Below are 72,089 nucleotides of genomic sequence, written 5' to 3' on the forward strand. Positions count from 1 at the left end.
AAGTTGAAGTACCCGTTTATTGTAGGGAAGAAAAGGTTTAATAAATATAAAACCGGATATTTAATATTAAAAGAATTGTCCCTCTTTTCTGCTTTAAAAAATCAATTTTCGAATATGCTGCAACATACAACGTATGTCCATCTATTTTTGATTATGAGTTGATATATTGAATTTTAAATCTCCAGCTCAAGCAAATCCTCATAGTAAGCATTTCTGAATAAAGAGTCGAAATTTTAATATTAGAAATTGCCCCTTTTAAAAGCCGATTTTTTGAAAAGGCTAAAACACATGTTCGTTGTCGTATATAGACGTTGACTGAAACAGTTCTTTGGCACCTAGTGAAGATATATGTATTTGGATACATTATCAGATATTTTATTTTGAACTTTGGGACATTTCATTTTAAATTCAACTCAATGAAAAGCATCATCGTCTGTTTAATGTTGAATCACTTTTCGATTTTTTCTAAGTTCATTTGCTTTTCCTACAAGAAAGTTTTCTTTCTGTCTGTCATTTCTTTCTTACACATGTAATTTCTTAATTAATAAAAACAACAGTTTGTTTCACCGTCCGCATTCCTATCATCGCCTCACCTATGTAGTATGCACTTTTCAACGAGACAGAAGAAACAGTCAATGATCTAGGATATTAACCCGGAAGGGACGTTAAACAAAACCGTTGAGAGAGTTTTGGAAGAGGTAGTTGGTATTGGATTTCAGATGCGGCAAAATGCAAGAGCGCGAACTATAACTTCGAACTTACCAAAAGTCATACCTTTCTCTAGCTTAGAGAGCATTTCTCTCAGTTAATGTTGCATAGCTCTTGTCTACAATGGGTTGCTCACTACGAAACAACTTCGGTTTTAAATGGATTAATCGTCGTCGTAATGTTGGTTTTCCTGTTTCGACTTCGCTGCTCCTTAACTCCCGGCTGCTTGGACGCTCAGCAGACCAAAGAGATTAATGGACGAACATCGACCCATTGAAGGATTCATCGAGGAAGAAACACCGAGGTCTACAAGTAAGTACTAGTAGATTAACCGAACCCAATCGCTATTCCCTTCTCACCCACTTCAACCCCTTTTGACATCACAATCTGTTTCTTTTGTATATGCTCGATTTTATTTATATGTAACCGAGGTCAGATCCCGTATTTTATACTCTACCGAATTCAGTATTTACAAAATCCTGGGCGCAACTTGTCAGTTTTGACATCCCCAAATGCACAGATTGTAAACACGTTATCTGAGCCTATTGAACTGACAAAGGGCGACTGCACATGGTGGAAATGCTATGAGGCTTACGCCTTATTTATAACTAGATCAACCCACATTATGCTTTATTTTTTGTTTAATTATGCTTTATTTTTTACAAATTATGTTTTATTGTTAATTTCAATCATTGTTTTACATTAATCGTGTATAATGTACAATATTTACTATATATTAAATATTCTAAATATCTTGATCTATTTATTAATATTTTAAGCAACCAATTTCTTTCATATTTAATGAACTTTCTACTTAATGCAGTGTAAAGAGATATCTTCTCGAGTCAGTTTTTCTTATCACTTGTGTTTACCTTAGAGGTGCGTAGTATATACAGAAAGAGAAAGTAAAAGATGCTACCAAAAAGTACAGAAAGTGCTCGAGTTCAAGAGGTAGGGCCTACACATAATATTACAGTGTGGAGTTCTTGTATACTATTCATCGTTGGCGGAAAGTTTTCTTCTTTCACTTTTTTCTCCACATCAAAGGATTACACCGAAAAAAAGTTTACGGAAATAAAAATAAGCTTTTCATTGTTGCATTGTTATGTTTTCAATGGTTTTGCGTTGTAAATATTCGTTTTTAAAAATATTAATACAGTATGTTAAATTTGCAGTTAAACAGAATTTTTCAAGAATTGTGCTATATATTTTAAATTATGCTTTATGCTTTATTTTCTAAAATTATGCTTTATTATGCTTTTAAAATTAGTTTCTTCTGAACCCTTAGACAACCACAACCATGTTTAAGATACCAACCATATGTGTAAAATCGCTATTATGTTTTTGGGTTGCTCTATTTATAACCCTTAATTTTATGTGGCTGCACATGGTAGAAATGTGATTTTCATCCCCTTATCGCGACCCTTATGGAGATGAGCATAATTAGGATTTATTTTGTATTAATTTGTTCTTCGCCCACTGTTAGAATTTGTTGAAATTCTGTTTGTTTTACCACCCTTCCTCCACCCTCTCGATTTGCAGTGTAATTCTGTTTTTTATGTGTATTTTTCGACGCATTATTTTTAGAGATATTTTGAGAATATGGTGCATTTAGGTTTATGTCACAAGCTCGACTCACGTCTTTAGATTCGATTGTGCGCCCCACATTTTTTCATGGCAAGTATGGGGAAGATATCATTCGGTTATTTGAATATTTTGAGTTTACTGCGTCATTTACGAGTTTAACGCAGTTAAGAAACACGTAAAGACGAATTTGTGAACTTATCGTATATAGATATAAAGAGACGTATGATTACAAAATGAAATGAAAATTTTGAGTTTTATGTCCCACGGTTATGCCGTTAGGCTAAAGGAGACAGTGATGATTAGAGATGAATAGGATGAAGAAACTGGGAGGAAATGGAAGAACCCCGAGAAGACCCACGCACACAGTGTTTGTCCACCCCAAAGTTCACTTGACGGGAGCCGTATGATTGCATTATTTGGAAGCTTTGTAGTTAAGAAAGTGACGGAACATACGATTAGATCAAGAGACCAGAAAGAAGGGGAATCCATCAAGAAATACATTTACGACAAGCTAGATCTTATATTTAGTTTCGATAAAGTCATGCCTTTACAGCAACAGATCAATTTTTTTAATCGAAGGGTTGTTGCCACAGCACTTTAAATTGACATGTAATAAATCGTTTAAGTCGGTGGATGGGTTGTGTGAATTTTTATTACAAGAACAGTCAACTGAGTTAATTGTGAATTATAAGACGCTTGTTAAAGGAAAATCTAAAGAATAAGTCTTGCAATATAGCACACCGGAATTTATCGCAAAGATAGCTGATGTTTCACTGCGCGATAATTCTCATGTTTCATTTCCTCTCGATGAACAACAGCAAAGAAAAGAAAAGCTTACACTTTTACAAGTTCACTAGCTGAACCTGCGCTCTCTACACAGCGCATCATTCGCATGTGAACATAAATCTCCTCACAACATATGTACATGTCCCTTTACAGACACAAGTGAAAGACGTATTGATTAAAAAAAATCAACAAGGGGTATCATAAAGGGGAGATTTTTTTGATTATTTTTTCTCAATATCTCGTACCGTTTGCACGATTTGAGCCTACTTCCGGTTGGAGTTTCTAATTCATGTATGACCAGTGTTTTCTTTTTTCTTGTATGCAGTATGTAATAAGCAAATACATTACATATACAATTAATTATAATGTCAGTTATATATGGTGTTCTTTGGACAAAACACTCAAAAATAAAGATTTATCTTAGACTCGAGAAATGGTTATCCTTCCTTTTTCACTATTATTTGGCCATGGAACAGACGCCTGAGACATATACAACTCCAATATACAATATTGTAGTGTTGGAATGTATAACGCATAGGATATGATGTTTTAGTTTTTTTTTTAATTTCAACGCTTCCAGTGTACCCTAAAAAATGTAATAAAGAAATAATGGCCTTGTTTTTTTTAATATTCAATTAGAACTGGACAATCTACGCAAAATTTCCAGTCGATCAGTGAAAACGTCATCTTCTAGAGCCTATAGTTTCTGAGATCTCATTGTCGAAAGGATTGACCACAAACATATAAACATAGTTTAAAAGAACTCGGAAGATGGAAGCACAATTCACATGCATTGATTTTAGAGAAGGCTTATTAAAATACAAAGGTTTTGAACAATAATTTTATATCATAAACTGTATGAGAAAGATATAGTTAACTAATTTAGAGTATTTAAAGTGCAAATACTCAAAATGTTTGTCTCTGTTAAACGTGAAATCACACATAACCGTAAATGAAAGATTTGAAAGCCAAAGTTATAGGTTGGAGCTCAGGCGCTTTTAATTGCTGTTGTAGCATTTTAATAGATAGATAATGATATCTTACCCGCTGGGAAAGAATGCAGTAATCAACAGTCTGTAGATTCTATCCCGCTTGGTCAATAGAAATGTACTGTAACTGTTATTCTTCTTTTTATACATCTGAATGTAAGAGTGACATGAATAGTAAGTATAACAGAATGAGCACTCATACGAATACTTCTATTATTGTTAAGAACAACTAGAACAGGTGCAACGAAAATTATAGAACGTCTCACGCAAATAATGATATACACTGCCCAGACAAAACATTAGTGTGTAACATAGCTCAATTCAGCGTGCGTAGTCCTGCCCCCCCCCACCATCACGTAATTCTTCGAAAACAATTTCAATCTTTTGTACTTCGTTTGCTCCCATTTGCTCCGTAGTAGCTCCGTTTGCTCCTTTACCGTTCCCGAGAAAATGGAACCTTAAAGTGGGGGGGCCAGAACAACGTCGTCCCAGCCCCCCCACCCAACGAAAAATAATCGCTGAGGGGAACTGATGGTGGCATTCGTTTGCACTTCGTTTGCTCCCATTTGCTCCGCAGTTTCTACGTTTGCTCCCCTACCCTTCCCGAAAAAATATAAATTTAAACTGAGGGGCCAGAAAAAGGTTGGTCCTAGACCCTCGAATTGAAAACAGTCAGAGACATGAACAGATGGTCGCATTCGTTTGTACTTCGTTTGCTCCCATTTTTCCGCAGTAGCCCCGTTTGCTCCCATACCGTTCCCGAGAAAATGGAACCTTAAAGTGGGGGGGGGGGCAGAACTACGTCTTCCCAGCCCCCCACCCAACGAAAAACAATCGTTGAGGGGAACTGATGGTGGCATTCGTTTGTACTTTGTTTGCTCCCATTTGCTCCGCAATTTCTACGATTGCTCCCCTACCGTTCCCGAAAAAATATAAATTTAAAGTGGAGGGGACAGAACAACATGGTCCCAGCCCCCCACCCAATAACAGAGAGGAACGGATGGTGGCATTCGTTTGTACTTCGTTTGCTCCCATTTGCTCCACAGTTTCTCCGTTTACTCCCCTACCGTTCGCGAGAAAGCAGAATTTTAAAGCGGAGGAGCAAGAGCAACATGGTTTTAGCCCTCCATCCAATGGTACAGAGAACGGATGGTGGCATTCGCTTCTACTTCATTTGCTCCCATTTGCTCCGCTGTTTCTCAATTTGCTGCCCTGCTGTTCCGAAGAAAATGGAGCATTAAACTAGTGGTTTAGGAAAACGTAGTCCCAGCACCTCGAATTGAAAATAATTTCAAAGAGGAACGAATGGCGACATTCATTTGTACTTGGTTTGCTTCGCGGTAGCTACGTTTACTCCCTTACCATTCCCGAGGAAATGGAACTTTAAAGTGGAGACTAGAACAAAATTGTCTCAGCATCCCACTCAAATAATCATAATGTCATAGGGGAGGGGACGGTGGCATTATTTTGTACTTCGTTAACTTCGATTTGCTTCTCAGTCGCCTGGGTTGCTCTCCTAGCGTTCTCGAGTAAACAGAACTTAAACACGTGATCTCAGCCACAATCCCAACTAATTTGATCGCAGAGGGGAGTGGATGTTGGCTATATCTCGTTTGCTCATATTTGCTCCACGATTGCTCTGAGTACTCGTCTACTCCGATTGTTGTTAAGAAAGAGAAATTTTCAAGCGGTTGGTCTGTTAATGTGATCCCAGTCCTTAAGCTCCTAAAAATTGAAGTAAGAAACAAATGTTTGCGTGATTTGCCCCGAATTGCTCTGGAATTATTTCACTTTCTTCCCTACTGTTCTCTGTAAAATGCTCTTTCAAAGTGGGAGGTGGAACAACATTGACCCAAGCCCCTCGTTACTAAAATGAATCGCAGATGAGAATAGAAAGTGGCGTTTCTTTGTACTGCCTTCGCTTCGATTTAGAGTACTTTTCCTCTTTTTTCTGCCTTATAGTTCTCCAAAAAATGCAATTTTAAATTTCTTCTAGAATAAGATATTCTGAGCCCTGCCCCCATCTCACTACATGTAGGTCAGAAATAGTGGAAGCTGGTGTTTGTTTCTGCTGCGTATCCTCCGATTTGCTCCGAAGTTGTTTGTGTGTTCCTTTAATGTTCCCAAGAAAATGCAATTTTATGTTACTACTCTATATGCAAAGCAACTGGCAACTATTGATCTTGTGTTTATTTTGTTTTTGTAGGTGGCCGCGGTAGTTCAGTGGTAGAGCGTTCAACTTTGGTGCTTGGGGTCCCGGGTTCGATCCCAGTCCATGCCAAGTGAACTTTGTGGTGGACAAACACCGTGTATGTGGTTTTCCTCGGGGTTCTCCCGTTTCCTTCCACTTCCTTCATTCCACCATTTCATTCATTACTCATCATCACCGTCTCCTTTAGCATAACCGTGGGACGTAAAACTTTTCATTTCATTTTTGATTTTAGTAGTTTGTGTGTTATGGCCGTTAATGGCAGCGATTGTCATGGGATATGAAATATTAGTGACATACCTGTACATGTATTACTGTATTTCAACTTGAGTTTTGACTCCAAAATATTGAAAAATATACAGCTAAAGAGGGCATTTCCCTGAAGGTTAGGAATATATTGTCCGCCATTTTGTGTTCGTTCCCCCCCAAAAAAAATCAGCGTTGAATCCTAAAAGACATGTCACAGGAACCTATGTACCATAGCTCTACGGTGAATGCCTCCTTCTATTTCAATTCTTTAGAATCTTAGGCCAAAATAAAAATTAAGAGAAATGTACAATCTGGAAAATCAGTAGTTTTGAAAACACGTCAGTCTATAAAAACGGAAGATGACGCTCTATGCATACGAACTAGGATTCAACCATCTTGTTTTGCGCCATTTTGAAGATATTCAGAATTAAATAGTTTATAGAAACAAGTTTCTTTCTTAAAGAAGTCGATATTTCAAATGACCATATTAAAAAATCATTAAAGGGAAAGAATAGTTTTTACATATATGCAAATTTCGTGTCCACCATCTTGCTTTCCGCCATTATGAAAATATTCAGAGTAGAGCAAGTGATATGAGCGAATAGCTCGCATCCGGAAACCCTAAGTTTGGTGTCAAAATATTGGAAATCCACAGCAAAAAATGGAAGTTCTTGTATAGAATAAGAATTTCACCATTTTGTTTTCACCATTTTAGGCACTTTCCCCCAAAAATTCAGCCTGGAATCCGGCAATGCATGTTACATTGATCAATGTACCATGACCCTACGGTGGATACCTTCTCCTAACACACAAATGCCATCCGTTCATTTTTTAATTTTATTTCCGAGACTTGGCTGGCTGACAAAAAAGGTAAAGTACATAATTTTCAGGAACCTCTTGCAAGTGTGACAACGTGCAATAAAATTCGTTAACATTATCCGCTGCAACAATAACTATAAAACTATCCTTTGCACTAAAACTAAGTCACTGGTTCTAAATGAGTATTAAACAAAATTCCTACCTTCACTAAATGTATGTCATTAATATTATCTTCATATATCACGACAATCATTGCCATCAACTGTCATAACACCCAAACTACTAAAAACAAAATATTAATGGAGAGCAACCCAGGCAACTGAGAACCAAATCGAAGTTAACGAAGTACAAAATAATGGCACCATCCGCTCCCCTATGACATTATGATTATTTGAGTGGGATGCTGAGACAATTTTGTTCTAGTCTCCACTTTAAAGTTCCATTTCCTCGGGAATGGTAAGGTAGTAAACGTGGCTACCGCGAAGCAGATCAAGTACAAACGAATGTCGCCATCCTTTCCTCTTTGAAATTATTTTCAATTCGAGGTGCTGGGACTACGTTTTCCTAAACCACCAGTTTAATGTTCCATTTTCTTGGGAACAGCAGGGGAACAAATTGAGAAACTACGGAGCAAATGGGAGCAAATGAAGTAGAAGCGAATGCCACCATCCGTTTCTCTCTGCTATTGGGTGGGGGGCTTGGACCATGTTGTTCTGCCCCCCCACTTTAAATTTATATTTTTTCGGGAACTGTAGGGGAGCAAACGTAGAAACTGCGGAGCAAATGGGAGCAAACGAAGTACAAACGAATGCCACCATCAGTTACCCTCAGCGATTATTTTTCGTTGGGTGGGGGGCTGGGACGACGTAGTTCTGCCCCCCATTTTAAGGTTCTATTTTCTCGGGAACTGTAAGGGAGCAAACGGAGCTACTGCGGAGCAAATTGAAGCAAACGAAGTACAAACGAATGCGACTATCTGTTCCTGTCTCTGACCATCTGTTTTTAATTCGAGGGTCTAGGACCAACTTTTTCTGGCCCCTCAGTTTAAATTTCTATTTTCTCGACAATGGTAGGGGAGCAAACGTAGAAACTGCGGAGCAAATGGGAGCAAACGAAGTACAAACGAATGCCACCATCAGTTCCCCTCAGCGATTATTTTTCGTTGGTTGGGGGGGCTGGGACGACGTTGTTCTGCCCCCCCACTTTAAATTTCTATTTTTTCGGGAACGGTAGGGGAGCAAACATAGAAACTGCGGAGCAAATGGGAGCAAACGAAGTACAAACGAATGCCACCATCAGTTGCCCTCAGCTATTATTTTTCGTTGGGTGGGGGCTGGGACGACGTTGTTCTGGGCCCCCACTTTAAGGTTCCATTTTCTCGGGAACGGTAAGGGAGGAAACGGAGCTACTGCGGAGCAAATGGGAGCAAACGAAGTACAAACGAATGCCACCATCAGTTCCCCTCAGCGATTATTTTTCGTTGGGTGGGGGGCTGGGACGACGTCGTTCTGGCCCCCGACTTTAAGGTTTCATTTTCTCGGGAACGGTAAGGGAGCAAACGGAGCTACTGCGGAGCAAATGGGAGCAAACGAATTACAAACGAATGCGACCATCTGTTCCTGTCTCTGACTGTTTTTAATTCGAGGGTCTAGGACTATCTTTTTCTGGCCCCTCAGTTTAAATTTCTATTTTTTCCAGAACGGCAGGGAAGCAAACGTAGAAACTGCGGAGCAAATGGGAGCAAATGAAGTACAAACAAATGCCACCATCAGTTCCCCTCAGCGATTATTTTTCGTTGGTTGGGGGGGCTGGGACGACGTTGTTCAGGTTCCATTTTCTCGGGAACGGTAAGGGAGCAAACGGAGCTACTGCGGAGCAAATGGGAGCAAACGAATGCCATCATCAGTTCCCCTCAGCGATTATTTTTCGTTGGGTGGGTGGGGGGGGGGCTGGGACGACGTTGTTCTGGCCACCTCACTTTAAGGTTCCATTTTCTTGGGAACGGTAAGGGAGCAAACGGAGCTACTGCGGAGCAAACGGAAGCAACAGAAGTACAAACGATTGAAATTGTTTTCGAAGAATTACGTGATGGTGGTGGGGGGGCAGGACTACGCACGCCTCAATTCAGTGGTAACGATGAGTGTAATGTTTCAAGTAAAGAAAATAGTTTAGGGAATAGAGAGAGACCTACTCTCAAGACCCACACCATCACTACGTCTATTGTTAGGGATAGGATTCTGCCTTGCATCAAAATAACATTGGGCAGAAAGAGTATAAGGTACTGTTGGATTCTGGCAGTCAAATTTCTATCTGTAAAGGGAGCTTCTTCCTCCTAACTCCAAACTTGTCAAAAAAATATACCTTCATTGGAGGCATTTCGGATAAAAACCTTGAAACTAACACTTTAGCTGTTTTAAAGTTCAAAATTGAAGGCTATTCTTTTACGCACACTTTCAGAGTAGTAGACAAATTTGCATCTTCTGTTTTGTTGAGGAATGATTGGTTGCTTCCTCGCCCTGCGTGCCCTGCGTGAAGTAATTTTTCAGTTATAAGAATTAATGATCCTGAAGTTCGGTTGGGGCACATTAGTACACATGCATGTGGGGTGGATTGGTACGGACCAATGTGCCCCCACTGCTCTGTAGCAATCTACCCCTTCCATTTGTAATTATAAGGGTAGACTACTCTTTGTACATTTACCATGTATCACAGTTTTCGTTGTAATTAACATCAAGTAGAAAAAGTTACTAATAATATGGGCTATCTCATGTGTGATCGCTTGATTTCCGTAATCAAAGCATAAAAATAAATTAACCAAAATAATATGGAAAACTTTCATATTATTATATTTCCGGCATTCCGGAAATATACGTAGGGACTATAGCCGATAAGTACACAAACTTTCGAATGGAAAATTGTTTAACCATTTAGGAGTCTTGATAGCAAAAATATGAAGACTCTTTCCCCCAGGTCATAACATGCGAGTGATTTTAATAGGCACATATCTAACAAAATCAACCTTAAATATATATTTGTACATGGACGCTAAAAGCCAACGTGTAGTAAGCGTCATATTTATTCCACTTTCAGCAACCTATTTGAAAGTTAATCAGCGAAGTTCTTGAAACTTTAATATTATAAAGGCAACCAAGAAAGTTCTGTCGCTTTTTGTGGAGGTCTGTGTTTAATTGGCACTCACACCGTGACTTGAATGCGAATGGAGATAAAGCGAAGGTCAGTTGTTGGTGTGGATATACCCAACATACTACCTGATTGTGGCAGTTCAGTTACACAGTGAACTTGCGTAAGGACAGCGTAAACACGGCTCCTCCAGAGAGAACCCTAAGAGCGAGTATGGTGTATCAGTTCAAACTGGGGTCAAACGCCGCTGTAGCAAGGGAGAAGATATGCCAGGCCTTTTGTGAGAGTGTCGTGACTACACGACAGTGCAACGGCGGTTTAACAAGTTTAAAAACGGTGACAAATTACTGGAAGACCCACCACGTGCCAGAAGGCCAACACATGTACAAAATGAAGACCTTCAGGCAGCAATTAAGGCGAACAGTGGCCAGACATGTGAGAAATTGAGACTACAATTCAGTGTGAGTGAAGAAACCATTCGGCAGCACCTCCATCAACTTGGGAAGCACTGCAAGTTGGGTCGATGGATTCCACATGATTGGATCCGAGCCAGAATGCAACGCGAGCAGACACCTGTTTTTATTTGCTGTCTTGTCTGAGGAAGGAGAAATTTCTGGAAGGGTGTTGACATATGATAAAAGGTGGGTCCTGTACGAAGCTCCATGGCCCGGTCATGATTAGCATCCCATGAACCGGTTCCAAAACAGCCAAAACTAGCACTGCACCGAAAGAAGATCCTTCTGTGTGTTTGGTGGAATGCTCGTGACATCGTGCATCGGGCACTTCTACCAATTTGTCAGAGCATCAATGCAACTGTGTACTGTGAGCAGTTAATTTGTATTCAGGAACAACTCAAAACTCTAGAGCCAGCAAAGGGGTCCTCCTGTTACAGGACAACGCTAAGCCCCACATGGCTAGGATGACCCGGGACACCATTCTATGCCTTTTATGGGAAACACTACTGCATCCCCCATACTCCCCGGATATTGCACCATCCGATTACCACCTGTGCTACCGCAATGGAATCCATGACCTCCTACCGCAATGGAATCCATGGCAGAAGGTCGTCGATGCTGGTGGGACTATTTTTGGTCTTGCAGGTACGTCTTAGGTGAGATATTGGTGTTCGAAGGTTGTGGGTGAAAAAGCGACAGAATTTCTTGGTTACCTTTAGAATAACAAAGCTCCGCCTCCTCTGGAGACAAGGGGACGCTCGAACCAAAATTATAACATCTTTTCCAGTTAGTAGTTGAGGTATGAAAGATTTCAAAATTTTGTAAACTGTAGGATTATTAACTTCTACAGTATTTTTCCTTATAAAACAGAATCTTATTTATAGTACGTTTTTTTTATTTGTAAATAGCTAGCGGAACTTTTAAATTTTGATGAGAACACCAGCAAGCATTGGACTTTTTGTTTTATTTTTTATTTTTATATAACAGGTTGAACTAGATCTATTGAATTACTAAAAATTCTGACAAATCTTCAAATTCTTTTTATGATTTTTTTTTTTTTTTGCATTTTTGCTGCTGTAGGTTCTTAATCCTATTGTTAAAATACTTGAGTTTGTGGAAGTTTAATAGAATTATGTTTCAAAATATTTCATGGAAAAATAAAACAAAAAATACGTTATCTCTATTATCAGAAAGTGTGTGATATTTCACTTTACTTGTACTAATCTGCCCCAAGCCAGTACTAATCTGCCCCCACATGGGGAAGATTGGCACAGATTGCAGACATTTCGTAAAATATAATTTACTCCAGGTAGGACATCAGTAGAAACAATATTGTACATTGTAAATGTAGCTAAAGAATCACAGTTTAAGTAGAAAAAAAAATCGTGTTTCTCAAGCTGACAATACCCTCGGGTAAGTAAACATCGTACCAATGTCCTCCCCTCTCCCCTACAGTTTCCGAACAAACAGTAAACTTAATGCAAGCGTATTTCATAACGGCAAGATCTGTTACTTTACCACCAAAATCTAGTGTTTCAGTGCCTGTTCGTAAAATTAATGATTTAGTGGGCGTTAAGAATATTTTGCAACCCAATGAAAAAATCTGTTCCAAAGTTGAGATTTTTATGAATGACTCTAGAGTGGATTCTGCCAATCCTGTTATACGAGTAGTCAACCCTACAGACAAAAATTTGTGTTTAGAGAAAAATCTTCACTTAGGTGCTGCTATTGACATTAGGGCGGGTGCACATTACCCAAATGATACAGATAGTGTTCAAAATCATGGTTTAGCCAGTAAGGGGAAGATGAGTAAGTAGTAGTGAGGGCAGTAAGGGGAAGATCTTTTCTATGAAAGCTTATCGCGTCATGAAAAGTTAGAATATTCATGTTTCCACCTTAAAAGAAAAAAAAAACTGTCGAAACGTTTGTCGGTGTGTTAGAAACTTTGAAAGTAGGGGGTCTACTAAAAAAAATAAAAGCGGCATTTAAACAATTCATAATTGATTTACAAGGAAATGAGAATGAATGCACTGAAAAAACAAGATGAATTCAACGTACAATAAAAATATAGTTGAAACTTGGACTGTAATTAGAACAAGAATAAAGTTGGTGCAAAGCATTTTTTGTTGTTGTTGTAACTACTATACTGAATTTTGCATTGTAATCATAATCATAACGAGATAGTTGTGAAAAACATAAAATATAGGTAATTATTTTATGGTTATGCAAACAATGAGTATTGCTCTTGTAACACTAAATTGCTTACATTACTTAGAGTGCGTTTGTTTTTACTTGGCACGCTACCTGTCTAAAAGATATATTTGTCTGCAACACGTTGTTGCCACGCCACAATTAAGTTCAGAGTTACAATACGCTAGGAAACACAGCAAAACGCCACACCACTCACAAATCACTGCAACACACGTGTTGACGTGTGGCAACTGAGCACTTCTAACACCCGCCAAATAGCAATGACCTTATTTGATGGGATTCTGACAACTATTGTTACCTACACGACAAAACCAATAAGACGTCTATTGAGCTAAAACGTTCAAGTGAGTGCGAGCAGAAAATACCTTAAAGCCAGCCAAGTGCACTGGCGGGAAGTGTGCCAAGATAAAACAAACGTACTAGTATTGTGAATTGAATCATACGAGACATGCATACGATATGCATATAGTCGTGGAAACGATACGGCGCTTGCGTGAAATTTAATTAAAAAATTACGATTTTTTAAATGGTTATTTAACTTGCAAATATTATAAATGTTGTAACAAAGAGGAATTATATTAAATATTATATAAACAAAAAATAACAATTGAGTAAACACTACGGTTTCATAAAGATTAAATTTATAATAATACAGTAATAATAATAACAAAATACTGCACTGCAATGACATGCAGAAGTCTTTCTAGAAACAAATATAAACTTCTAAGAATAAGATATTATTATTATTATTATTATTATTATTATTATTATTATTATTATTATTATTATTATTATTATTATTATTATTATTATTGAAGATTTGAGAATTCAAAATCTATATATATAAAAGAGAACGTACAAATCCTTTGTTAGCTCATCACGCTAATACGGCTGAACCAATTTCTTTCATTTTTGGGGGGTTATTAAGATTTGGACCCTAGATGGTTTTTATCATATCACTTTAATTTTCAATTACCAGTGTCTTGAGATAATTGACCATTCAAGTGTCCATAACGTAGAAATCCTTTGTTAGCTCATCATAGCTAAATCTAACCGTATTTATATGCAACCCACATGACCGTGTCACTCGGCGGGTTAACATAAATGACAGGCGATATAATGTTAACATTTACTGCAATCTTCTATGGTTTTTATCATATCACTTGAAAGCGAAAAAGTAAAAATTATCTAAGTAACAAAGTTTATTGCGTTCCGGGGTGACCCCAGCGAAGCGGGGTGAACGCTGCTAGTTGTACCTATAATAAGTTGTAGAAGGGGCCGGCCAAAATCCACGTATGACCAACGGGGAAATATGCAAGGTTTATAAACGAGGCGCAAGATAGGAAGATTGGGGACTATATATGAAAATCCCAGCATCAGGAAAGACACCTATGAGAGAAATAAATTATTTATATACCGGTACCAAAGTTCCGTTATATGACTATACATAAATTATTACAATTTCAGAACAGTTCGATATCTCCAGCCTTGATAAATCAGTACAACATTAAATTTCTAACTTGTTGCAGTCAGAACATGTAAATATTGTGATATCGAATGCAAGAAGCATTGGTTGTGTTCCTGAAGAATCGTCGGCTGTTTGTGAAGAATTGTGACTTATTAATGAGAACCGCCGCATCTCACACACATTCGATAGGTGGCGTACAGAGATTGTACTGCTGAAATATATCTTCCAGAATTGTCTGAATGAAGTGATCATCTGAGACTGTTAGCAATTATTGTGAGTTTCACGAAGATGCCCCAAAGCATGCCTTCCATTCCGTTATAACACTCCAGACTATACACTGATAAATACGTTCACAGTGTTAGTTTATTATCTATATGTGTCATCACTGTACGGCAGATTAAAGCGGAGCTCATCCAAAAACACACTCTGCCAACCAGCAGGATATTGCCTGAGGTTTTTGTGGTTCTGAAGCCGACACAAAGATATGTGTGCTGTTAGTCGAGCATTTATTTGGCTCTGTTGAACCGTTCAGTATGCTACCGTTATCTCAGACAGGTCCACTTACGTTACTCTACTAGACCCTACAGCATCGATCTAACAATGTGGATTATGATGTTCAGTTCATCATGATCATGGGAACAGATGTCTATCATTATGTGGTTTGGTCACATCGCTCTGTCCATTGTCCGATTGCTTGTTATTTTCTCTCTATTGCTTCCACTTACGCATCCTGTCATATCAGATTACCAATTTGGTGGAACGAGAAATCGCCTTCCTCTAGGCCGATCATCCACATTTGTGAAGTTGCTCCCCTCCCTACTTTGAAATTTCGACTCGAAACCAAAATGAATCGTCTATTTTTCGTTTGTTATTGATTGTTTTGTAGCAATAAATGTTTGTTCCGTTGGTCCCTCCACTTACAAACTTCGACTGAAAACCAAAATTAATCGCTTGATCGATAAATTTGAAGAAAGAATAGTTTGTTTCGAAAAACATAAAGAGTGTTTACAAAAGAAATGAGTGAGGCAACTTCACACTGGGACTACTTTCAAATTTCTATTCAAAACCGAAGCTAACCATTTGTTTTTCCTTTGTTATTAATTATTTTGAGGTGAAAATAATTTATTTCGAAAATCGAAATAAATTTCTGATGTGGTCTGATTCAGCCTGATCCCTTCACTTACACAAATTTCGATTCAAGACCAAAATTAATCGTTTGATTATTTTGAAGAACGGTAGTTCGTTTCGAAGAAGGTAATTCGTACCAAATAATGTTGATGAAGGTGATTTGTTTTGATTGTTTTGAAGAAAAAGATCACTTGTTTCGAAAACCCCAAAGAGGTTATATTTGGTGGCCAACTTCACACTCCTTATTCTACATTTAAATTTCGATTCAAAACTCAAGCTATTCGTTTGTTTTTTGTTTCTTATTGATTAATTTGAAGAGGAAATAGTTTGTTTCGAAAAATATTAAGTCATTTACAAAATAAAATTGGGTGGACAAACTTCATACTGATCTTTCAAATTTCAAATTTGAAACCCGAAGTGGTTGCTGAATTCAAACACTTAAGGTTTTAATAGAGAATCTAGGGTGGAGACGTAATGTGTCTGAATTCCAAAACAACTTCCGGTTACAAAATAGATATACACAAAGCAAAAATGTAACAGGTACTAAGTAACAGTTTTTTGGAATCGATTAAGCGTTCTAAACATAATTACCATCTTTTCTCTCAACTCTATGTTCAAACCGGAATTGATAGAAAACAATGACTTTCGGCGTTCCTAAAATATATTCTTCTTAACGGACTTAACGCTGATCGCTATAGAGTAACAATTGTAATAAATAAAAGCACGCACATTCCTTGTAGTCGATTAAACATATCTAGAACACGTATCATTTCCATCCTGAAGTATCTACTAAAACCGGAACTGATAGAAATCCACTACGACTGCAGCTCTCAATATTGCTCTACATGCAGTAAAAACGATGAATCCAGTTTCAACGTTGATCTGATCGTCATAGAGTGAAAACGTTACAGTACAGCAGGAAGCAGTTTTATGTAATCAATTACTAAGCATTGCAAGAATATGTTTCTCTCCGCTCTAATCTCTCTTCTGAAACAAAATTGATATAAATCTACGAAACTTATGAGTTTAATAATAATTGAAAATAGATTACGCCATAAAAAACTCCTTCACGTAGTGTACACATGACACTGTTAATTGTTTAATGTATAAAGGGAGAATGAAGCACTAATTTTTTATTCAATCTTTGTTCTTTTCAATTAGTATTACTCTGTTTCTTCTCAATTTGTAATGTATAAAGCAATTATACAGTATTGCATTACTATGCAACATATATTCGTTCTAGTGTTTCAATTCTTGTTTTTTAAAGTTTAAAATAAAAAAATTAATACTAGTTTATTATCAAATCTGCATTCGTCTCAGGTATTATTATTATTATTATTATTACTATTATTGGTTCTTTCCTTTTCTCAATTTTTAAGCAATAAAATGTATTGCTCTATCATAAAATATGTTTCCTTCAAATAGTGTTATTCTGTTCAGTGCTGTACACAAGGGTAGGGATTTCGGAATTGGACACTCCCTTGAACAAGGTGTTATGCAGAAATAAACATTTATTATACTAACAAGGGAATATTCCGATTTTGTGAATTCAATTGCTGAAAATGATTGCTAGCACTGGATTCACCACTAGAAGAAACAGAGAAAAAGACTGTTTAATGGCAGACCGAATACAGGGTGGTAGATAAGTGAGGGTAAAATGCGTAGATAGAAAATGTCCAGAAATGCCATGTTAATTTTGAAACGAGTAGAGGAATTTGAGGTCAAATGTTGGGTATGAGGAATGCATGTAGAGCTCCACTGAATAGGGGTAATGTGAATCATGGGAGACATCTGAAAAGCCGCCATGTTGGATTTAGCGCAAGAAGAATATATTGGAAAGGGGTCATGTAACATATGGCTCTTGACGCATACCATCTATTGAAATCAATAGTGGACAATACAGTTTGACACCTCTGTAACAGGAGGTGTTCCACGCTATGGCATTATAGCAATACTGACGTAAAAGTGACGTGAATAAGGAACAACCACAAACATGAATGAGGCCACTTTCCAGCCAACAAACGTCCCGATACACCTAATATTCGTTCACATGCTGGTAAATGTGTAAATATGACTAAGTATAACCTGAAAGAGATCATGACTGATGTTTTCTGGCCTTCTATAGAGCTGGTAAAACTGCTGCTCTTCGTTGATTCATGGAGAATCAATAAAGATAAAGAGTTGGTGCAGAAACCGTATTTTGTTGAACGTACCCGACTCCCTATTCATGATGGTTGCACGTCACTCGTACAACCGTTGGATATTCTTCCGTCCGTATAAGAATTTCGTAAAATATATAACAGACACCGTTTTTCTATCATCTAACTCAGTGGCTGCTTATGTTAGTGTTGCAGCGTTGCGCAACGACCAAAGTATTTCAAGAAAAAATATTATCATCAATAGTAGTAAAGAACAGAAAAAATACCTTTTAATACTTGCATATATACAATTTAAATAACATTTTTTTACTTCTGTAACTGTCCGTTTCGTTAATCCGTTTTAAAAAGCGAAAAATATTCCGTCACAGAGTCTCTAATTTATATTGTGTTGCAGCGAGCATACAACGACCAGATTCCTTCAGCGCGGCAATTGGAGCAAATGTTAAGTCTCATTTCCCCTATTTCAGAAGTTAAGGGGGTGGTCGTTGCAGTGCTTCTACAACACAGCACGGTTTCCAGTGAACGAGAAGGTTTATCACGCTAAATAAGATTTCTGATTTTTTTCACTAGCAATTAACAAATGGAATGTGTTTTTGTGCATTCATATTTTTAAATTACGGAACCATACTGAAGCAAATCAATATAATGACAATTAAAAAAAGTGATTGCAGAATTACAAAATAAGCAAGAAAATATCTAGTAGAGCAGAAAACAAATAAAAGTAGACCCGCATTTACAAGTTAATTCTTTGCTTATATTGATAATGAAAGCTTCTTCTACAATAATTTGTGAATCAAATATTAATAAGTCAGTATGTAGAATCGCTTCCTCCCCCTCTGTGGATAGTATTTTAGTATAAACATATTTCTTTTATAAAATAAGTATATTTTATAATCTTGATAATTTCCACATAAAATTGTATGATGGCGAACGCCACATTGAATTTGGGACTAGTTAGCAATGCTCAGGGGCGTAGCCACGAGGGGGTCCACCGGGTCCGCACCTCCCAAAAATTTCGAAACTTGACTAGCATTTGTAGACTTTCCTAACGAACTATACTTGTTTAACAGAGAAATGATTGATTTACGCCAAATATTTTATTTTACGCCTTATCATGTACTTTTCTTTTCTTATAAAAATAATCGTTCTATCATTTTTTCTAACAATATAGATGACAGTAAGTAAGAATTACTTATCGTCTTTTCGGGTGCAGTATAAGAGAGGTTCCATATTATGTAGACGTATTGGACCTCCCTCAAATACTTTGGACCCCTCCCAGTTAACATTTCTAGGTGTAGAACTGGCAGTGTTGTTTGTTTTGATGTTCTTTGATTTTTGGCTTCTGTTACATGCTGTTTCTTCATCTGGCGGGTTTCGAGGTTTCCTTTCCAGAACATATCACATTGGTAAGTATTGTTTCGCCTCATATGGAAGTATATTGTGTTCATCGTGCATTGCGTAACAATCAAGGCGGATGATTTGGAATGTAGTTTTTTCTTTTACGCACATGTGTGTGTGTTGATGTATGAATATGCGACATTTGGAATTCATATACCAGTACCTATTTTCAGCTGGTTTGGTTTTTAATTATTAGGTTTAATTTTATTGTGTGTGCTTTAATTCTGTAAATAACCTACAAATTCTGAATGAATTGTATACCATGACTTCTGTAAATAACTTACAAAAAAGCATTGACCAGCTTTCAACTGAGGAAAAATTTGCAATTAAGGCTTAGACAAAACAAGCAAAGGGCAATTCAGGAGAGGGTTCGAAAAAAAAAATCCAGTTTAAATTTACAGGATCTTGTGGCAGTAGTGTTGTTTGCACCAGATACATTTCCTCAATTTATTTTAAATTTTCCTGGACAATCTGTGAATAAAGTGTGTTCAATGTACATTTTTTTCAAAACACTAATCTCTGCTACGAACTCTCTTCAGTCAACGCTGAAGAGGAATTCGGATCACTGTGAGGGACTGAGTTTGCTAGAATGAATCGTTCGCAATAATCTAGAAGAAAATACTTAGTGAATCTGCAAAGCTTCTGAAATTAATATTAACTGTACCTATAGTGTCAGCAAAAGACGAAAAGTTTTTTTTTCCACATGAGAAAGAATTGACACTTTCAAGGAATTGAATTTTCCAAGAAAGGTTATCACCATTGGTTATGCTTTCCATCGAAAAAGACCTGACAATAAGAATACCAAAGTTCAACCAGCATGTATCAGACAGATTTGCAGATTTGCTCCAATCAAAGAGAGGAGAATGAACTTACTAATTAATTAAGGTGATTAATCGGTTAAAATGTTCTGCATTTTTAGTTTTTAAAAACAGAATTTTATTTAATTTAAAATGTCACATAGCATTTGCATCTAAAGTTATGCTGATTAGTCAATAGTCAATTTTATATCTTCTGTCTCTTATCGTTCGTACTGCAACACCCGAAACCACAATCCACCGGCCACCACTAATCTGACTTCAAAATATGACAACGGGGCAACTTCATTAACTTGCAATCACTCCCCCACTTCCAGTTTACAGTATCAAGGTTCCATGCTATGATTAGATATGCTCTGTACAAAACTGGCTATTTGCAAACAGTTCCTGGCGCATTTAAGGTACCTGTCGACTACTGCTTCAATTTCAATACCGAGGACAGCTCTGACGGGCCCGATTGTCCATCTTTATCGTTTTCCAAATGTGCCCATTGTTGTCACCACTTTTGTATCAACCACATAATCATTCTTATGGTCCATAAATGTTGCAATTAAACAGAGGTCTCAAATCGTATTGGCCACTATTGATTTCAATACATGGTGTGCGTCAAGAGCCATATGTCACACGATTCTTTTCCCTATTTTTCTTGCCGACAGTTTTTCATGTCTCCCATGGTTCACATTACACCTATTCAGTGGAGTTCTACATGCATTCCTCATATTCAACATTTGACCTCAATCCCTCTAGTCGTTTCACGGCATTTCTAGACATTTTCTACGTTCTATCTTCGTACTTTGTCCTCACTGATCTCCCACCCTGTATACGGTCTGCCACTAAACACCCTCTTTTTCTCTGTTTTGGCGCTGAATTTAGTGCTAACTATCATTTTCAGCAATTGAATTCAGTAAATCGGAATGTTTCCGCGTAAGATATAAACACAAACACTTGAAATTATACCAATTTGGGAGCATGAACTCCTGTGACGAACTTCTGCGTATGCTACTGATTGTGTTTCTCTTCTAATCTTTAACCGTTTTCTGCTTTGAACGATATTTTGAAGTGCAGCGGAAGCATGAAATTAACCAGCAACTTCCTTATTAAAATATCTTTACCACTTTTTGATTTTTCTTCAAAAGAATCAATTACAAACGAAAAACAGCTTGATTTTAAATCGAATTTTGAAATTTGAAAGACCAACTGTGATATTTCCCATAAATAGAAGCTTTGCTTTGTTATAATTAAATATAAACTAATTAAATTATTTGCTGAGCAAAACTATATATTTTCATTAAAATACAACACGCGTTACAGTTTTGCCAACTCTTTGGCTTTCTCAGACACTATGTGATACGGGATAACTGTACACTTGTATATACATACAACCTTAAGACTTTTCCTGAGGGTCACAATATCTACAACGTATCACGGTTTCAAGCAAATCCACCGACATCCAGAATAACGTTACCTTTTGTTTCTAAAAAACGACCCTGTAGAGGCCAAACGGTCAGTGATTGGTGGTTGTGCACATTGAGACTTTTCCTCAGGATCACAACATTTACAACATATCACAGTTTCAGTCATTTTAGTCGAAATTCAGAATATCACTATCTTCGGTTGCTTTCAAAAAGTGGCCCTGTAGTGGCCAAAAGATCAGTGATTGGTTGTTATGCCCATTAAGACTTTTTTCAGGATCACAATTTCTACAACATATCACGGTTTTAGTAATTTTTACTGAAATCCAGAATGTCGTTATCTTTGGCTGTTTTCAAAAATGTAGTGGCCAAACGGTTAATCATTTGTGGTTGTGCACATTGAGACTTCTTCTTAGGAAGACAATATTTACAACATATCACGGTTTCAAGCAATTCCACTGAAATCAAATTTCCGTAAGGATTGTGCATAGTCCTTTGTCATTTCCAAGGGAGGCATTCTCCCCTGCAACCCTTTTCTCCCCAAAACGACAAAACCCGTATTTCTTACTTTGAAGTCATCTTTGCATCTGAAAAGTTTCGTTTCTTTAATATGTCCTTTTTAATCAATGGGACCCTTTTTTTGAAAATGGCCTTTTGCTCCCTTAAACTATTTCCCGAAAGAAGCAAAAAATGCATGTCCATTTATTTTCAGTCTAATTCATATGCGCCAAAATTGAAGGAAATCAAATGACACGAGAACTCCCCTTTACAATTTCACTTTTTGGACTCGACGGGTTTTTGCCCCAAAGTCTTCAATTATTAACAAAAAAAGAATCACAAACATAAACGTTTTTCTCATAACCAGGACACTCCATAATCTCACAGTAGAGCTCCGGGCGACCATCCACGTGGGAAAATTTTGGCTCTAAAACCCGTTTTCACGGGTCCTAAACCGGCCTAAGCTAGTATTGTTGTTATACTCATGCTCTTAGACCGCTACCGGCTGTAGAAACAAGATGAAACATGCCTTTTCCTCCCCTTCTTCGTCTTCTTGGCTTATATTTGGTAGCTATTTGAACCCCCCACCCCTCCTGCGAAGCTAAGAACGGAAGCTTCTCGTAGGTTATGAACTGAAGCTGTGATATTCAATGATCGAAGCCAAAACCTCGCCGCCCAAAACGTCGCGGGCCAAAATCTCGCGGGGCCAAAACCTCGCCTGGCCAAAACCTCGCGGGCCAAAATCTAGCCGGGCCAAAACCTCGCGCCCCAAAATATCGCCATACCCAAAATCTCGCCTGACCAAAATGTAAATGTTCCAACAGATGATAAGGATGACGGTATAAAAGACGCTGTTTCAGAAGAAGTATCACGGGTATTTGACCAAGTCCCGCGATACCATATGAAAATTCTATTTCTGTATTAGAGAATTTCAATGTGAAGGTAGAGCGACAGGATGTTTTCAAACTGGTTATAGGGAAAGAAAGTCTGCATAAGGAAAGTAATGACAACTAACTAGGTTAGTTTCGTGAACTTTGGAACATCCAAAAACTTAAAAATTTTAACAAAAATCTAATAATATTTATGAAACTATGAAACAATATATGATTTTTTACGACGTCCCTTGATTATGTCCTACAGGTTAAAAGAGACGTAGATGACCAGGATGAAGGAAATGATCGAATAAAGAAAGTGGGAGGAAACGGGAATAACCCGAGAAAGCCCAAGCACACTATGTTTTGTATATTATTATTATTATTATTATTATTATTATTATTATTATTATTATTATTATTATTATTATTATTATTATTATTATTTGTAATGTGGAATTGCATATTAGGAAACACATTGGGTAAATTTTAAAGAAAAGTTTCATTCGCGGCGAGGTTTTGGCACGGCGAGATTTTGTCCCGCGAGGTTTTGGGCGGCGAGGTTTTGGCCCGGCGAGATTTTGTCCCGCGAGGTTTTGGCCGGCGAGATTTTGGGCGGCGATGTTTCGGCCGCGAGATTTTGTCCGTATACCATATCACTCAATAAAATTACTAGACTGAAAAATGTTTTCTTTCTTTGCGTGTTCCATTTCACTAACGGCATATTATTTTCAGGCAGTGAGATATCCTTTACATGTTCTTGTCTCTCAATTTACGTCATAAAATATATCACTTTCACTAAAATCACTATACTGAAAACTATATTTTCTTTCTTCTTTTTTATCAATACATTTACATCTCAACGATACCCACCTAAAGCTTGAGTATCAGTTTACCCCCACCATAGCTGTGTTTGGATCCTGTGAAATATTTTATCCCTGATTGCTTCTATGATATTTTGTTTACATAATGCTTTCATTTCCAATTTTAATCTTTCAACATCAATGTTTGCATCACCATCCTTCTTCAAAGCAAGAGACACGTTCGGAAAACTAATGCTCATTCCATTAATAATAATCCTTTCATCCACACATTTATGAATTCCCTCAAGTCCACTACATGCAAGACATTGCGATTCTACATCATTGCGAATAGTCTCTCTACATAGATTAAAATATTCATGTACCACATCACTGCAAGCTTTACTGTTTTTCACAGCATGTTCAATACACGGTAATATTTCCAAGAAATGAAACCATTCGCTTGATTTTAAGTACACACAGTTTCGAGGAGCATGAAGTGTTCGTTTCTTTTCTATCACCACTATTATTTCATCCATTAGTTTTCGCACCACCAGTTCATTATTCCATCCAAGAGAATTTATGGATGTAATTTCCACTTGAAAATTTAAATAATCCGAAACAAACGGGGTCAAATGTACATGTCTCTCCCACTCAGACAAATTTAACTTCACTCCAAACGCAAATCCTTTACCAATAAGAGTCACTGGCTCAAATGTATCACTGTCCACTCCAATACAAATTAATTTTGTTTTCATTGATCTAAGTCCATATTGAACATTTAACAACAAACACTCTTTCTTAGTTACCATAATTGATGTACAAATATTGATGGACATGTTACTCCAATAGCTGAACAGCACAGAATAATGTCACTATACACACATGTTTGTCTGAGCACACATGAATGGGAAAAGGAGGAGACTGAAGAAGAAGAAGATGATAATCATGTTTCATCTTATTTGTACATGTCCGTACACTTACGATGTGACCAACTCAGTGAATTCAATATCGTGCATGCTGTGGCCAGTTATATTAATCTTTTTCCGTTTGTATATTAAACATACGTTTCCACTTTGCAAATATGATAATAATGTACCTCGATCTGCTTCTTTTTCAGTAAAGCGTCCTGGTAGAATCACTTTTTGTCCTGCTTCAAATGTCACACAAACCTTCTTTCCATATATAGTTGTAACTAATTTGTAGTCTACAATACGATAGGTTTTATTAATTTCTAAGTCCTGTAATTTTGTAAAAGATACTAACGACGGTGCATTAAATTTGGTTAATAAATTCATTGACGATACCATCTTTAACTAATAGATCAAAACGTCAAGTCTCTCTCTCTTGAAGACAAGATAGTATGTTCTCTCTAAAGAAGACTTAATCTATATTTATGACCACTAAATCAGCTTGCTCTCATTGTCTTAAGAATTCACAGGATACCTTTCTTAACTCTCTGAGGATATCATGAAGCACTCTCCTACGTGAGACACAAAACTTAACACATTCACACAGGATTGAAAAGAATTTCAAGCTAATCAAATCTCCTGAGCATATTGTGAGAACATGATGTCTTAACAAATCACACGAAGAAAAGCTATTTCTTTGATTACATAGAAAGTAAATCGTAAACGAAATAATAAACTGAATTGCATAAATAATGAAATTTGCGACTAAGTACACCAACGGAGAGTGTAATGAGAGAATTTGCTCATCATGGGTACAAAGATTTCTTAAATTAATTTTACAACTGAACTCAACATAGTAATACTCAAAAAAGTGCTAATGCTATATACAAGCATATAAATTATTTATTAACTTGAGAAAGGCCTACGACTCGATTGTGTGGGAAACTGTATAATATTCTTACAGAATTTAATATTCTTACCGAGAAAAGTTATTTAACCCGGGAACGGTCGACAGGTGAGCGCAGCGCTAACCATGGTTTAAGTTTTCGTTCCAAAGCCGCCCTAGTGGGGTCACAGGCTTGAGGCGCCATCTAGCTGTCTCTTGATGTGTCTTGTGTATGGTCAAACCTGTTGTTTCCAGTTTCGGCTCGCCTCCTCCTCAAGGTCAGTGCTATGTTTTTTATTTTCTTCTCTCTCTCAGCCCCCAAGTTACCAATAGCCACTCCGTTTCGGGAAGAGCAAGCAACGGCACAATCCGCATGTTATAAGGCAATGGATTTTTTTTTTTTTTTAAACATAACCAACAAGGAAACAGTAAATCTCCATTCTATAGTCTTTTCGTTTTCTCTAGTCTTTCTGTTTTTTTGCAATACCTGCCATTGAAATATTCAATATTACATGAGTACAATGACTGACAATATAAGCAACAAATATAGCCCCTCTTCATTCGTTTTAACCAACCTAAATAAAATATGTCCCTCTGTTTTCGAAGACAATGAACCTTCACAGCTACCCGATCTCCAAGTGTCTCACGAAGGCCCTCAGTATTTATTGCAAACAGAACTTAATAAACCGAAGCTACCAACGTTCAATGCTGTGCACATTAATGCGCAGAGCCTTGTCAGACATTATACTGAGTTCGAAGTTATTTTTCATTCCGTTGAGAACTTGCATGCAATATTAGTTTCCGAGACTTGGTTAAAGCCAACTCTTTCTAATGATCTGGTATTGTTAAATAACTTCAAAATTATCCGAAACGATCGCATTAACAAAGGTGGTGGTGGGGTTGCAATCTTTCTGCGAAATGACATTGACGCAAAAATTCTTTGTCAATCAGGTGGTCATTATAGCTTCGAATCTGAGTACATCATAGTTGAGATATCTATTGAGAACCAAAAATTGCTTTTGGCTTGTGTGTACCGCCCACCAGGGGCGACATTTAAGAATTTCGAAGAAGATATTTCTCGTATCTCACCACTTTATATGCATAGTCTCATACTTGGGGACATGAACTTTGATTTATTGTCCACTAAACGTGAAGTAGAAACATTCCGCGAGATTACTACATCCTTAAATTTTTCCATCTGTCCGCTCGAAGCTACGTTTCATACTACCACCTCAGATTCACTTCTTGACTTAATCTTAACTTCCGACATTGATAGAGTTCTTCATTTCGGTCAATTTTCAGTACCTGGCATTTCGCGTCATGATCTTATCTTTGTTTGCTATTCTATTAAGACTCCCAAATTCAAACCTAAAGTTGTTTTATACAGAGATTTAGCCAACATTAACAATGAAGCACTCTTGCGTGATGCTGCGTTATTGCCTTGGCATCTAATAAGTTCTTTTCCTTCTGTGGATGACCAACTATCTTATTTCAATGAGTTAATATTTTATCTTCTGAACATTCATGCCCCTTTGAGAGAAAAACGTGTTTCTCGATCTCCTTCGCCCTGGATTACAGATGAAATTCGAAGTTTAATGGCTTGTCGCGACAGAGCGTATAGTAAATTTAAGAAAGCACGTAAATTGAATCTACCCAACTTAAATGACAAATTTGAGGAATATAGGATCCTTAGAAATAGATGTAATCAAGTCGTGCGTAATGCGAAATTAAAATTTTCCTACACCCTGTTTGAGAACAAGAATCCCTCCCATCTTTGGAGAAATTTGAAGCTACTTGGCATTCGTAGCAGCAAAAGAGTCCAGCCGGATGTAGCTGCTCCTTTCTCTGCTGATTATCTTAACAATTATTTCTGTAGAATTGATAATTCTAGCTCACAGATAAATGCAAGATCTGATAATACAGGACAAATCCCTAATTTCGAAGAAAATGTTTTCTCTTTCACTTGTGTCACCCCACATGATGTAATGAAAGCGATTAAGAGGATAAAATCCACTGCTATAGGTGCTGATGAAATAAGCATAACATTGATCAAGAAAATATTACCCTTCGTCCTCTCCCCAATTACCAATTTATTTAATCTTTCCCTTACTACCGGAACATTCCCAGTCTTGTGGAAGACAGCACGAGTCCTGCCTCTCCCTAAGACTAAGGATGTCCGATCTGCAGAAGACTTAAGGCCTATTTCAATATTACCTGCCCTATCTAAAGCTCTTGAATATATTGTAAGTGATCAAATATGTGAGCACCTTCGAACTTATAACCTTTTAGACACTTTTCAATCCGGGTTTCGTAAATATTGCAGCACTTCTACAGCCCTTACTAGTATTACTGATGATATACGTTCTGCTTTGGACAAGAGAGAGATAACCATACTTACCTTACTGGATTATAGCAAAGCATTCCAGTCAGTAAACCATGACATTTTGCTACAGAAACTTGTACAAAAATTTAGTTTCTCTACTTCAGCTGCTAAGTGGGTCCAAAATTACTTATGCGACCGAAAACAGTATGTGGTGGTTGCCAACTTAGTTTCTGGTCAGCGTAACCTTCCTTGTGGGGTTCCTCAAGGTAGTGTTTTAGGGCCTCTTCTTTTCTGCCTTTATATTAATGACTTAGCACAATCTCTAAAACACTGTAAGTATCACATGTATGCGGACGATGTTCAATTGTATCTATCTTCTTCACCAAAGCAAATAGATACTTGTATAACAAAGATGAACGAAGACTTGAGTAATTTGGCTAAATGGTCAGCAAATAATTGTTTGATTATAAATCCAGTCAAATCAAAGTCAATTTTAATTACTTCCAAACGTGCAACGACGTTAATAGATGCTTCACTTGTTCCCAATATAACTTTAGAAGGCATAAATATTCCCTTCTCTTCCTCTGTGAAAAATCTTGGCGTCATACTTAACAAATATTTAACTTGGTCCGATCAAATTAACGCATCATGCAAGAAGGCTTTTGGAATTCTTCATTCTCTCAGCAAATTAAAAAACTTTTTACCAACACAATTGAAAAAAACTCTTGTTCAAACCCTAGTGGTACCACATTTGGAGTACTGTGACACCGCCTTAACTGACGCTGATATACATTTACAAAAGCGTTTGCAGCGAGTACAAAATGCTTGTATACGTTTTATTTTTAACTTAAAATTCTCAAATCATGTTACGCCATTCCTTGAAAAGCTGCAATGGCTGAAGATGCAGCAACGGCGAAAATTGCACTCGTTGGTACTGCTGTATAAAACACTTACTTTTACAGAACCTTCCTATCTTCTAAAACATCTTAATTTTTTAAGCGATTTCCATGAGAGGGACACAAGATCACGTTTTAATAGCCAACTTGCAATTCCTATTCATAGATCAACTTATTCCTCCAAATCATTTATAATTTCAACGTGTCGTGATTGGAATACTTTGCCAACCTCGGTACGTGAGTCAAAATCTTTAGCATCTTTTAAAAGAGCAGTTTATAATTTATTGTTATCGAAGCAGGGTTGAATGGACACAGAGACAGAAGAGCCAATAGAGAAGCTTGTCATAAAGATATGAAACCCAACACTTATTACATATTATAACATGTATGTACTTTCGTGTAGCAGTATATTTGTGTGTGTGTTTGTGTGTGTGTGTGTGTGTGTGTGTTCAAGTGACAGTCTGTTTCTTGTGTGTTTTTTTTTTTACTTTCTAACTTTTTTTTTCTTTTGCTATTCTTAGCTATATCCTTTGATTTTTCAATTTTGTCATGTTTAGGTGGTAGATAAGGCTACATATAGCCTTAACCTCGACATGTAAAATAAGTCAAAATAAATAAATAAATAAACATATAGAAATGTGTTGAAAATAAATCCCATATAAAGTCATAAGCAGCTATAAAAACGATTATATTGTAAGTGAGCGCCGCGCTCACTTGTCGACCGCTCGCGTCACAAATCAACACTCGGCCGTTCCCGAGTTAAACTAATTAACATATGTTTAAATGAATCTCAAAGTAATAAATTTTTTTCACGAACTATGAGAATGGCCTGAAACAAAGAGAGATGCATTGACGTCCTTATTATACTGAGCACCTAGACTAGTAATACATGGATCTACAACTTAATGTAAGACTCGAACTAGATGATGAGGCAGAGTGTGTCAATGATAGAGTGTGCTTAGGGTCCCTGGTTCGATCTTGAGCGAGTAGATTTGTGATGAAGAACGTCGTATCCATGAATTTTCGTGGAGTACTCTTCTTTCACATTGTCATTCTATCGTCATTCACTTACCTTAAATATTTGTTTCCCTTATCCTAAAAGGCATATTCGTGGGACGTTAAACTGAAAGATTTCATTTTATTTTCGAATCAGATAAGCTCCCATTGAGAATTATACTTCTATCTCTTACATCAAAGTAACGACTAACTATATATAGTCAGGAGAGAATCTCATATGTAAATAAAATTAACTTAAGTGTCCCCAAGTTAACGCTAAAGATCTTCTAAGAAATTGTTTCGAATATTAACTTTTCAAATGTAGTTTATAACACTTCCGTTTGATATCTACGTACTTCAAACTATTTGATGTCACATAATTCGTGTCTGCTTTGATTATGACAAAAGTTTCCGGGCAATTAGCATTTATTCTTTCTTGTTTTCATGAACTAATTAAGTTAGTTTGGTATTGCAATTTAGGTTTAGATAGGTCATAATTCCTTTGCGGAGAAGGAAAAGCTGAAACTGATCGTTCACGAGATACTGTTCCTACATTAAACAAAATTTACAGAAAAGTTGGGTTAGGTTATTTCAAGTCGAACCCAGTTTTAAAGAAAACCGTGTATACCGTTAATGCAAACCTCATTCAGGGTGGCTGGCCTAAAAATAATTTTACACTTTTTCGACCGATTCCCCCCACCGGGAACCGAATCCGGGACCGCTCACACCGAAGGCACATCGTACTTATTAAAGTTGTGAAACTAAAGAGTTCAGCCAGACACTGTCATCTCATATTGTAATCTTGGAATTCATAAAGGTGGCAAACGCGTACCGAAATTAGCAACAAGAAAGGTAGTTGTACGTGTTTAAGAAATAAATAATGTAGTACACTTAATTTCATGCTACTGATTTCCATAACAGCAAGCCAGACGGCTAGGCTTAGAAGGGTTTTGACATGACTATGTAAGTGTTTGCGATACATTCAATATTTTTTATTCTAGTATGTATTTAAAGTAGCAGTGTCGTTATAATACATTTTGAGTCGTCATGGATAATCTATGCTGTGCTGCGAGCATAAAAGGATTGCGGAACATTGCTCTATTACACTAAGTATCCATCTAAAGAATAAGTCGTTGGTAACACGGAGGTAAGGTGCTATATCTCATGACTATACAGGTTAGGCTAAAGGAAACGGTATATGGAGGTAAGGTGTTACATCCCACGACTATGCAGGTTAGGCTAAATGAGAAGGTAATGATGAGACATGAATTAAATGGTGACAAGAAAATTGGAACAAGTAAAACACCCACGCACACGATGTTTATTCAGCACAAAGTTCACAAGTCGGGAGCTGAGATTGAACCAAGGACTCCATGCACAAAAATTGAACGCTTTACCACTGGTCCACCGTGCACCTGTTTCGTGCTAGGATGAAAAGATATATATATATATATATATATATATATATATATATATATATATCCCACATTTGCCTCCCGATTATTATTACAACAACGTGTATAACCATAAAAGATAAGCGATTTGTATCTGAATACTAAGATTTGTATCTGAATACTAAAAACTAGTTGACAGTGGATCTCGGTCGTCAAATAGTCTTCAGGAGGCAAGGACAGCATTCACGACGATCTGGATTTGAGTTTTAGGAGGAGCAAGTATTTAAGTTCGATGCAAACGTTAAGCTGGGCCGTTTTTAATGAGGATCACAGGTTGTTCATCACAAAGTTCACTTGTAGTGAGCTGGGATCGAACCGAGAACTTCATGTAAGAAAATTGAACGCTGTACCGCTGATAATAAGAAGAGATAAAACAGGGATCTAACAAGGAGTGCCTTTCGGATTCACAACTTAATGAGGATTAAAGTTTATTCACCACAAAGTTCACTTGCAGTAAGCTAAGATTGAACCAAGGATTCCATGCACGAAAATTGAACGCTCTACCACCGATAATAAGAAGCGAGATAAAACTAAGGGATCTAACAAGGAGTACCTTTCGAATTCACAACTTAATGAGGGTTACAGTTAGTTTAGGGAATCAATACCAAAGCTAGGAATAAGATCTGTAACATTTAGATCTTTTTGATAATAAGTTCATAAAAACAAATTGTCTTCCTTATTTCCCGTTCATAATGTATATTTGAAAATGAATTTAAAGAATTGTACACATGTTAGTTCAGTGATCCGACAATGGATCTCGGTCGTGCTCAGCAAAAATACGATATTCCGGAAACACACGAACAAAAGTTCATAAATCCCATATACATTAAAGATAAACGCAATCGCGAAGTAATACGATCACCTACAAAAAAGTACAACATATATGAAATCGAAGTTTCTCAAGAAACATATGGGCTTTTCCAAGTGAATACAACCCTGCTACTTTTCACATTCTCATTCAATCCCACATCTGAAGCATTAACTCATTTCCTTCTTCACACATTATTCGATAAGTGTATCAAAATATCATCTTCAGTAAATCTTATATATCAACAAACTTAATTTACATTACACATAACTCAGCGTTTTCGCATTCAGATTACATAATCTACAATCGCACGTATGTATGTTCGTGTGTGTCTGTGTCTGTGAAAAGTACAAATAGTGTACTTCTCACAACAGCAAAACAATACATGTAATCTGAAATGCTGTATACGTACAATTCTTCTGTAAGCAAGAACGTATGCTACAACAATGTAACTATTTTTTGTTTAATATCGTTATAGTACCCAGAAAGGAACACTAATTTTCAATCTAAGCAGACAACTGTTTCTCTCTAGTACAAGGGTGCACAATGTCTGAATAATATAGTGTGCTTATCTCTTATGCTTAGGGTCCCTGATTCGACTTCCGAGCGAGTACATTTATGATGGACAACATCGTATTTGTGGAAAGACATATTTGTGGGATTTTAAACTGAAAGATTTCATATCATAAATTAACTTGAAGATGAACGTCCCACGATTATATCCCACCACAGAGAAATTTAATTCAACTCTAGATCGTGAAGTACCAAATTCGATCCCAGGGCCAACCAAAATGAATTTTATGCACAGAATCTTTAAATCGTAAGTTAACGAAGATACAATCAAGGTTAGTTGTCTGCTTGACTTTCACTCTCCAATAAAATAATAATAATAATAATAATAATAATAATAATAATAATAATAATAATAATAATAATAATAATAATAATAATGTGATGTTGTATTTTTATTTTTATGTTTGTTATTTACGGTTTAATAGCACTTTGTTCAGCATTAGGGAGTTCGATCATACATATACCCATTAACACATCTTTACTTACATGGGGCTCTGGGTTCGATTCTCGATGAAAGAAAGAGAGAGCATTGAACACTTGAAAGCATTATATTGCTTCGAACGATGAATATCATATACTATAGTTAGTGCTCTCAACGGGTCGGGTCGGTTCGGGTTGAAGACCTACCCGACCCGACCCGTGACCTGAATTGACTGACCCGACCCGATGACCCGACCCGACTCGACTGACCCGAACCGTGATCCGACCTGATTGACCTGACCCGACAACCCGACCCGAGTTGACCCGATTGACCCGACCCGAGCTGACCCGACTGACCCGATCTGAATAACCCGACTCGACCCGATCCGTAACCCGATGCGAGTCGGGTCGGGTCAACCCGACCCGCTTGAGAGCACTATGGTCACGACACTGGGTGAACGCCAAAATGCACTCACATTGGGAATTAAACCCAGACCACGTATACCGAAGTCTTACACGTTAACCATTAGCTAGATCAACCGGGGGATTTGTATATACATCTTAATGAATATTTGGCACTTTTGAGGTTTAGTTATTTCTTTTTATAACTGATGTCCGACGTGGGAGAAATTTATTTTTTTCTTGCTTTAGTTCTATGTGACGAAATTTTTCTTCAAGGTCAGTGTTCTCACCTGCTCGGACGGCAGAGGGTCTTCTCTAAAGGCAGTAGCAAGAGTCTCTTGGCGGAGACAAAAGGAAATCGTTTAACTACAATGATAAGGGTTGAGGAAACGGGAGAACACCTGTGATTTTTTCCAACCCTTCAACTTTCATTCCAAAAAAGGTTCCTATGATTCCGGAACCCGTGCCACTTTGATTTTTCTTTCTCGGTAATTAAAACGTATTTTACAGTATATATAATTGCACCTAAGAAGATACATAATATGAATTTTGTAATTTAAAATTTAAAAATACAGTATGATAATTAATTATAAAGTACTAATTTTATTTCATCACTTTCAGCCCAACAAATGAAATTCAAACAATTCGCACCCTGGGTCTTGGTCATCAATACTGCGTCTTATCCTTTGTCTTGCAGTCAAGTCTTGGTCCTGCATTTCGTAGTCTTGGTGGTCTTTCACGCTAATACAAGAGCCAAGAATGCTCGCCTCATCGGTACAAATGAAGACCAAGTGTGATTGTGATCATGGTCTTTCATACTATACGGAAAGAAAGAAAATACGCTCATCGATACTTGGTGATCACCAAAACAAGGCCAAGAGCAAGATCACTATGCACTTCGTCTTGCATATCCAATCTTTATCTTGTTCTTGTATCGATGTCCTTGGACTTGGTGAAATAAAATGAAATATTCAGTTTAAGGTCACTCAATTCTGCACCGAGGCTAAGGGATATAGTGACTATGAGAAATGAATGAAATGGTGGAATGAAGAAAGTGGGAGGAAATAGGAGAAAACCGAGAAAACCCAGTACACGGCGTTTTTCCACCACAAAGCCCACTTAGCACAAGCTGGGATCGGACCATGGACACCATGCACCAGAGATGAATTCTCTACCACTGAGCCATCGCGGCCCTACTTGGGCTTGGTCGTCCATATCCAATCTTTCTTTTGGCCTTGCTTAAACAACTTTTAGTTTTGTTCTAAATCCAGACTCCATATTGGCGTAGATATTAATATTACAGTCGATTGGTAAAATCAATTTTCCACATTTAAAAATTAAAGTACACACAAGTACAAAAATAAGCATTTACCATAAAAACACTAGCTGCAAGTGTTCAAAATAGATTTATGGTTTCTATAAAAATCAATTGAAAATTGCTAGTTTTAATTAGGCAGCTAGTGAGCTGACACGATTGACCCCACCCGACCACCCGACCTGAATAACCCGACGTGACAACTCGACCCGACAACCCGACCCGAGCTGACCCGACCCGAGTTGACCTGACCCGACCCGATCCGTAACCCGACCCGTTTGAGAGCACTAACTATAGTACATGGGACCAAAGGCTAATCGATTACCGCTGAAATTTTGATGCTATAGTGGTTAGCGCGGGTGTTATACATACAGTCCTAAGCTCGATTCCCGTTGAAAGCAAAACATATTTTCTGTTTTTACCTTTTAATGCCACTTGTTCAGCATTAGGGATTTCAATGGTACCCAAGGCTAATCGATTACCGCTGAAAATTTGATGTTTTATTGGTTAGCGAAGGTTTCATACATACAGTCCTAAGCTCCATTCCCGTTGAAAGCTAAAGATATTTTATTTTTTCTTACGTTTCAATATCACTTTGTTCAGTATTAGAGTTCGATTATTCATACAACCATTAACACATCTTTCCTAAGATCGATTAACGTAATTTCATACTTGCCTTATCTGCAAAAGTGACTTTGATTACTAATTAACACATCTTTACTTACATGGAGGTCCGGGTTCAATTCTCAATGAGAGAGAGGGAGAGCATTGAACACTTGAAAACATTATAGTGATTCGAAATGAGGAGCTTCGAACGATAAATAGCGTTTACTATAGTACAGGGGACTCAAGGCCAATCAATATATAAGTATACAATACTATATCACATAACAACTGTTCCCCCTTACCAATTAAGACCATTTCGATCAAAGGACAAAAAATGACTTTGAATACTAGTCATCGTTTTCTATGAGAATGTATTTCGAAAAAAATATCTCATCACGGCTTCTAATCTTACATTGTACACGTGTCTTTTTTTCACACTACAATGCAATGTGAACTTCAATAATTGGGGTCGCATTAACCACATCTAATTTCTCGTGTGACCTTAAGGCGTGTATGTGTCTAACTTCAAAATCGTTCGCATAATTTGATCTTGAGGTACTCTGCATAGGTGATTTTGATTACTAAACAATGTTTTCTATGGGAATGTGTTTCAAACCAATATCTCATCACGCCTTCAATACAAGCAGCAAGTACATTGGCATAATTTGATCTTTGAATTCTCTGCGTAAGTGATCCCACAGGGGGTCCTAACACTTAGCAACAGCATGTTTCATGATTTTGATTACTAAACAACGTTTTCTATGGGAATGTGTTTCGAAACTAACCACTCAGCGTCCAGTCTATGAGACCACCTGCATATACGGTTTCTCATCCCACGTTTTAAAAAAAATCATGAAATACAATATTCACCTTAGCAACTAAGACCAATTTCACACAATCTGGTGGGAAGCTTCGATCATTGAATATCACAGCTTCAGTTCATAACCTACGAGAAGCTTCCGCTCTTAGCTTCGCAGGAGTGGCAGGGCGTTCAAATAGCTACACAATACAATCCAAGAAGGCGAAGAAGAGGAGGAAAAGGCATGTTTCATCTTGTTTCTACATCCGGTAGCGGTCTAAGAGCATGAGCATAGCAACAATACTAGCTTAGGCCGGTTTAGGAGCCCCTGGGAACGGGTTTTAGGGACAAGATTTTCCTACGCACTCTCACATATCTTATTGAACACCTTGCGCCCACAAATCATTTCCAACATCCTCAGAAAATTAATTTCCGTAAATGATTCACTTGACTTCGTCATTAGGTAATTGAAAATGCTTTAGTATAATGCATTTCTCCTCGTTGGTGTCTTGAAGTTCTGCAGAAACTGTAGGAAGGGATCAGTGGCGTAGGGAAGGGGGGGCCCAGAGGGGCCGGGCCCCCCCAAAGAAGTCCGACAATATACTTTGGTACTTTGACGTTTGTAATTTTTTATATATTTTTATGTTTATATATTTCTTTGTTTGTAATGTTTCTATATGTACCTATAGCAGCACTTGGGCCCCCCCAAACACACATCCTGGCTACGCTACTGGAAGGGATTATGGAATACATGCAAAGTAAAATGTTTTATAACCACTCTCATTTTCGTTTTTAAAAATTTTCGTTCACAATGTGAATAAATATGCCATTTCCTTGAATTTTAACACAAGTCTTGAAGTTAGACAAAGTTGTACATTAAATATAGTGTACATTGATTAATACACTGGCGTTTCTGGCATGTATTTGTTTGGGAGGGGGGCATCAAAGAAAATGATTTATATGGTACTATCTAGCCCAACCTGTTTATTATTTTCGATTCTGTTTGCTACCTTTCTCCTTACCTTCACGGACCCCCAGAGCTATATCAAGAACTCTGTTATAATCGTTTCACAGCCTGAATATTATATTCCAAATAATTATTATTTATACGTTATTCTGTCGTTAGTAAATAAATTAAATTAGAATAAAATATTGAATATTTTGTACTTCAAAATATTGGGGATGGACGCGCCCCCTTGTTCCCCACCAGAGACGCCCGTACATTAATATCAAACCACAAATGTACTGTATGCCTGTAAAACTTTATGGCACCACACAATTGAATTTTCCTCATTAGAGTACTTTCACAGCTCTAACAAAAATATCTGTATGGTATAATGTGATGTGATGCACAGTTTGCAGAGAAACACCTTCGACGATCATCGTGGGAATTTAACACGAAACAGAACAGTTATACGTACTACTTTTCCATAACTCCTTTCTTTATTCTCTTTTTATATGTACACAGTACATATGTTGATCTTCCGCAGTAGCTTTAGATCCTTGGTGACAACCCTTTTCAATGCTCACGATCCCTGGCACTGAGATTCCTCTACTGACTACTATTACTCTTTGCTCTTGTTGTTTTGCTACGAATTCTATAGATCATCATTTTGGACATTGTATTTTGTGATGCAACTAACACTGGCCAACTTAGATGCGCTTGCGCCAATTCACAGCTGGCTCACAATTTTGCTTCTTTGAAGCTCAGAGTAGTCTCCCATTTTGTATCACCACTATTCGTCCATTTCAGCATGCATCTCTGTCTACCTAGATTGACACGTTACAGACGATCGTTTCATATACGACTAGTGATTGCTAGGAGCTGAATATGCGTCCTCAGTGTTACAACCAAGAAAACTTTTGGTGTCTCCAATATTTTGATTACCATGTATATAATCCAGGATACAAAGGATAATCCGACGAGGGAACTCCTGCACATTGCAAAGCAATCGTGTAAGGACTGCTTCCAGCGATGCGACAAGGTTGTAATCATTGTGTAGATTCATCAAATAGATACTTTGAAGGAAAGAAGCACGAATGAATTGTAAGTCGTCCCTGCACTCGTACTTTTATAGCATCTTCCTAAAAATCATGGGGGCGATTTACCACCTATTTGTGCTTGTGGCCTTCATCGTAGTTTCCTGATGCATTTACACGCCAATTCCAATCTTGTCACTATCGCTTTAAACAGTCGTGGAACGTCTGTTGTCTAACACGTGTAATTTCTCTCGTCGTATTTTCCTGGACATCTTGGATGGTGTCGAATCGTGTTTCTTTAATGGTGTATTACATAGTTGGAAACAGGAAAAAAATCACACAAAATTGGATCCAGGAGTAGAAGATGGTGTGTGACAATTATGTAGCTTTTGGCCAAAAAGTTTGATACTATTTCTGAAGTGTGACACAGAGCATTGTCATGGTGCAAATGCCACTATCCAGACACCCACTGGTTCTGTAGATTACAAGGAACATAATTATGTAACCGCTATAACACAGTAGTGTAGATCCCTTATTGATCGTTTGGTCACAAGCAACAAATTCCTGACTCACAACCTCCAATGTCAAGAAACAATCAGTAGCACTTTCATTTGGGATTGTCTGGTCCTTTTAGTTCTTGAGGATCCAGGTAGCTTCCATTAAGACAACATCATCTTGTATTAGAGACGTACTTGTAAGCCCTTAGTTAGTTGACGATTGTAAGCTCTTAGTTCATCCTCTGCTATAATACTGACCTGAAACGTCAAAAGTTGGGACTGTTAGGAATGTTTATATGAATGTCTTTCTGGTTCTGTGTAAAAATTTTTGGTACGAAGATCATCGATACATGGCTTTCCTAAGCCTTTAGGTAAGGTTTGGTGGTGTAGCCGATGGAAATATTTAAGTCAACCGCAATTTGAAGGGCAGTCAGTGGAAGACCGGATCTCATAAGTGAACTAATCTGGGTGATTTTCTCCTCATTCCGACTCACGGATGAGCGATCAGTACGAAAGTAATCCTCTACGACATCCTTCGAGCTTGGAAACATGCAAACCACTGAAAGATCTTACGCGACTCATCGATACATCATCAAATACCAATTGCAAGATTCGTACATCTCTGTAACAATGTCTTCCAAGTTAAAATAAAGTTTATCACAAACTCACTATTGCTTTCGATTACTCATTTCATAATCTGACACGGATCACGCAACATATCATAGGCAATCTTGTCTCAATCAACATTACCTGAATTCAAATTATCTGTGACGTGAATATGAGACGTTGCCCCATGCCTCTGACGTGAAGATTTCGAGCTATAATTAGTAGTTATTGAAAAATCTGGAATTAAATGAACAGTCCTTGTATATAATGATTCAAGCATGAATATCGAAATTTCATAGAGACGTCCACGTACAGGGCTAGAGGTGCGCACGAAAGGAGACATGTTTTGAGTATCTTCTCGTCTTCAAAACTAAGCTAGTTCCGAAACGAGACACGCTTTGTAGAATTGAGATTAGGCGAGACAAATACCTAATTCCTCTAGGATTCTCGATTTCAGACACAAAACAAGACGGGAGTACTAGTAAAATGTCTCATTTCGTCTCGAATGTCTCGAGAAAACAGTCTAATTTTAAAAATTATTTCCAAAGAAGTGTTCACTTTTTAAAAAGCTTGGCGCGAGTTATTATCGAACCAGGGACCATGCATACCAGAGGTCATCTCTCTACCAGTAATGGTATATATCGAACACCAAATACAGGGTGTTTCAAAACAACGCCGACAACGTTTTGGGAGGTGATTCCAGATACCAAGATAAGACAAAAAGTATAGGCCAACCTGGATGCACAAATGCTTCCTTTCGGAGTTCTAGGCTGCCGAAAACATGAATAAATGAACTTTAAAGACCCATAACTTCAAAACTATGGAGTCTGCCAGTCAGGTCAAGACTTCACTTAGAAGTTAATATGTTGGCTTTCCAAAAATGAATGTTTCAGAATACTAAGGTATTCACGAAGCAATTTTTAGAGAGGGAGTTTGGCTACGGGCATATAATTTGAAGTACTTTCTAACTACCCTCATAAAAATTATTGCGGAAGTACCGCAGGATTCTGAAACTTGGATATTTGGATAGGGCACATACTAGTTCCTAAGTAAACTCTTGAACTGAGTATGGTAGGTCCTGTAGTTTTGGAGCTATAGTTCATTTTTCATGTTTTCGGCAGCCTATAACTCCGAAAGGAAGCATTTGCGCACCCAGGTTGGTCTATACTTTTTGTCTTATTTTGGTGTCAGGAATCACCTCCCAAACGTTGTTGGTGTTGGTTTGAAACACCCTGTATAAGTGTTTTCTAGATTTACGTTGTCGTGTGCAATTGCATAACTAAGTGCTAAGAACAATAGGCAATACTGAATTTGTTAAATTACACTTTTGGAAACAAGATCTACTTTTGCCCTTTGCATTTGAAATACCTTATGCACCACGTATTTCTTTGTAAAATCTATTGCGTGGGTGCCGACAATACGTTGTGTTTCTTCTTATACTTGCCCAAACGAATTTTCCTAGGATCCAATACGTGTTAGTCTGGTTGCAAGTTAATTTTGTCGTGCTTTCAGTGCCTTCTTATTCGTCTGCTAAGCATACGCTAACATTGCATCATCAACACTTTTTTACTTTCTCGATACAAGGAATTTCCCTGTGAAATATCGATACAGATGTCACAATCAGTATACGACTCCATATTAAGCTTGTTCGGAGAAACAGTCATACTGTCTGAATAAGAAAAGTAACACCATATTCTTTGCAGTTACTATCATAAATGGTTTTATTCATTCATGAATTTTACGTCTTTTGGTTGTTTCCATTAGGTTTAAAGAAACGGTGAAGAATGAATATGATGAGTGATGAAAAGACTTAAAATCCGTATACTGAGCGGGATTCAAACCTGCAACAGATAGGTCTTAGATCTCTAGCCTAGCCGCATGGACCGCTCAACCTTGCCTGTTGGGTATCATAAATGGGAGTTTGGTATCTTCCTTGCATACTTAAGAAAACATTTTAAACACGACGTAAAAACAACAAAAGGTAAGACCTCCCTCGTAACTATCTAGATAACATACACGCCTTTGACATGGAAGATCCTGGTTCTTTTCTCGATGGGAGCTCATGCGATTCGAATTCTCCGTAAAATCTATAAGTCCGCGTCCCATATCGCCTTGGTGCTGCTGGAAGACTGTTAAACTCCAAAGCAAGCACCAATTAAGAAAAGGAACTTTATAGACATACCTAGGTAGACAAACTTAGGTTACTTGATTTCCAACTTACCATCAGAGGGCGCTGTTTGAGTGATTCCCAACTAGAGTCGAATTCTGCAATAGTGTACTTTTTCCCCAGTTAAGTTAGCTTTGATATGTGGCTAATCGAAACCACGCAAGCTAGTTTCTTGACAACGTCACAAACAAGCAGGTTGTAATATAAAAATGGACGGTAGGTAACGGTTCTTGATTCCGAACCTGAAGTCCATTATGCTATAACTATTTTCTTTGTCTAGATACAATCGAAGCCTCCCAGATAGATTTTTCGAGATACTACTGAAACGCATGTAATGAGACTGAAAATTAGAAAGTAATGAGTGCTGGTTCTTAATCTGAAACCTCTTCCGTTGGTTTAGTGCTTAGCACGTGAGCCTTTGGTACACATAATCCTGGGTTTGATTTCCAGTGGGAGACCATTACAACATTTGAATGTATTAAATTGGTTCCAAAGCCGCCTTAAACTGTAGGTCTACGTCTGATATAGCCTCAGCGCTGAAAAGAAACGCTTAATTCAAACAAACGAACAAACAAAAAGGAAATCCAAGATGAGCATCTGAGTCTTTTTATAGATAGTTTTTGTGCGTTTATTTGTTCCCGAGATAGCTACATTGTGTTAGAAAGAGTACAGAGTTCCATCAAGGACATAAGTACGAAACGTTTTTCTCTTTACGAGTCAGTGGGAATAAATAAAAAAATCTACAATAAGAATAAATCATTTAAATACAATATAACAACAGGAAACATATATAGGCTTCTGTTTGTGTAAGTAACACAAATCTATCCATATAATCAAAACAACCGAGGAAGAACAATCTTTTGAGAAAGTCAGTCACTACTAGTATTAGCATCAACAACCACCTGTTTCGCCCTTTAATAGATATCGATTCAGAGAATAAAATATATGCACCTGAACCTGCAATCTACGTGATTGATTTGACGAGAAACGATCAATGTCATCCATTCTCTTTGCAGAACTATTTCTTAGGTTGCAGAAGATGGATTAAATGGAATTGGCAAACATTTCTCAATGTTAAAGGGAATGAGAAAAGTGGAACATGCAATTCAGTGGTAGCATACGAACAAGTAGAAAACAGTCCCAATTTAAAATGCAACCGCACTTCACCAAAATGTTGGAGATATTTTAGGTAAAGTAGGAGATTTAGGTGTTATGCACAATTAACTCTGTAGCTATATGCAATATAACATTAATTCAACAGCTGTATTACAATGCAATAAGATAGACTAGTATATCTTAGCTAAATTTATTAGATAGTACTGGATTTTATAAACTTTTATGTTTTTTTTTTTTTTAGTTAATGATGTTAGTTAATCTTCTTTTACCCAACTTTATCATCGAAATACATCTTAGACGCCTCATATGCGTGATTAGTTAGCAACCCAAATGATTTTCTATATGAATATGTGTGTTTCAGATTTCATGTTACAAACATAGGTCCATGTGTCACACACATACATTTCTTACAAAGACTTAAACTTGATTCAATCTAACATGACAACAGATCAGATCAGTGAATCGATAAAGAAGTCCCAACATGTGCATTGAATTCTTAAGTATTGAGGAGATGTGGTCAGAGAATGCGAGTTTTGAATCAAAGATGACACTAACAAGGCAACCTATCCAAGTGTAACTCTAACTTCGAGTCGAGACCAGGGGCGGCTTGCCTATAAGTGCTGCAGAGCTGCAGAACTACCAGCTATTTTAGTGGCACAAATGTATTTTCAATTGAGTTGAATTGTGTTTAATTTAATCAAGATAATAACATGTAATGATGATATTTGGTCTAACGGTGTCCTGAAATTGTACTGCTGGATATGCTACATATCGTAGTATTACTGGAAACACCTTCTGAAGCTTAATAATATTGCAAGAGCTGTGCACGGATTGCACTATTCTTTAGCACTGAAAATAAAATCTTCACCAGCCACACTGTATTACGTTTTCCTTGTCTCTTAGATAGGATTTACTAGAGCTGCACTCCCAGCAGCTCAGAACTCACGAATACTTCCGAAGAAGCCGAAGACATACGACGTGATGTATATGAGGCTCCCTTCTCTTGTTTTTGATAACGGTGTTCAGTGTAATTGTTGTGCGCTTTGAAAGTACAGTAGAGCGTCGATTATCCGAAGTAATTGGGGGACATGGGTGTTCGGAAAACTGGTTTGTTCGGATAATCGAACTGTACATGTTGAAACACAGCGACTGGCGGCTTGGCCGGTCAGCAGCGCCTTATGAAGGCCCCATTAGAAGCAATGTTCCGCCAGCGATGGCTCAGTGCGGCGACTACTGTGGGAAACTTGGTTTGGGAGTGAGGGGGATGATGGACGGTAGGGTGGGAGAGTAACAGGTGCGAGCGAGTACACAGTTCGGTTAAGCGGTCGTTCGGTTGACCGACGTTCGGATAATCGACGCTCTACTGTAATAGTATTCCATGTTCAAGTTTGTGCAAATTTTCTGAACGAACACAATTTGTGTGACAATTTTAAGGAAACCGTAAACCTTTTGGAAATTCTTCAATTACCCCAACGACAATAGCTGAAGCAAAACGTTACTTCTCTAATTTTAAAATAGTTAAAACATTTTCGGGAAGCACAATATGTCAGGAAAGAATCAATGCTTTGGGTACCTTATCAATCGAGCGTGATTTCATATCCATCATGCCGACCTTTAATGATTGAGTAATAGGACATTTTGTACAGCAGAAGACACGTCGGATAGACTATTTACAAACGATAAAATATTTATAATTCAGCAGTATTAATACAATTTCTACCTGTAGACATTACGTGAATCCGAAATTGTTATGATATCTGAAAACAGTGTTTCTTACGATATGGGTATGGTATTTTTAAAGTTTGTTACACGCAATGGTGGCGTATTTAGAGAGGAGCTATAGGGCTCAAGATCCCCCGAAATTTATTTAAACTTGTAGGCATCCCAAAGGAAAAATTAAGTGCTTATTCATATGCTGTGCATAGCTCTTCCCGGAACAAAATCCTAAATACGCCACTGACACTTAATAAGCAAAACAGTAGTGTTTTGGTTGCTATACAGTAAAGGTGTATATATATTTGTTAATTTCAATTATAATTGTCATTTATGTATAACAATTAGAGTGCTAAAAGATATGCGGTTCATGTAGATTTTATAATTAATTACTGCAAACGGGAAATTTAATACACAAAAAACACACTGTGCAGAACTACCTCAGATTATGGTATCGAGCCGCTACTGGTCGTGACTGTGGCCGTTGGATACCTTGTCCCAAAAGAACATAACAAGGAAAGGGATACATCCTCGATCGCAACCATTGCTGAGATATAAGCGTGAAAAGTTCGAAATTGAGCTCCATACTATACATTACAAAGTCAGATTCCGGGTCAGATTTTTCGGAAACGGTTGGGTAAGGAAACCCAGCAAATACATATCAAATTAGTGTGGGGAGCCCAGTACCTTTTGAATGAAAAATTCCCCGGCAGGGTCCCAGGCGGAGTCCAACTCAAAATTTGCAAATGAAATCGGGGGTCAAGTAGCATACTGTATGAAAGCTATTTTTAAATAAAAGAAGATAGTTTATACGGTTTACCCAACATTGTTAGGGTCGTCAAGTCTAGGAGGCTTAGGTGGGCAGGTCATGTAGCTAGAATGGAAGAAAGTAGAAACGCTTTCAAAGTCTTGACTGGTAGACCCACAGGAAAACGACCATTAGGAAGACCTAGGCGCAGATGGGAGGATAATATTAAGATGGATCTCGCAAAGATTGGAATACAAAGTAGAAACTGGATCCAATTAGCTAAGGATAGAAGTCAGTGGAGAGCTTTTGTGAACGCGGCACTGAACCTCCGGGTTCCATAGGCCATAGAGTTAGTTAGTTAGTTAGAAGATAGAACAAATCTGAACCCTCTACGATAATCCTGTGCAAACGAGCAACTGGTCAAAATGTCAATACAACCTACATCAGAAAATGTATGGCCTCTCTTCTAAATCGGTTAAGTTGCAACAATAACAAAACAGAAAAACACGTTTAAAAGTGCAAGGTATGACACTTTGGAGGCCGCGGTGGCTGAGTGGTAGAGCGTTCACCTCTGGTGTTTGGGGTCCTGGGTTCGTTCCCAGTCGCCGCCACGTGAACTTTGTGGTGGGCAAACACCGTGTGCTTGGGTTTCCTCGGATTCTCCCGTTTCCTCCCACTTTCTTCATTCCATCATTTCATTCATTACTCATCATCACTGTCTTCTTTAGCCTGCCCGGCATAACCGTGGGACGTAAAACTCAAAGATTTCATTTCATTTCATTTTTTGTATTGACATTTTGACCAGTTGCCCGTTTGCACAGGGTTATCGTAGAGAGTTCAGATTTGTTCTATCTTCTTTTATTTAACAATAGCTTTCATACAGTATGCTACTTGACCCCCGGTTCCATTTGCAAATTTTGAGTTGGAAGCCCGCCTGGGACCCTGCGAGTGCCTCGGGGACACAAATTTTTTATTCAAAAGGTGCTGGGCTCCCCACACTAATTTGATATGTATTCGCTGAGTTTCCTTATCCAACCGTTTTCGAAAAATCTGACCCAGAATCCGACTTTGTAATGTCTAGTACGAAGCTCGATTTCGAACTTTTCAAGCTTATATCTCCGCAACGGTTGCGATCGAGGATGTATCCCTTTTCTTGTTATGTTCTTTTGGGACAAGGTATCCAACGGCCATAATCTCGACTCGAAGTCAGAGTTAAACTTGGATAGGTTCCCTCGTTAGTGTCATCTTTGATTCAAAACTCACATTTTCTGACCACATCTCCTCAATACTTAAGAATTAATGCGCATGTTGGGACTTCTTTATCGATTCACTGATCTACGCACTGTTTCGTCATTTGCAACTTTTTATAAAACTTTAATAGCGCCCAAGATCGAATACTGTTCTTCCATATGGGCCATGGCAGCACCTACACATCTCTCCAGACTTGATTCTATTCTTAATTTCTTTATCGCTATAGTCCGTTTCCGTGTTTCTGCACTTCGAATAGTATCTAAAAGGAACTCTTGCGACATCTGAATATCCAAACTCCGGAAGTACGTAGAATTATCTCTGACCTGAAATATCTTCATAAAATAGTGAATGGAGAGTTGAGATCGGAAATATTACTTCAGGAACTATCCTCACATGTCCCTTCCCGCATCACCCTAAATACCCACCTATTCCATCTTGCCCGTCCTAGGTTGACAGTTATACAGAGGTCTGTTTTTTTACAGAATACCAAACTGTTATTATCAAGTAACAAGTGATGTGGACATATTTTCGAGCTACTCGGTGTTTGATAGAGCAACTAAACGACTTTTGAAGGAATAATATTACTTTTACACTCTTTTCTGACACTGTTCTATGTTGTTATTGTTATTGTTGCCTTGTTTTTTCTTTCTTTTGTTAACATTTCCCTGTGTAAGTTATGTTGTATCTGGGAATTTGTTAAATAAAAAAATATCAGTGTATTGCAACTTTCATTGGGGTTCGGTGTTTTCCTATGCAAAGATTTTTCCGAAAAGGGGGATCCGCAAGAGCCCTATAGATAGGTTTGAAAGCATCCATCACTGTAGCAGGCAACGAGTGCTTATGTTCGTAATGTTCTCCAGTTGCTTGAGATTTGTTATACCTACTCCAGGAAAACTCTCCTTTGGAACAAATATATGCGTTGGTTTCTTGTCAGCTGAATATTTACACATATGAAAGTAAGTTGTTCACACTGCATTCTCCATCTTCTGAAGGTTGCCAACGTTTTCCCTGATTGCTTTTCCATAATATACCTGTAAGCTATCAATTTCTTTGGAATTCAGTCTACATTTACCTCCTATTGGCTAAGTTTACTAACACAGACTAATAAGGAAAACAAAGCACTGTGAACGCAGAAATAACAGTAAGCAAAATGAAGTGTGTATTTTTTCGGAACGACAAAGCAAAAATATATTTACTACATCAGTACAGAAGAATGGAATGATCAAATAAACTGAAAACTGAAAAAATATATTTTTAAGCCTGAAAATACAACAGGAGTACACAATAATTTGCATACTCGAAGGGAACCTGACGTGATATGAACATGAAACTTCTGGCAATGAAACTTCAAAGACTGTAGATTCTGAAAATGATACTTTTCAAAAATCGAAAATTTTAACCCCAAACACAGACATCCCCCTTAAGACAGATTTTAAAACGAAATTGAAGTTAGTGAGAAATGTGTAAAAACTATGTCATAAACATCATTTGTTCGAAATCCACTAGTTTTTTTTTTTTTTTAATTTTGAAAATAGGAAACTTTATTTATTTAATCGCACATAAAGTGATTTATTTAAAGGGCTTGCATTTGCCATTTTTCATGAAATAATATTTTGTATTTGAGTTTCTTTCTTTTTCTTTCTTAGAGGAAAAGCCTTTTTCAGTTTAACCTTCTCATTATAATTTTTCCCGTTTTGAAGTATTTACTTATTAGTCAGTTGCTTCTTACTTAACAATCGTGAAGTTCATAAATGCCGTAGCTTCTTTATGTAACTTGAAGTCACTTATTGTAGTTATTTACATACTGAAAAGAAATTTAACAAATTTAGTTATGTAGCTTTAATTCTTCTTCCCCCTTTTTTTTCTTCGAGAAGTATGAAGAGATTGACAACTCAAGCGAGATCTTTTAAAATGTTTCCTTCTTTCACTAAAAGTTCTGTGAAAAGCATTCTTAGTATTTCCTCCTACACATACATTAAAAATTAAATCCCCATTTCCAGGAAACAATATAACGCTTTTTCTTCAAGACACAAATAACAGAAGTCTGGTGTGGGGGCATTCGCATAATTCTATTTCTATTCAAGAATTGTGGATTTGTAGTTCCTGGAATCAAGTCTATTGCAAAGTTATTTTTATTGTTATTTCATTATTCTCATATATTTCTTACTTTATCTTGTCATCATTACTTTATCTTGTCTTTCCTTTTTTCATTTAATATGTTGTAAACAAAACAAAGTGAAAGTAAACAACAATGATTCCGAACTGCTGACGCATAAGGATTTATGTTACATTTTAACTATCTCTTTCAGTTTAAGTACTGCGGTTATGCACCGATACTAAAGAACACAGTTATGGTAACATTGAACGAAATAGTGGAATCACGAAAGTATCAGAATACGCGGAAAGGTCGAGAAAATCCACATATACGCTGTTTGTCTACCACAAAGTCTATTTGGCTTGAACTGGGATCGAACCAGGGCCCCCCAATTGTAGTCCGTGTTTCGTTATTGCGGAATAAGGTCGGAAGATGAGTTGTAGCTTTTAGTTGTGCAAGAATTTGACTGCGTGATTGAATATGATAACATGAAATGAAATTTTTAAGTTTTACGTCCCACGGTTATGCCGGGTAGGCTAAAAGAGACGGTGATGATGAGTAATGAATGAAATGAAGAAAGTAGGAGGAAACGGGAGAACCCCAAGGAATCCCATGCACACGGTGTTTGTCCACCACAAAGTTCACTTGGTGGGGACTGGGATCGAACCCGGGACTCCAAGCACCAGAGGTGAACGCTCTACCACTGAGCCACCGCGGCCCGACTGCGTGATTGAGTACACTTTAAAACAATATACAGTAAAACCTGTCAACTTGGCCACCTCTCTAAGTTGGCCATCTGCTCATCTTGACCTGGTTCGTCTTGAACCTGCATTTTCCCATAAGACATTCGTTACTTATAACTTTGTAAGTTGGCCACCTGTCTATCTTGGAAGTTGGCCGGATTGATGCAACGTTTACCCTATGATGATAATGGTAAATTTACCTGCGTATCAATACCGTTTTGTTATTCTTCTTATAACTCTCTCGTATTTCCACACGAGAGGTAGATGTTCTGTATTTGTGACTGAAAACAAAAAAATCATTTATTCCCATGATTTGTTCCTGAGATCAATAGCCAGAACACTACCCTAATAAAGGAGTGGTGAGGGAAGATGTGAATAAGAAAAAGTACGTACAGGAATTCAGGAAATGGTTGTACGTATCTGTTTACCCTACGTATTTTGGTAAAACCATTAGCTATTTCGGCTCCTTTTATCAGTGAGGAGTTTAGTAATTCCGGAAAATGCTAAAATTTAAAGCTGACCATCTCAATTGTCAACTATTAGCACCTGACGACTTGTCAAAGGGTAGAGGAAGTTTCGAGATATGAATTTCCATAAGATTTTCCCAAAACACCTTTTGCTCCGAGGGAAACAATAGCAGCTCATTAACAAGAGTTAGACGATACTGTGCACATATTAAACATACTGTAGTTATTTTTTTAGTACTAGGATATATATATATAGTTATGATTACTCTACATACATTATTTAAAAGTAGCTGTCTTGCCATTGCTTATTAAAATTTTACAATCAGGTAATACATATACTAGAAATCCTATTCTAAAAATACAACAATCACACTTATTTTCTGTAAGTTGGGCACCTGTCCAAGTTGACCACTTTTCAATGAAACCGATGGCGGCCAACATAGGTTTCACTGTACTTATACCTCTATCTGTATATGAAAGAAGCTCTGAGTGAGTGACTGATCAACGCCCAGGCCAAATCACTTCAGCTAGACAGTTGAGATTTTGGTAGTGCATAAGATTTCTGACATAAGATACCACTAAGTAAGATTTTCTGGAAAGGGCATGGGTGGATAAGTATAGTGAAATGGATGAATCTCGCGACGCCAAGTGGGTGGTATGTAGGTACCCTCAAGATACATTAATCCCTCACGTTTCAAACCTCAACTCTCATTGGTTCATGAAAAATGGCGCAAAAGCGAAAAAGTACGATTAATTTATTTCTCAAGAATGGCTCAATCGATTTGGTTCAAACTTGGATGTAGGTATAGGTGTATACAAGGGCTTTATAAAAAAAAAAAAAAGCTTCCCCGACCATTTTCCCCCTCAAAAATTTGATTCAATATTGAGCCCTTTTGACCTATGATGGCATGCGAGCACAATTATGAAAATATAATTTTAGATGTCGTTTTAACCCTACAGTCGCATATTTTTTCCAAAATTGTATCACGGGTACGCCATGGTCAAAATTAGCCAAAACCAATTATACCACACCTATAAGGGGGCAATTACACAAAGAACAGCTGAACAGCTACTGATGTATCGTTAGCATATTTGCTATGCAAATAAATGAGAAAGCACACCTGATGTGCCAAATTCACTGAGGCCTAAGGGGGACTTGTAGAAAGATTGCTGAATGCTTATTCCAACACTATTCATGAACTGACAAATCGCAACTCTTAAAAAGTGTAATAAATTTAGAAAACATGAGCCATGTCAACAATTGCAAAGTGCAGTTGGAATCTTAAGACATGCGGTGAAAATTAGGAGTGTTGCCAATTTGAAAGGTCGAATAATGGACGTTTGGTGCACATTAGAAGCAGTCCTAAATTCATACTGGTTAACTATAGAACAAAAATAAGCATACCATTGGCTTGTTGTGAAAAATTGCTATTAAACTGAGGTGTCACATGCCATAGTTTTCATTTTCAGAACTTCACTTTAATTCAAAATGGCAGATTTCAAGATGGCTGTTCTCAAAATTATACTTACCGCAACACTTGCCTCTAGACATGATATGTATTACCGAAGCTTTTATCCACTTATTATCATTAATACACGGGTTAGGAGCGGAGGTAAGGGACTTACGCACATGGTAAGTATAAACAATTAATATGCCTGTAACTTTTCTCCAAATGGGCGTATCTTAAAACTAACTTCACCTTTGTTTTTCTGATTAAATTCTAGCTTGAAACTATGTATCATATTACCTTATTCCTATTAAAAAAACTTGACTTTAATTCAAAATGGCAGATTTCAAGATGGCTGCCGTCAAGGTCATACATACCATACGACTTTCCCCTAGGCCTTATACATACGTATCTACATGCTTGTTCTTTCACTAACACTCCGTTTACAAAGGGTTGGAAGGGACTTCTGCAGTAATCTCTAATAACCACATCACAACTCTTAAAAAATATTTAAAAAATAGAAAACATGCACCATGGCAAAAATTTCTGTCATCACAAATAATGCATACATGCCTTCTATCAGAAAACAAAATTTCATTGAAATTGGAGCCGGACACCTAGGTGATGTCCCTTGTTAGTGAGAAGTTTTGGTGGTTATCGACGCTTTGCTCAAAGCTTTTGTACATTTCAAATGAAGAAGTCTATTTTAGGGGCAAATCAACGATAAAATGATATCAATATAAAGTGGAACATAAAGACATGCGTCGTGAATAAGAAATAATTAATTTAATTCGGCTGTATAGTCAAAATTTTATATCTTATTGAATATACTGTAAAATCTAAGAGTCAGATGATGGTTTGTCCCTTGTCATATTGTGATTCTTTGTTGATGTTGGCAATATAGTCTGTTTTGGCCTTCTAAGGGGTGCACTGCGGCTCAGTAGTAGAGCTTAAATCTGGTGCATGAGGTCGCTGGTTCGATCTCCGTTCAAGTGAATTTGTGGTGGATATCACCGGGTCGTGTTTTACGCGTGCTCCTACATTCTGATTCCAACCATTCTTCTATAATCATTCACTTAGATTAATAACTCATCTCCTTTAGCCTAAATGGTATAGTTGGGGGCCATAAAACTGAAATATTTCATTTCTTTCTTTTATCTTCTTTTCTTTCTTTCTCTTTTCTTGCCCTTCTGATCTGGAATTTTGTGGTAAAGTCGTCTGCAAATTATATGGAAATCATTCTAAGGAGATTTACTGACCAGTTACATATTACGTCTATAGTAGAAAGACATCGATATTGGAGAGACGAGATACGCAGTCAGCAGTCGTTCTTTCGAAAATTGTTATTGAAGACCGGCGGCCTTAGGAGATGTTGACCATTATTTAAAAATTAGAGGATTTGAACTTACATGAAGCTTTTGGAAGTTCATTTCAGTTTGAATCCTATTTTGGAGACAAGTGCTTCATTGGAGATTGTACTTGGAGTTCTTTCCTTTTTCTGTACCAGACGTTACAGTGAAGTAGAAGTGATTTATTTTGGCAGTGCGATAGTGGAAATTCACAAATTGCAACCTGTGTACTTCTTAGTATCATTCCAGCAGAACAGATAATATTTGATCATAAATAAGTGTTTAATTTCACATTGAATAGAAATGTTGCATAAAAAGTTTCATTATTCCTTTTCTGTTCTTTTTAATTATGTTTACGATTAAATCAATAACAGTAAGCTTTATAGAGTTATAAATTATCCCTAGGCTATCACTCTTCTGGAAGAATCTATCACATATCTAGATTTCATAACGTGATCAAAAATGTAAAATGTCCATCTCGTTTCGCCTGTCGTTTGTCCAACAGCATATCCACCGTATTTGTTTATCCAGGCACACACACAAACTTTGGCTTTATAACGTACTAGCATATATTAGCCACTTCGTTAGGTTGAAATGAAAATTTAAATGCACAACTCCGTATCTCATGTGTTTAGTACCCGTGAAATATGCTGTTTTGGTTTTTAATGGCATCGATTTAAACACCATCGGAAAGATCATTGATCATCTCGGCGACCCCGAAAACCATGGATTTGACACTAATATTGGTCATTTTCGATCATATATATAGCTCCCCTCCCCCTCCTTCGTGGTGCGGCACACGGCATCAGAATTGTCACTGTCAATCTCAGGTATTCCTAAAACTGGAATCGACACTAATATTAGTCATTTTCGATCATTTTTAAATGTTTATCCCCCTCCCCTACATTGTATCCTCCCCCTCCTCAACTATCAGGGCTGAACTTAGATTGAAACAACATCAGAAGTGTCACTGTTTCTCTCATCGAACCCGAAAACTATGGATTCAATACTAATATCGCTCATTTTTATCACTTTTAAATTTCTCTCCCCCTCCCCTACGTTGCATCGTCAAAGTGAATAACCTAAAGTAATCCCTGCCTCTAAACTCTTGTATGTTGAAAATTTGATTGAGATCGGTCGGGTGGTTCAAGAGTGATGAAGTCACAAAGGCAGTCATTTTAATTTTAATTTTTCTTACACATATCTCCTCCTCCCCCTCCCCAAAGTGAAACAATAAAAAACACCCAAGGCCCGATCCTCATATATGCTAAAAATTTGATCGAGATTGGTTGGTTGGTTCAAAAGTTATTAAGTTTTGTTAGTGTTTATTTACACGTCCCCCTCCCTCCCCTCCCCCTTCCCTAGAATCTACCTTTAAAGTGAAACTACGAAAATGTTTCCAGATCCGAACCTCATGTATCTTGAAAATTTGATTGAGATCGGTCGGATAGTTCAAGAGTTATTACAGCGTTTCCCAACCTTTTTCAACTTGCGGCACACTACGGGTGTAACTTGAATTCTCGCGGCACACTCATATATTATTATTATTTTATTCGTAAATATAAAATACCGTGGTATTTTTTCTATTATTGCTGATCTTCTCACAGGGAAGAAAGCTTGATCGCTGGTTTTCCCCCGTGGTATACCATTATACTTATTTTTCATTCTAATTTAAAAATAGAGAACAATTGCACTAAAATATAGGACGCAGGTTTTTAAAAATACACTTTCTTTTTCGAAAACTGTATCCAACCTTTCACTAAGAAGGAAGGTCACTAAATAACGAATAAACTACGGTAATTTCTTGTACTTTAGAACACAAATGTAGGTAATTTGTATACATGTTCACTTTACCGAAAGGAATGAATATTTTACTAACAAAATATTCTGCAACAATATTCTAAAGAAGCAATAATGGTCATAACAATGGTAACAAATACTATTTTCAACGTTAAAAATGTACAGAAAAGTAATACATTCTGAAACATAATTTATTGACATCGTTGATCTGCATTACAATTTTTAAATATTTTATGAAAGTTAGAATTGTTTAATAACATTATTAATGTAACATTATTTCAATAATATCTATTGAAGGTTGCAATTGTTTAATAATAATATATGAAGGTTTCAATTTTTCAAAAAATAAGTGTAACAAATTGGTGCACGAAGCAAAATTAATGTGCGAATTGAGCTTGATGTTTTTCATAATCTTCACTTAGGGACTGATAGTTGTTAAACACGCCCTCATGTCGTGTTCCGGAGTTAACAGTTGTGACACGTTTTTACACTTGATTGTGTTCATTGCAAAAAATCCTGCTTTACTTAAGTAGGATGTAGAAAAGGGAATATGAACTTTGTAGAAATAGCTTGATATTCTCTCCGGAGAGAAACCCAGAATGAAGCCTTGTCTTGTTGTGACTGCTGGAGATTCAAACCTCGGTCATTCCTCACATCGACCAATTCACTATTTCCTGTAAATTTTATTCTGCTGACTGTAGGACAGAAGGCGAAAAGGAGTCCCTCACCCACTCAAATAAATTAAACTGAAGCGTAGGAAAAATACTTCTCAACATTGGTACACAACAAAGACAATGTCTGAAATGAGCAGAAGTCTGCGCGGATGCGGATATCCACAGCAAAATGAGTATCTGCAGATATATTTCGCTTCTGTGCGGATAGCGGATAAAGTTGCGGATATGGTTTCATACATCTTTTTCCTACCTAAAAAACGCTATGAAATTTTTAATGATGCTGGGAAGAGCACTAAGAACGTTTGTTTTGAATTAGAAGTTTTAAAACCGGTTGAAAAATAACTAAAATCAAAATGAAAATGTTTGAAGCTTGTGACTCAGTGACAGCAAATGGACAAGAAATGACACGAGGGAGTTGTCCTTTTATTGCTCTTTTCAATAACTATTTAAAATGTGTTTTAAAAAATTTTCGAAATCATGACTATTATAGAATATGTAAGTTGTATATATTTGCTACTTCATTATCTGCGGGTGCGGGTGTGGATAGAGATGCTGTGGATGCGGATGCGACATTTTATATCCGCGCAGATCTCTAGAAATGAGTGTTGAGAGGTTTGGTCAAGTTTACAGACTTTGTAATCTCAAATGTCACAGTTTTGTTTTTTAATTCTGACCTCCCAAAATGAGAGTTTCTCCCTAAATGAGCAAATTTGATAACTTAAGGTTAGGATATTTTCCTATTTTTCCCCGCATGCTTTTATTCAGGGTGTTCAATGTTTGCAATATGTCGGTAAGAAAAGTATTGCACCAAGAATCATCACTAAGGAAATCGACATTTTCACTTTCTTCTGACAGAAAGAATAGAAGAAGTTGTTCGTTAAGTGCATAAAAACTTGACAATACACGACTACGAGACAACCACCTAGATTTCGTCGCGGCACACCAGCGGCCCTTTCGCGGCTCACCGGTTGGGAAACGCTGAGTTATTAAGTTACAAAAATAGTCACTTTCAGTCTTATATAAATTGATATATATATATAATGATATCAGGCCTGAACCTCATCTATGTGGAAAATTTGATCAAGATCGATCGAGTGATTCAGGATTTATTATGTTTTATTTATATTTTATACCACCTCCGATCGAGATCGGTCGGACGGATTAGGAGATTTAGTCACAAACAGTGATTTTCAATTTTATATATATATATATATATATATATATATATATATATATATATATATATATATATATATATATATATATATGCAGGGTGCGGCACGTAAAACCGGCCCGTCGTAATATTCTGGTATATTGTGTTTTTGGCAACACTTAAATAATCTACCTTCCTACCAAGAGATGGCGTGTCGAGGTCGGGTCGACTTACGTGACCTGCAGCAGTCACGTGCAGCCGCAGCCAGTGAAACTTGTCGAAACCAGTTGAGAAAAAGGCCTCGTTGTGTTAAGCCGGGTGAGTGTCAGTGTGATAATGCCGTATTCGATACCCGAGCGTGTTGCCATTGTTGAAGGGTTCATTCTCACTGGATCTTTTGTGAAAACAAAGAATTTGTTTCGGGAGAAATTTCCAGGACGTTCTGTGCCAGCAAAAAGCACCATTCAGGAATTGATTGAAAAATGGCGGCGTACAGGATCGGTTCAAAATGCTCCCAGGAACAGACGACCATCTGTCTGCACACCTGAATTAAAGATGCGTGTATATGGGAATCCCGGAGGAGTTTTATACACACTTGACCGAAGAGGAGCGTCAGTTATGTTACTTTCAGCAGGACGGTGCAACATGCCACACATCAGCTGCATCATTGTCCCTTGTGCATGAGATGTTTACACCAGAGAGGACAATCAGCAAAGGCTTGTGGCCTCCTCGGTCACCAGACTTGTACACGTGTGACTTTTACTTATGGGGACTGTTAAAGGGAAGAGTATACGAAACAAATCCACACACAATTGAAGAACTCAAGACCAGGATCCAGGATGTCACCAATAGCATTACAACACAAGAACTGACAAGGGCATATATGAATCTCCTCAATCGTGCTCACATGTGTGTTGAAGTGGGTGGAGGACACTTTCAGCACCTGCTGTGAAGGCTGCTGTGAAGGTGAGTAGTCATATTCAATACATTACATTTCATTTTATGTGATCACTTTACGGGCCGGTTTTACGTGCCGCACTCTGGATATATATATATATATATATATATATATATATATATATATATATATATATATATATATATATATATATATACAGAGGATTGATTAATTCGTGTGTCAATTTCATTTGTTCACTGTGCAAAAGTGGTATGAGGTAAAGCCGTGCAATTTGGTGTAACTTTAGACGAAGGACATAAGTTTTGTTTCGCCATAGAAGTATGTCACTTGTACTAAAGATTGAAGAGATATTTGGTCAAAGGTCAAATTTCGATTTTTTTTCCTTATGAGATTGCAATGGTAAATTCTGAAAGAGCTTGAAAAAACGTAAATCGAAGCGATAACAAAGAAAAAGCTGTATGCTATGATTCTACGTATGTCGCTAGCCGACCAAAGATGCGTCAATCAAGTGCCATGGTCATGGGTCACTGTCAGATCAAGGTCACAGGTCACCTCGAGAATCCATTTGACATGATGAGGTACGGACATTGCGTTGTTTTCAGTGTATTCAAATGGGTTCTCAAGGTGACCTGTGACCTTGATCTGGCAGTGACCCATGACCATGGCACTTGATTGACTCATATTTGGTCGGCTTGCGACATACGTAGAATCATAGCATAAAGCTTTTTCTTTGTTATCACTTCGATTTACGTTTTTTCAAGCTCTTTCAGAATTTACCATTGCAATCCCATAAGGGAAAAATCGAAATTTGACCTTTGACCCTATATCTCTTCAATCTTTAGTACAAGTGACATGTTTCTATGGCGAAACAAAACTTATGTCCTTCGTCTAAAGTTACGCCAAATTGCACGGCTTCACTCATACCACTTTTGCACAGTGAACAAATGAAATTGACACACGAATTAATCAACCCTCTGTGTGTATATATATATATTGTAAGTTAATTGTATTTGATACTATAGTTTCTAAACCCTAATATTCATTTTGAAACACCCTACATTGCTTGAAATTATCTCATCCTATATTCCTGTCTTGCATGTACATATCAGGGTCAGCCCTAGGCAATTTGTTGCCCGTGCAATGACATCATCTACCGTCTTCCCCTTTCTCCAGAAAGAATAAATCTTAAAAGTCACGATTTTAACTATGCTATTCCAGCATGAACAACGAAAGGGAGGGAAAGTGCACTCGCACTCAGAAAGGTTCAAATATTACAAATACAATATCGTTGTGTCTGTTTTTTCTTTAAATAATAATCTATTATCTTAGTGAAAGATGAAGCAAACACACCTGAAACATGGTAATCCTTTTTAAAGAATTCAATATCGAGCTTCAATCTAAATACATCAGTTTGCAATTCCAGTGCAACAGCTTTCTTATCTTCATTCCTTGATTTTCCTTATACATCTGTTATTATTTTTTTTTTAAACTTGTTTCCACGTTCAATAAGGAACTTGTAAATCTTTGAAATGAAATCTTTGAGTTTTACGTCCCACGGTTATGCCGGTTAGGCTAAAGGAGACGGTGATTATGAGAGACGAGTGAAATGGTGGAATGAAGAAAGTGGGAGGAAACGGGAGAACCCCGAGAAAACCCACGAGCACGGTGTTTGTCCACCACAAAGTTCACTTGTCGGGGGCTGGGATCGAACCCGGGACCCCAAGCACCAGAGGTGAACGCTCTACCACTGAGCCACCGCGCCCCCAATAAGGAACTTGTTTGTGACAAAGACAAGACTAGTTTTCATATCATAACTGTGATAAGTAACAAAATGGAAGAGCTGTTCGAGAGTTGAGTTCTTGTATTTGACAACAATCAAACATTTTATGCTGGGATTTTATTAGACCATTGACTTTAACACTGTCCATGTGACCTTAAACTAATGCTACCTAAACATAATTTATGAAGGTAGTTCTCAAATAAAAGTCAGCTTAGTAAATTTAACTACTATCTCACGAAGTCTGTTTCCAACAAGAAATATTGCCGCCCCTACAAATGCACGTGTTGCACATATGCAGTTAGAACCGACCCTGTATGTCATATATATCTACTTGACAAATTATCTATGTGTGATATTTAGAAAAATACTAGTAGACAAATTAGTAGTAGTTTTTACCGTTAGACAAGTTATTTGCATTTTATATTGTACGCGATATTATTTTCGTACTTATTAAAGGCCTGCTTTCACGAAAAAAAAATAATTTTATTTATACTTTTATTTCTTCGTTGATATTGGTGAAACACTACCGAAACCCGGATTATTAGTAGATATTCTACTCGCATATATTGTATTCGTCTTCTTTAACCTAACCGGCATAACGTGGGACAGAAACAGGCGAACCTGTGATACCGTCTGATGACATTCTTGATACATAGCTAGTTTGAGAAAGCAAAGAATGGAAGCAGCTTGGAGGTGTACTCAGGAAGAAAAGTGGGTGGAAATTACTCTCTAAAAGGTAAGTACAAGGAAGATTTAGTTAATTTAAATTTCGAAGGTAACAAAAAATGAAATCTTTAAGTTTAACGTCCCACGCTTATGCCGATTAGGCTAAAGGAGACGGTGATAATGAGAAATGAGTGAAATGAAGAAAGTGGGAGGAAACGGGAGAACCCCGAGAAAACCCACAAGCATGTGTCCACCACAAAGTCCACACGGCGCGAGCTGGGATAGAACCAGGGACCCCAAGCACCAGAGGTGAACGCTCTACTACTTTTTTTAACCTTCTTTATTGAGAAGAACAAACAAAGTACATGAACATATTAAAAATTAAAAAAGAATGAATTAAAATATTTTTAAAAATATGGTAAAATAAAAACAAAAAGAATAAAAAAACTGACATAATGAACAAAGACAATGCATAGAGGAGAAGGTCTAAATACGGGCTACCATTTTTATTTTTCGAATATCAATAACATGTTCTAACGAATGTACGAAATAACAACTCCAAAGATGTTGAGAGACGTTAACTTTATAACAGAGTTACAAATATAGCTGAAAATTCCAAGACTAACAATAATAGATACAGTTTTCTGAGAGAGGCCATAATGTTAAGTTTTGAAAGTATGGTCTAAATATGGGCTACCTTCGAAATTTGCCACAAAGAACTAAGAAAAATGCTCGAAGGTACAAAATAAGGTGAAAGAATAATGTAGAGGTGATGACTGTCTATTTACAAAAGTCACAGATGTAGTCTTCCTTTTCCGCACCAGCACATTCGATATGTGCCCACATTGAACACAATATACATCTAACCCATAGCTTCCCTTGTGTATCTTCAGAGAATTTCTTATCGCAGAATATACAATTTGCGTCTTCATCACCAGGCTTTTCGTGTCCAACAGGCATATTTAAGTTAGTATCCTCATCATCACAAAGATCTAAATCAGAAATCACCATCCTACATTCTTCTGAATCTGATTCTGAGTCTTGCAAATTCCAGAGATCCTTGTCTTCTTTTCCGTCCAGATGTATTCTTTTTACATTGGCAGATTTGTGGTCAACGGTAGTCAACAATAATGGGACGTTTGTAAGGAAGTAAGAATTGTTTCTTTGTGAGGAGTACCCGTTATAACAGTAGCACGTGCTGGTTTTGTATCTCGATTGCTGAGCCTTTTTTTAATTATAGGAACTGTTGAAATATGAAATGGACTTACTAGATTTGAAGTACCAGATCTGTGTTGTGAGTATCTTGAGATGTGAGGCAGGGAAACTCTTCAAACGATGATATAGAAGGAACAGTATCTTGGGCATTGTTGTTTTGGCTCGGATCTTGGGCCGCAGTAGGTTTAAGGGTTGGGTTGCATGTTTTTGTGCTTCAATTTCAGAAGTTATGAAATCTGCATTATTGAGAATATTTGGAATCAATGGGAAAATTCCTGTGGACTTAAAACCATTTACAGCTATTTCCCCAGTTTGGACTTTAAGGTATGCTCCTCCAAATATCTCCATGATGTCATAAGCTGTAACAAGTCGTTGCGAATGACGAAGCCATTGCCTTAATTCCATACTATAATAAGCCTTTAAGGCACTCATGTAGGTCTTGTCTAGTGGCTGAAATTTATGAGTTGTGTGTGCTGGCAATGAAATTATGCTAACATGATGATTACGCGCCATCTCAATGACGTCAATATTTCGAACGTGACTATAGTGTCCATCAAGAATCAGGAGAACCGGTGATTCTTCAGTCGGACAAACTTTCTCAACAAAATGAGAAAACCACTTGGTGAATAAATTGGCTTGTACCCACCCACTAGGATGCGCTACGCCAATGGAACCTGGAGGACTTCCTTTCATTAACTGACTACTCATGTTCGTTCGCGGAAATATTCCTATATTCGGCAGGCATAAATATTCCATCGGCACTCATACAGGCAATAATTGTGATTGTTGCACCTTTCTCTGCAGAAGTTAGAGCTGCTATTTGTCTTTTATCTTTCCTTCCAATTATAGACGGGAATTTGCTTTGAACAATTGTAAGGGCCGTCTCATCCACATTGTAGACATTCTCTGCAGGATATTTGTGTTTTTCATAAGCATCTTCGAGCAGACGAAAAAAACTGCTGAACATTTTAGTTGTTGAAACCAAAAGCGCGAGCAAAAGACGTTCCACATGGTTTACGAAGCGAAATAACGTTTTTGTTCCGACGAAGGAAAAGATCAAACCACGATCTTCCAGCCTCTGTGTCTCTAAATGGATGTTGAAGACCATTTCGTGATGCTAGCTGATACGCCATTGTTGCAAGTCGCTCCTGGTGTATCCAAAGAAATTTTGTTTCATGAGGAGTAGATATTCTACCAATTGCTTTTCAAGCTCGTCCCCTAATATCGGTTTTCTTCCCAGTTTTATCGTTGCTGCTTCAATAGGAGTTAGATTGTGTTTCTTGCTTAACGTTTGCAGAGTTGTACGTGGCACATTAAAAGTCTTTGCTGCTTTCAGCGTCCCCATGCGGTTTTCTCTTACGGCGCAAATAGCACTCGCCATGTCCTCTTGCTTCCACATCTTTCTCTTGCCTTTTGGAATGTATCTGAATTCCGATCTTGGCATACTGTAACAAAAGACATAGTTTTGAGAATTTTACAATGATGGTCCAAATATGGGCTACTAGCCTATATTTAGACCTAGCAAGGTAGCCTGTATTTAGACCATTCGTAGATTTTGCTTTGTCACGCAACAGTACTCATACACAATATTATTTACCTTCTGTTTTCTACGAACTACAAGTGCTATCCCTGCATAATACAACTTACCTGTTACAATTTTTCAAACTGGGTTTTCTTATGGTCAAAAATAATACAAAACACATACCCGATAAAACTTTCCCACGATTGCACACAGGCAAAACACACAAGTTGATCAACCAGACCCAACTGTTCGTCGCCAACTGAATCACGCCAGCACCTTCGTTCTTGAATAATACTTTCACACCTTTGTCACTATGTGCTAGTACTACACAAGCATACAGAAGTCTAGAACGTCACCTAGCCCATATTTAGACCACTGCCCGTATTTAGACCTTCTCCTCTATATACATAGGTGTCTGCACGGGGCAGGCATGTTACATTATTATTAGTAGATTTACCACGAGTTATTCCTACATTATCATGAGCTGATGTGACAAAAGTGTATTACAGATTTGTCATCTTTCTTTCTGTTTTTTTTTATTTTTATTTTATTATAACATTACATACATGGACAAAGACTCTGTAAGAACAGTTAAATAGTTAGCAAAAAATTTCCTTTTTCGTGCAGGTGAGAGAAGGCTGGCCTGATATTGCAAATATTGCTTGTATAATTCTATATAATAAGGACGATTAGTATGCACAAGAAACATAATTGTCTGTATAGTAATCCAGATAACAGCATTGTTTTTAAATGTCGGAAAATAATTAAAAGCAGGCCACAAAATAAGTTATGTTACAGTAAAGCTATGAGGTGGAAGACGACAAATTTTACTAATTAAAATACAAAAATACGTCCAGATGATTGGAACGTTGGAACAGGTATGAAACTTATGTGCTAGTGTATCAAGATTGTTACAGTATGGGCATATATTACTATTTACAATACCTATATTGTGAAGTTTTTCCAATGTTTCGTATACATTATTGACTATGAAATACCAGGTTGTACGTTGGTTGCGGGTGAGAAAGGAAGCTTTGATGTTTTTCCATATAGCATTCCAATTTTTGTGTGGGTGCTTTAAGACAACATTCGGTATACTAGTAACCCACAAGCAAACATAGCGCCAGTAAAGGTTGTTGACCGAACCAGTTTCAATTGGATCTTTTGCTAGCAAGGCGTATATCATATCAAGTATGACATCACGTAAATGAGGAAATTTGTAGCTCCAAGGAAACACGTGTACTGGCGCCTGAAGGTCTAAACAGTGGAAGCAGACATTGATAACAGCAGCCGTAATCGAAGTCTCGTGTTCACAGACCAGCTTACAACTTCTGTGCATAAGAAGGGCACGTGCCTGTGCTTCTATGTGCATAAAGCCTATGCCTCCTTCACGTGAGGGGAGGTAGAGTTGATTCTTAGCCACGCGTAAGATTTTGGAATGCCATAAGAAAAACAAAGTTTGACTGGTTAACTGGTTAGATATTTTAACTGGCATTGGTAAAATCTGTGCAATGTGACTGAAAATACTAAAGACAGACGTTTTGAGAAATAAGTTTCTACTAAAAATGTTCATATTTCGCTGTCTATGAGTAATGAGAATACTTCGGATTTTATTTGCTGTAAGATGATATGACTGTTCTACGGTTTGGTTGATATTATTGTACCACCATATACCAAGTATTTTGACACTTTGAACCGTATCATAGTAGTTGCTATATGAAGCATTGTATTCTGGATGAATACATAATATTTTTGTTTTTCTGTGATTGAGTTGAGCTCCAGAAGCCTGTTGATACAAGGTTAATAAACGTTGTAGGCAATTCATGTCGGCCGGATTTTGTAAACAATAGTGGGAATCATCTATATAACTTTGTACAGTTAGTTTGGTATTGTAGACAGACACAGCAGGGAGTAAACGTTCAGTCGCGTACATAAGTGGTGCAAGAGACAAACTGAATACGGTAATAAACTTGACATTGGATCACCTTGCAAAATACCATTATTAATGTTTATTGGGTTACTTAAGCCACCATTAACTTTAATTTTTGACAATCTATGCCTATAAATTCCTCGTACAAGAGAAATAAAGGAGGACCCAAAACCATATTTCTCAAGGAACCACTGAGCCACTGCGCTGCCACGAAGGCAACAACTTTTATGTTTTCTCTCTCATGTGTAATATCGTATCAGTAAGTAATTTTGTATGAAGTTACTTTATAGTAAGGGTGTGGCCCGAGGTAGTGAGTGGGTGCAAGTGCATGACAGTGTTCCCAATACTCATGAAAAAAATTGTTACTGATATGGGTAAAAGACTCATAAGAAACTTATACATGAACCAACAAGTAAGTATTAGGGTAGGGGAAGAACTGACGGAATAGAGTGCAATTAAAAGGGGAGTTCAACAAAGATGCTGCCTCTCGCCAACACTATTTAATGTCTATCTAGAAGAGAGAGAGAATAAAAGTTTACACGATGATGACGGCATTTCGGTAGGAGTAGAATGATTAGATGCATAAGATTTATAGACGATATGGCGCTTGTTGCAGAATCTGAAAAGGAAATCAATAAAATGTTAGAAAACCTGAGAATGGGCTTTGAAGAATATGGGATGAAAATAAATGTTAGAAAAACAAGAGCCATGATGATTGGAACAAAGAGGTCTGTGTCAAATATAAAAGTGGGAGGGAAGAAAATAGAACAAGTGAATATCTGGGTAGTTTTCGATATCTGGATAGTATTCTTAGTAATGATATGAAGTGTAAACGTGAAATAAAAGCAAGGATAGGACGGGCGAAAGAAGCCTTTAGGAGGAAGAAAAGTCTGTTTTGTGTAGAGATGCAAGGGCTCGGAAAAAAAAACGGCTTTTTTGGAAAAAAAACTCGGTTTTTTCTGCTTTGCTTTTTTGCTTCGGAAATTTTGGGCTTTTTTCAAAATACTGCTTTAAATTGATAAAACAGACTTTGTATCGCTTCTCAAAAACACAAAAAATCATTTAATTAGTGGTTGATGCTGATAATAATATAAAACATCGAAAATAAACTATGAATTTCGAAAAAATATTTCAAACAATTTTTCTTCAACATATTTACATTATGAATTCCACAGGATTAACCAATGTATATAATAAGAATTTTTTAACCTCCTATATACAAAAGTAAGCAGAGTTGGCAAGAACCGTGGTTGTTTTTGAAAATGCCAAAAACCCGGTTTTTGGGGGATGTTTAAACCAGGCTTTTTTGGTTTAAACTTAGACTTAGATTTTTTGCTTTATGTATTTATATTACATATTCACAGAAATAGCCTAAGTTTGTTTCGGCTTGATGTTATTATGCAACAGCGTGGTTATGCCGGAAGAACTCCCATAAGCTTAAAGAAGTGCGGTCAGTAAATTTCTTAAGTTGAGAATCTCCCGCCCTAGCCATTGGGAAAATCCCGTCATTACTTGAAATGTAAGACAATAACGGGAAAATCTTGTTATTGCTTTGCATGTAAAATTTAAAGGTCAACGTACCATAATCAGTACGCTAAAACTGAGGTATTAAATTACAAATTTAGTACCGGTACGTAGATATCATTGAAAGTCCAATCCAAGCTAATGTTGGAAGCTACGTAGGCAATCGATAAATTTTGCCAATTTCTATCAATATATTTAAGCATTATTGGCTTCTTTATAAAACAACACGCATTTAGGCATGTAGAAATATACAATTTGGTTTGTTTCGTATATTTAGGCTTAACATCCTTACGAAATACCGAGGTTATCAAGGAGAAGACTTTCGCTTAAACTGACATCCGAACCGCTACTTGGGTTACGCATGAAAGAAGGATTGTGGTTCGACCGAGAATTGAACATGGGACACCTTGATTAAAAGGTGAAAGGGAAATAAAACTATTACAGGTGGTTTGATATCTGGAAACGTTACCATGAAGTTCACACGATTCGCATTTTTCATTCTTTTTATTTTTGTGGTTTAAACCAGTTATTAAAAAAAAAGTTGGTGTAAATCAGCCAACCCTAAAAGTAAACACTTCTTTTTAAAGAATACACAAATAACTAGCAAAATAGTATGTAGTATTTTTACTTCAAAATATTCCATACCCTCTGTTTGAAACAAAATAAAATTAAAATAAAACATAAGAGAAATACTTGGATTTATATGATACACTTAAAGGCTGCACATCTAGAGCTTTTGGTTCTGTATATTCTTGAAATTCTACAGTTAAGTTTTATAGAACCACCATCATAGTTTACCCAATCCTCAAGTTTTCTGAATTTTTAACAAGAGGGATTCAACATATCATTACGGAACTCCCCCCCCCCAAAAAAGACTACGGAATATATTTAAGTTAAGCTAAATACATCTGCACAACAAACATGACTGAGTGATTAGCTTTTGCGCTTCTATCGGGAAGTCCGGGATTCAACCAGCATTCGACCATTCTGACAAAGCTTTTCTTCATTCCATCTGTGAATGTAGAAATAGTGCGTGTACTGTGAGTTGGGCGACTTCCTTTTTTATTGCTTTAAATCGTTATTATTACTAATTACCAGCAGTGACGGTTTTGCGAAGGTTAGGGGGGCGGTCTTTCGGACTGAAGGCCGTTCCCCAAAGTTACGGAATGTCTGCAGCAAACGAAATATCTATTATTTATGCCTTTACTCATAAACTTTAAGCTCCCGTCAAATAAAAATTACGAATGTTTAAAACAACGAAACATTAGTAAGAAACCCTTCCCAAAATACTTTTCTAAATCCACCACTGATTCTCAGTATAAAATGATTTTTAAAGTTGTATCCGGAAGATTATTGCTAAACATATAAACGAAACGAAATATTAGTTATGCCTGTACTCATAAACCTAAAGCAGTTCCCAAATAAAATTAGGACTTTTTAGGAAACGAAACAATCAGAAAAAACCCTCCTAAAGTACTTTTCTAAATCCGCTACTGATTATTTGTATAAATTGGTATTCAAGGTTGTGGCCGGAAAATTATTGCTAAATCACTTCACAGCTACAGTATAACAGAAATGTGGAAGTACGGTTTGACGGATATATTGAAAAACGTACGCTTTGACGGATAAATAGAAAAACGGGCAAGTTTAACTTTTGCGCTAGAAGCTAGAGTACTAAAAGCTCTTAGAAATGAAACACGGATGACAAACTAGAGAAGAAAAAAGATGTCGATAACTCAAAAGTTAAAATAAAGTTAAATAGCCTCTAAAATTACCCTCAAATACTACATTGTTCATGTTAGCTTTAATTCGTAAAACTTGTGCTCCATCCATCTTGATGGTGAATTTCAGAGCGAAATATCACATTCAGGTCATGGAATTCTTATCTAACTATAGAATATACTATAAGAAAGCTATTTAGATAGAAATATCGTGAAGTTGAAAAAAGCCAAAATTTCCAAAATTCTCGTTTTTTTTCCAAAAAGCCGGTTTTTTATGTGAAAAAACCATCGATTCAAAAAAGCCGGCTTTTTTGCATCTCTAGTTTTGTGGGACCTTGAATAAAGAGTTGAGAAAAAGACTCATAAAATGCCTCGTGTGGAGTGTTGTACTGTATGGAGCGGAAACCTGGACATTACGTAAAAGTGATGAAAAACGACTGGAAGCCTTCGAAATGTGGGTGTGGAGAAGAATGGGAAGAATTAGTTGGGTCAAGCGGAAAACGAATGAGAGGGTGTTACTCGTATTGCCAAGAAACGAACATCGTTTGTGTGCACGTTAACCTGTGTTGAACGTGGAGAAACTGTAACGATAGTTGCATGTGCTAACGCAAGTGATCACTGTATTCCACCATTGGCAATCTTTAAAGAATTCCAAGACGGTTTTCCCAACGGGGCGCTTATAACAGCCAGTGACTCCGGCTGGATAAATGAACAAACGTTTCTAGGTTAGATGCGGCATTTCTAGGCTCACCAGACACCCGGCACATGTCTACTTTTAGATGGCCATAGTGCACACAAATGTGTCGCCACTCCTCGTATAGCAACATCAGGACTTTCTTCCATTTACGTATATTCTTTCAACGACACAGTCGTTAAACAGTATGAGTATCTACCCTCTACCATCGAAAACAAAAAGAATAATGGGGTAATGGCCCAGAAATTCCTAATGCAGAAATTTAACAATATAAGATTGCTCAGAATAAAAGTAACTTAGAAAATTTGCTGCTTGTTAGTGAAAAACAATCTTCAGTAGCTTCCAGTTCATTCCAACAACTTTTCCCAACACAGAAGAAGAACACATGAAGAGGAACACACGAACACACAAGAACACACGAATATCTCTGAAGAAAATGTCCCAGCTTTTCGGTCATTTGACACCACCTGAAAATCTTCATAAAGTAGACTGAAAACCAAAGGAGTGAAATCACAACCGCCTAGGGACATGAAATCAATCGAACATTTGCATCGTCTGATGATAATGGTCTTCCAGAAAATGTTGAAACACAAAGTTCTAAACAATCAGAAGAAAATACAGTATGCAAATTTTGCTTTGTGTCGTACTATGATCCTCGTTCACAAGATTTGGGTTCTTGGATCTAGTGATGAGCGCAAGAGTCTTGGTCTTGTAGTTTGTGCAAGAGTCTTGCATGCGAGACCAAGACCAAGACCAGGAATCCCGATGCAAGACCAAGACCATACCTGCAAGACCAAGACCAAGACTCTTGTGCAAAAGAGTGTTGCACAAGTACCGGCTCAGTGGTAGAGCGTTCATGTGGTGCATGGTGTCTCTGGTTCGATCTTAGCTTGCGCCATGTGAGTTTTTTCGGTGGGCAAACACCGTGTGCGTGGGTTTTCCCGGGATTTTCCTAGTTTCTTCATTCCACCATTTCATTCATTTCTCATCATTACCGTCTCCCTTAGCCTCGATGCATAATCGTGGGACATTAAACTAGTTATTTCATTTCATTTCATTTTCAATCATATTAATTGTGTTCTTCTTCCAAAACTAAAGAAAAATGTAGTATTGAACATCAGTAATTCCGTACACCATAGGTGCCGACTATATGGATATGGCCTTGGGCTCTGAGGCTCAAGCATCCGTTGGAAATTTTTAATGTGTGCTCATAAAATGAATAACATTTTCATGACATTGACAAAAACTTAGTGCATGTGACCGCAAGCTCGATTTCATGGCCGGATACTCATAAGTTGAATAATTGTTTATTAATATAACTTTTAGTCTCCTTAGGTATACGGCACATCGAGGATTGAGCACTATAACATTATACAACAACAAATAATTCATATTCATAAGTAAGAGTGATATTGTATAGTTATTTCAAATAACTTGAAATTTGATGCCGTTATTGTATTTCCAATATAGGTCAAAAGTATTTACAGTATATAAATTAAGTTTCTACAAAAGACATAGACAGTTGAGTCTTTTTCAGTTTTCACTCAAAATTATTCTAAAATATTAAGGTTTTTGGTTAGAATCATTATTATTTCATTTTCTTCTTTTTTGGCCAATTTTGCTAATCATACCATCATCATCATCATAGCATCTATTCTGCTATTAATTGCAGGTCACTTGCTGCAACTGAGAACCTTGATGTACGGTGGTTCTCAGCTAGTCTCTTCATCTTGACATAGCAATTTTCTGTTTAAATAACTTCCTTTAACTACTATCTTTCATCAGTCTCCTGGTTCCTCTCCCTGTCTTTCCTTCCACTATATCTTCTAACACTTTCAACATAATATAGTTCCTCCTCAGCCATGTCCCAACCAGTTCCTCTTCCTCCTCCTAATTACAAGTAAAATTCTTTTTTTCTCCCTTACTGCTACTATTTCTAACACCTCATTATTTTCCCGTTCAACCCAACTAATTCTCTCCTTTTTTATCCATGCCCACGTTTTGAATGCTTCCAATTTTTTCATCGCTTTTGCATAATGTTCATGCTTCTGCCCCATGGAGTACATATTAGAATCTGTAAACCAAAATCTCAATATTTAATTGCAAGTTTGTTCAATACAAATATTAGCTAATCGTGGTTGACAAGAAAAAAATCTGACGCTTTTAGAGTGTAAAAATAATTTTGGAATTCATGATGTTCCAATAATCTGTGCCGTCTTGATTTTCTTTCATGCTTCTCAGGGGTAGCCTCCCAGTTTGGAAACCAGTGGAGTATTGGATATGTTAAATATATATATATAATGTTGTGATTTAACTCATAAGTAATGAAGCGTGTGCACCCATTGAAAATAAAATAAATAAATAAAGGTCATCGCCTAAGTTGTACACTATCATTGTCCTTACACGAAGGTAGACTATATTAGAGTTAGAAACATCCATTGTATTTCCGTTACTATTGGCGCATTGTAGAATTTGTCCCTTTTATCCAGAGTAAAATTTGCATATAAATAGCATTAGATTTCTTAAAAGCAAGACTTGCAAGACTCTTGCAAGCAAAACCAAGACCAAGATCAAAACTGAGTATGGGAGACCAACACCAAGAGCAAAGGTAAATGTGCAAGACCAAGACCAAGACCACCGGGCCTTAGTCTTGGTCTTGCATTTGCTCATCACTACTTGGATCAGATGTGAAGGTAAAGGTAAAAAATCGTATCATGAAGTCTGCCACGGAGCTGAAGGTAAAAGGTCTTATTTGTGGCAAGTGTAGGCACACCTAAGCTTAAAATTTCTATGTGACGAAAATGTAGTTATGTAAGATCTACTAGAGACTAATTACATTCTGCAACATTCGTAGTGAAATAACATGTGTCAGACTTTATCAAAAGATTACTTTTTTACAACAATAAATAGTTATCGCCTTCTATCGTGGCTGTCAGTATAAAACTAACGTTTATCTTGAGCAACTAATATAATTTGTATGAGCTACTTTTTTAAATTGCGAATGTGTGTGTGTGTGTCAGAGTTTATAAAAATGTGTGTCAGAGTTTATAAAAAAATATACAATTTTCTTAAGAATGAATAGTTCTAGACAACTATATTGGGTTGTCAGTCTGTCAGTGTACAATGTACAAACGTTATTATGTGTATCTTGAGTTAATATGTTAATATTTTTTATGTATTTTAACGTATTTTATGACCTCTTTCACCCTATTCCTTGACCTTTTTCACTCGACAGAGATTAGCTGAAGAGGGTCATACACAACTTTTATCATTATAAAAATAACGTTTTAAGAATTATGAATAAGAAAACCAAACGAATTGAAAAATATGAGGAAGGATCTATGTATATAAAACAAGAAAAAACAAGAAATTAATATAATTCTGAGTATTTCTTCTTTTTCTTTGTCTTGACCCTATTCGACCGACCTTACCTTGTATACATGAGTTCCGATCTGCGTAAGAACACGCTACAAGTCAAACATTTCGATACTGCATTTCACTATAACATCCCTCCCCGTATAAAATTCCTTGTCTCCAAAGATTAGGCAGCAGAACGGAAATGAACCTTTTAATCAATTTTGCATATTATTTTGGTTAAACAGAAATTAAAGTTTAAGAATTAATCATAATTCTGGGCTATACCATATCTCATTAACTATAGTGTATACTGTCATCTCACTAATGTCATAATTAGAGCAACTCACATTATGCTTTATTTTTTGCTTAATTATGCTTTATATTTTTCCAAATTATGCTTTATTATGCTTTATTGTTAATTTCAATGATTGTTTAACATAAATCATGTATAATGTATAAGATTTACTATACACTGAAAATTCTAAATATCTTGATCTATTTATTAATATTTTATGCAACCTGTTCATATTTAATGAACTTTCCACTTAATGCACTTGTAAAGAGATATGCGTTACTAGTCAGTTTTTTTAATCACTTTTATGCACCTTTGAGGTGAATATATTCAGAAAGAGAAAGTAAAAATAAAAGATGCCACCAAAAGTGCTCAAGTTCAAGAGGTACACAAGTGGAGTTCTTGTGCACTTTTTGTACATTTCGAATCATCATACATAACTGCGTAATTACACTTAGAATAAAACTATTGTTCATTCATTGTTGGTGGAAAGTTTTTTCTTTATTTCCTCTTTTCTTTTCTCCACTTCAAAGGATTACACCGAAAAGTTTACAGAAATAAGAATAAGC

General features: G+C 37.1%; 1 protein-coding gene across 1 annotated transcript; it reads left to right on the forward strand.

Annotated features, from left to right (window-relative positions):
• Positions 1 to 12,421: 12,421 nt before the first annotated feature.
• Positions 12,422 to 43,506, forward strand: LOC145682109 (uncharacterized). Its single transcript, XM_081753704.1, has 3 exons — positions 12,422 to 12,752; positions 26,108 to 27,744; positions 43,363 to 43,506. Exons 1-3 carry the CDS (start codon positions 12,422 to 12,424, stop codon positions 43,504 to 43,506), a joined length of 2,112 nt encoding a protein of 703 aa, XP_081609830.1.
• The last annotated feature ends 28,583 nt before the right edge of the window (positions 43,507 to 72,089 follow it).

Source organism: Thermobia domestica, chromosome 3 (genome assembly GCF_964235325.1).
Source record: "Thermobia domestica chromosome 3, izTheDome1.hap1.1, whole genome shotgun sequence".
Classification (NCBI taxonomy): Eukaryota; Metazoa; Arthropoda; class Insecta; order Zygentoma; family Lepismatidae; genus Thermobia; species Thermobia domestica.

What these genes read in the sequence shown, in the direction of transcription:
- LOC145682109 (XM_081753704.1), top strand. Translation starts at nt 12,422, where the DNA reads ATGCAAGCGTATTTCATAACGGCAAGATCTGTTACTTTACCACCAAAA. An exon ending in AGCCAGTAAGGGGAAGATGA is followed by an intron (nt 12,753 to 26,107) that starts GTAAGTAGTAGT and finishes CTGTTTTCGAAG; the next exon opens with ACAATGAACCTTCACAGCTA. An exon ending in CTAAAGCTCTTGAATATATT is followed by an intron (nt 27,745 to 43,362) that starts GTAAGTGATCAA and finishes CTTGTCTCTTAG; the next exon opens with ATAGGATTTACTAGAGCTGC.